We start from the raw sequence: 72089 nt of genomic DNA on the forward strand, positions 1-72089 counted from the left end.
TCGTTCAGTTTTGTAACATCGGAATCCTGTGTTAATTCTAATTGCTCGAGTCTGTCGGTCACTGTTTGAAATTCGGTTGTGTATGTGTCTGTTTTCAATTTCAGATCAGAAATTTCGTCACTTAATTCTGTGTTCGACTGTTCGAGAGTATTAATTTTGTCGGACACTGTGGCAATATTGTTGTCTACATATGTTTTCGCCTTCGCAAACATTTTACGTTTGTCTTCCTGTCTCTGAGCAGTGATTGTTTCCATGACTTGACGTTTGACTTTATTTTGATCATCAATAAATTTGCGGAAACGCGTATTACTGTTTTCTATGTGAAGACTAAGACGTTCGTTAATTTGAGTGTTCTGTTGTTCGAATTTCGCGTCAATCTTTTCATCCATTGTGCGCGAAAGTTCTACTGTCATTGCTTTAAACTCGTCGCGTAATTGTGTAGCTTTTTCAGAGCATTGTTTAGCGACTGTACTGATTTCCGCTCTAAGTGTTTCTGTTGCAGCTGTTTGCAATTCCCTTAATTCCTGAGCAACAGACTTAATTTCTTCGCTACTTTTTTTTGAACAAGCCTCGATTTCCTCGCGTAACTGTACCTTAGTGTCATGGCACTGCGCGGCAACGGCTCTAATTTGTTCACTTAACTGTCTGGAATTGTTATCTAATTTTTCATTTAACTGTCTGGAATTGTTATCTAATTTTTCATTTAACTGTCTGGAATTGTTATCTAATTTTTCATTTAGCTTGTCATGTTTTTCGTTCTGTTGTTTGACCTGTTCACTAAGTTGCTTGAGATTTTCACTACTGTTGTCTAATTTTTCATTTAAGTGTTGTTTGAGATTTTCACTCTGTTGTTTGGACTCTTCTTTATTTTGTTTGGAATCGTTATCTAGTTTTTCTATACGTTCATTAATTCGTAGCAACAATGCCATGATTGGATCCTCAGTAACATTACCTACTCTATTATCTGTACTGTTTAATGGTGGATCTGGAATTGTCGCGCTTTGTGTGACCATTTGGCCATTCTGCAATTTACAAAAAGAATTATCAGTCGGACGTACACTGTCACTCACTATTTCGGAATTAAATAAATCCGTCGTACTTTGTGTATCCTGTTCATTCTCATTAGAGAAATTTGTTTGTACGTTATTTGAATTTTCCAAACCGGGTGTGTTAAGCTGGGCAGCGCTCATTCCAACAGAACGCCCCGCGTCATCAATTGTCGTCAAATTAACAGAGGAGACAATTGAGTTCTCTTGTTCATCATTAAGGTAAAAGTCGTCATTCGCGATTGGAACGCACTGACTGTTAGTGAACGCAGGATTGTCATCATTGCACTGCGTGTCACTAGTACTATTGGTGAAGTTATTTAATTCGGTCATGTCGTTCATGATACCTCGCGATACACTATTCACAGTCTTTCGCGGCATTTTCACAATAGTCACAATTAATCACAAAACAAATAAGCACAATGCAAAATCAACACACAAATACAACAGAGCAACGAATTGCCGTTGACCTGTAGAAAGAAAGTCACAAGATTAGTAAAAGCGTTGCGCCAAATCCTAATTATATCTAAGAAATAAGAGCAGAAATCTGACTGTTTTTCAAAAGACTCTCAACGAAATACGATCCTGGACCGGGTGTCGCCAAGTGTAACCTCCCCACAACATATTCAAAAAAACTATATTTATTAGTAATGGACCACGGCTAAGTGTGACCTTCCCACAGAAATTTTAAAAACAATATTTATTAGAAATGGTGCCACAGCTAAGTATAAACTCCCCACAAGAATATTAATGGCAAAGACAATTAAATGAAAACTCGCTATCTGACTCAAGTACAAGTTCCCATTAAATAATGAACGCTAATCCCATGATAATGAAACTGTAAAGATAACCTAAACTCAATTCAACCGAAAAGTCGGTGTTTGCCCTGTGCGAAACGAGAATAAATTTCTTACCTTAGTGAAACTGCATGTCAAAATTCTGCTCTTATTGTTCTCTGGCGCTTGCATGAAAAGCATTGGAAGTACCTTTTAAAAATCTTTGTCAAAAGGAAATGGAAGGAAATTTGAATGATTGTCTCTAAAATTGCTTTTTAAATCAAAATTATTATTGGGGGCGATTTTTTTGAAAGTTAAATTACAATGAGTGTTCGTTACATTATCTGATGAGCGCAAAGCTGCATGATTATTTATTTAAATAAATTATACCTCGTCCTGAATCTCGACCATTGCGATGCCGGCGCCCGCCGACTGCTCTCCGCTAGCAACCGACTCCAAGCACTACTGAGCACTGACTACTGCACACTGACTGACTGCTCGCTACTGCGAGTCGAGCGCAACTGCTCTGGTCAGAGATTCTACAATGTCTCAGCATCGCTGCCGCACAACATACGTGTTTCAAACCCCACACCATCAAACCACTACCTCCATACAGGTCCCTTTCAAGATCATTAACGGAATGGTATCCGGTTCCTGGTTCACACCAGATGAACACACGGTGAGAATCACTGTTCAGACTATACCTGGACTTGTCCATGAACATAACCGGGGACCACTGTTCCAATGACCATGTACTGTGTTCTTGACACTAGGCTTTACGGGCACTTCTGTGGCCAGGGGTGAGTGAAATGCACCGTGCAGGTCTCCGGGAGAATAAACCATGTCTGTTCTGTAGACTGTGGGTCTGGGGACAACTATTCTAGTGGCTCCAGTAAGGTCCCAAGCAAAGCTACCTGCAGTACTCCGTGGCCGTCTGCGGGCACTGATGCTGAGATATCGGTCTTCTTGTGGTGTTGTACACTGTGGACGTCCCGCACTGTGGCGCCTGGGCACGTTTTCCTGTCTGCTGGAATCGTTGCCATAATCTTGAGATCATACTTTGTGGAAGACGGAGGGCCCGTGCTACTACCTTCTGTGTTTGACCAGCCTCCAGTCGCCCTAGTATTCTACCCCTCATAACGTCATCAATATGTGTTCTTTGAGCCATTTTCAACACACAGTCACCATTAGCACGTCTGAAAACTTCTGCACACTTACTCGCTGCACCGTACTCTGACATGCACCGACACACCTCTGCGTATGTGGACTGCTGCCAGTGCCACCGTGCGACGACCGCAGATCAAATGCACCGCATGATCATACCCCGAGGTGATTTAAACCCGCAAACCGCCCACCAGAGCGTTGTTTCACCATGTATCAGCATTATCCCTAATTTATGAGCATGAGTGTAGTTACATGTTCAATGGGTTTAAGAATACCCCTCTTCAGGACAAGTAAAACTTCACACGTTAAATAAACTCAGTTCGTTGGCGAATATCAAATTTTGTACGGTAGGAAACCTTCAGTTCCAAGGTTCAATGTGGTACACGACCGTCGGAGTATAGCTTAACCGTAAGCGCTTTATAACTAGTTTTTAAAATTTATATACTTCACCACAAAATAAAGTAATTGAAGAATTAACAATATCTTCCAAACATGTTTAAATACATACAGTACTTACATCTGTAGCACTCACGCCGCGCAGAGTGGCCGCGAGGTTAGAGGCGCCATGTCACTAATTGCGCGGCCCCTCCCGCCGAAGGTTCGAGTCCTCCCTCGGGCATGGGTGTGCGTGTTGTTCTTAGCATGAGTTAGTTTAAGTAGTGTGTAAGTCCAGGGACCGATAACATCAGCAGTTTTGTCCCTTAGGAATTCACACACATTTGAATATTTGTAGCACTCACAATATTTACAAATGCCGCGCAAAACAGAACCTCATGTATCACAACGACAAAAGTAGCATAAAATTCCGGAGACTGCTTATGCCGTCTCTAGCACCAACCATGCCATGTGCTCCTAAGTACTCTCTCCTCAATTTGCAACCCTCTTAACTCTTCATATGGTTGGGGATGGAGGACTCATTTCCGACTGGGTTGCTGTGGAGATTCCATTTGCATAACGCAGATGTACGGTTCAAATACTGCTGCAGTATGATCTGTATATGATTAGCAGATAGCAGCGATTGGAATGATGTTAAATATACGATCATCGTTGTACAGCGGCAACCTCAGATTCGTTAAATAAACCTTCCTTATTTAGAAAACATATATAGTGACGCTATGGTTGATCAGTTTTAAACACTCTTCTTCCGTCCAGAGAAATTAGACGTTAGAGATCGATGGTTATGCGTTCCAGGCTTTGGAGGGAATTGCAAATGTTCTCTATTCAGTCTGAGGATGTCTTAGTTTGGTTACCCAGCAACGTTTAGCAGCTGGCCGATGTGGCTGAGCGCTTCCAGGCACTTCAGTCGGTCGCAGGTTCAAATCCTGCCTCGGGCATGGATGTGTGTGATGTCCTTAGGTTAGTTAGGTTTACGTAATTCTAAGTTCTAGGGGACTGATGACCTCAGATAATAAGTCCTATAGTGCTCAGAGCTTTTTGAACCATTTGAACATTTAGGGATTTCGTAGCTTATGATTCATGAGCAATGAATTGTCCTCGGTGGTATTAAACCTTTGGAAGAGGTTTAGAATGGTGCGTTGTTTAAGCTACGTACCTGTGTGGTGGTTTATGGTGCTGTAATGTTAGAGAAGCGTTGTAGCTCACATGCTGTCATACAGATTTGTTTGACATCAGATAATCATTGTACAAGAATCCTCATTCGGAAGGTAGGAGATGAGGGGTCTAGTGCAGCAGGGGATACAACCCGTCGGCTTTGAACAATGACGTCACAAGTCGCCAGAGAGCATGTATTACAAAGATGAAAGAGCTGAGAAGAATGTTGAGAAACAAAGGAATGCGAGAGAGATAAACATTGATCTTGTCAAAAGCCGAGAAGCGATTCTTCTTAGTGTTGTAGCTCCCTTCAGTAGCTGATAAGTGTTTTTTGGCTTTAAAAAAAAATCTCACGAGATAGAATAAGCTTTTGCTGTTATGTTTTAGTTTAGTTTTTTTATTTATTGCTTAATGAAGTAGGATCAGTTTATTCTATCTCGTGAGATTTTTTTTTAAAGCCAAAAAACACTTATCAGCTACTGAAGCATCTGTATCTTAGGATCACTTTATTCTATCTCGTGAGATTTTTTTTAATAAGCCAAAAAACACTTATCAGGTACTGAAGCATATTGGTGGAATAAGAAAGTGAAATATGGTAAAATAGTGAAATATAGATAAACGATCGCTTTTAGATTCACATTCAATTATTTTAATGATAGCGCTTATTAGAACACAGAACAGCTTTATTATCTATGCCTCGAAGTGAAGACATTACTATCTATGACTAAGGAATGACGTCATTGTTCAAAGCCGACGGGTTGTATCCCCTGCTTCACTAGACCCGAGGTGAGGTACTGGTGGAAGTGAAGCTGTAATTGTTAATGGCCAAACTAGAATAAAAGTCACTTGTAAAATAAATTAAATATATTTTATCCAAAGAAATTTTGCTTCTACAAATAAACATTTGTGATTAATCTTAAATTATTCCCACTGGCATTCATAATCATTTCACTGAATAAACAAATGTCACACGCACGTGCAAATTAACATATGGTAATCAGTTTCATTTGTTATGCTAATGTACCTAAGTACAGTTTAATACACATTTTAATGGCCTTAAACTTTCTACTACTACACCATGAACTATCGCACACCCTTGATGGACTCCCTAGGTCAGCACTGAAAGAGTGGAACAGAGTGGCAAAGCCTCGATCACTATATGGACGGCAAGCCATTAATCAGCATATACAATACGTAGGCAACAGCTGGCAGCAGATTTTGATTTTACAGACGTGCAGAGGTGTGCACTTTGGAAGTGAATTCCACCATTTTCAATAAAATTACGTTTTGATTTCATTGTAGAGTTACTATCCACTTCACTTTCAACAGGATTATTGTCTCATTTTCTGCCTTGTTTCAGTCTAAGCCGTCACACCCTAGAAGGTAAGTTGGTGTTACTGAACGTTTTTTGACTTATTGACATATTTCTTACTGTTAGAAAGACTTATCAGAGGTAATGACTTGAGTATGAATGCAGAGATTAGTTCCACCAGATATTAGCTACAGTACTGGGAGTTATTCACAGGTAAAGGTGACAGTTTTGTTGTGATGTAGCCCAAAACATTAAAGTGAGGATTGCTATCATTAAATGAGACACATTTATATAAACATTCCGCACTAATAAAATCTTACTAAAATCGTTCATCTAGTAGCTCAAGTCATACACCTGTATAGGCAGTGTCTTCAAAATAGAATGTACCAATTTCGTATGCATCTGTAAGACATCCAACTGTGAAACTTGGGAGACATTTTTAAGACTCTCTCGAGGTTAGATTACAGATGTTCAATATGTCCAACAACGATGCGAAAAATATCACCTCGATACTCGAATTCCTCCCATACTCAAGTAAGCATGTTGACCATCACTAACGTTATCGCAGTACGGATCCAATCATACAACTCTTCTAGATTCTGTGGTAGAGGTGCATGAACATTGTCCATAATGAAACCCCACAGGAAGAAGCCTAGGCCGTCAGGTCTGGTGATCGTAGAGGCCAACTGAGAAGTGATACATCGCCGGCAGTTTGATGACCAATCCAACGGATCGGGACAGTTTCGTTCAGATAGTTACGCACTTGGTGAATCCGGTGAGGGGGTGCCCCATCTTGTTGAAAAATGAAGTTGTTCTCGTTCAGCCTTGGAAAACCAATTCTGTAAGCTAACAAGATACTGTTGACCACGGACCACGTTTCCATCAAAGAAGAATGGGCCATAAACAGATGAGTTGGGTATCACACAAAACGCCTTGATTCTGGGTGAATCCCGTACGCATTAAATGTGAGTATGTGGTTCTGTAGGCCCAGAAATTCAGGCACTGCCTTTTTTTATTTTTTATTTTTTTTTTGTACTAAGGTGGAAATTTCGTTACTGCAGTGCCTGTGTTATTGCGAAAGAGGATGTAAAGTTCCTTTGGACATGCATGCATGAAGACGTGGCCGTGAGAAGTGGAGAAGTGCACAGATAACCAAACGGTAAGCCAACCGCTCCGGATAAGCGGAAAATCCGGGTTCGAGTCCTGGTCAGGCACAAATTTTCACTCCACAGCTGAAGGTCGTCCATATTCGCAACTGCGAACACATTTAATGTATAAGGCGGAAAGTCGCTTCATCACTGAATGGTATGCGTTGGGTGACACTGCATTACTGTCAGTAGCATTCTGAAGCTCGTCAGAAAATGCCACACGTTTGCGTTTGTCATCATGACGTAGAGCCTGTAGCGGATGCAAATTTTATGACTTCATAAAGAACCGACGTCTCGAAACACGCCAAATGACAAGAGGAATTGATTTTTTAGGACTTCGCTGGAAAGCGGTTTGAATTCGGCCGACATTTCCGTTGGAAAAACGAGGGCGGCCAGGTCTCTTTCTTCTACGTTCACACCCGGTCCCTACAACATATCGATACCATCTGCGAACATTCCATCTATTCAGAGGATGAGTTTAATACCTCACCCCGAAATGTCTTTGCACTGTAATCACTTAACAAAATCGAGAACACAAAATGATTTCCGCTGCGGAGTAGCCATTTTGCAACGTGTGGCGGAAGCTAAGCAAACAGAAGACAACCGACATGTAGTGGCAATGAATATAAACTAGACAATGTATTCGTTCTTTCAACATCCGAGCCGTGGCGCAGCGATCGATAATTTTGACAACATAATACTGCCTAACATGCGTATTCTTTTTCAAACGCTTTGTATTTATGCCCAATATTTATCAACATGTTTGCTATCTCCTTTGGTAGGTCACACAGGTGTCTATCAGCAATAAAGTAACGGTATCACTAATAGCTGGTTGACACATGTGACTCAGTGCAGCTTAAACCGCCAGCCAATTACTTGGACGTTCAGAGTAGCCGTGGCCGCGATTATGCGAAATCCGCTCTGAGCAGTCAGCACAGCAGCTGCCTAATTGCCGGCATAGCGGCATTACTGTGGACCGCGATAGCCGAATAGCTGCAGTAATGAATGAATGCCAGGGCACGCATGGAATGCCCGTTAAAGGGGGCCAGTTTCGCTGCTCAGCGACAGTAGAGCTGTGGACAGTCCCTGATAAAGTTCATAAAATATTCAAATGTGTGTGAATTCCTAAGGGACCAAACTGCTAAGGTCATCGGTCCCTAGACCGCTTAAACTAACTTATACTAAGAACAACACACACACCCACGCCCGAGGGAGGACTCGAACTTTCGGCGGGACGGGCCATCCAATCCGTGACGTGACGCCTTAAACCTCGCGGCCACTCCACGCGACTGATAAGGTAAACCACTGATGTTGCAAGTATATTGTTAGTAGGGTGGCACCTGGTGAAGAAGGGAAGGATTCACTGACTTCGTCTAATGTGAGCTAACAAAACCGTTTACTACACACGTATATCGATAGCATGGGAGGGCGTGTTAGCCTATCAGTGCTATGTTGTACAAAGTGAAAAGTAATCAAAGCTAAGAACTATAAATATAGGCCCAGTCTTATAGGCACTGCATCTTGGAAACATATCATATCCTTTCATTTTAGTCCAGTCAGTAGCTTATGTTCGGAATAATTGTTTAGAATACTCATTTTCGTAACATAATTGCCGAAGATTTTATCCCAACGGCTCTGTATGTTTTTTGGGCTAGTGAATCCGAATTCTTAAGTTTGTCGCCTAATAGGAGATCGGCTTCAGAAAGAGAAACGCAAAAAACTCTAATTTTTGCACTTCATTCAGTTCACTTCTGTCTCTAAACTTGTGCGTCCTTCGAGAATAAAGTAGAAAAAATGTCATACAAAACGCACTTGTCACGTTTGGGTTTGTGACAAGCGATATCGGCGTTGGAGGGCGCTGAAAAGCAGCGATTTTTTTGCCCCTTCAGAAAATTTTAATGACGCCCACTCCCAGGCCGTACAACTCGAGAAATATGCGTGTTATCAACAAAAAATCCTACACCATGTGAACGTACATTAAATTCCCTACAACAGACGACTGCTACATTTATTTTTCAATTAATTCGTGAGGATACATGGAGAAAATTACGAAAAATACCTGTCCAGTACCACCGAAGCAGCTGAGGCGACAGAAGGTATTAATTGATCTAATATTTTGCAGCGATATGCACGTTTACTAATCAGTATTCTCTGTCTTAATATGAAACACTCAATTACAACTCATTGTTCAGCCTAGATATTCCACAGCCTCTGACGATTTGCTGGACTTTCTATTGCCCCACATCCTTCACTTGGAACTCATAGTGCCCAAGAAACATTTCTGGGGCCACCAGCAGCCAAACGGAGACAAGTAAAATAACCGCACACATAGCATCAGTGCAGGTGTTTCTTCATATATCAATAGTTCAGTACACAACCTATCGGTCTCTTGTATCCATATCGCTAAAGTTCTTCTGTCCTTTCGAGATGGAGAACCGCTCGAAGAGAGAACTTAATTCTGGACTTGACATTCACACATTTAATGACAGACGTACATTTCCACGTACGTATTTCACGTTCAACTTAACGTTCAATGTCATGTGCCCAATAGGTTGTAAATATAATTTCTTAATGATTTCCCAACATATTTCACCATAAATTCATTTTAAACAACCTCTGTTAAGTGTAATTCAGCAAAATTATAGCGGCGATAGACAGGTAGGAGTATAGATTTAAGTGTTAGGAAGTAATTTCTGAAAGTATTTGTATGGAGTGTGGCCATGTATGGAAGTGAAACGTGGAAGATAAATACTTTGGACAAGAAGAGAATAGAAGCTTTCGAAATGTGGTGCTACAAAAGAATGCTGAAGATTAGGTGGGTATATCACGTAACTAACGAGGAGGTAATGAATAGGATAGGGGAGAAGAGGAGTTTGTGGCACAACTTGACAAGAAGAAGGGACCGGTTGGTAGGACATGTTCTTTGGCATCAAGGGATCCCCAATTTAGTATTGGATGGCAGCGTGGAGGGTAAAAATCGTAGAGGAAGACCAAGAGATGAATACACTAAGCAGATTCAGAAGGATGTAGGCTGCAATAGGGAGATGAAGAAGCTTGCACAGGATAGAGTAGCATGGAGAGCTGCATCAAACAGGTCTCAGGACTGAAGACCACAACAACAACAACAACATATACTTTTTAAAGCTACTAAAAATTATTGATCTAAACGCAGAACACACTGTCACAAAGATCACCAAAAAGGAATTCAAAATGTTTTCTTTTGGCATTTCTTGCAACTACCCACTAAATAGCTCAGTAAAAATGTATAAAATAATTTAGATTTAATTTAGAGATAGTAAATACGTGTTACATGAGGTTTCCCAGGATACGTTAAAATTAAATATGCATTGTCGTTATGCACAGCTCTATACAAGAGAGTGCTCAATAAGGCCCGCCCAGGACTTGTTTAGATTGCCACAAATGGGCCTTGTTGGGAAAAATCTGTTTAAAATGCGCATGCGTTTATTGTTTAAAAAGAAACTTATTGTTAGGAAGGAAATGTCACTATCTTAATACAGTTCAAAAAAAAAAAAATGGTTCAAATGGCTCTGAGCACTATGGGACTCAACTGCTGTGGTCATAAGTCCCCTAGAACTTAGAACTACTTAAACCTAACTAACCTAAGGACAGCACACAACACCCAGCCATCACGAGGCAGAGAAAATCCCTGACCCCGCCGGGAATCGAACCCGGGAACCCGGGCGTGGGAAGCGAGAACGCTACCGCACGACCACGAGATGCGGGCACAGTTCAATTATATGTTCATAAATACATATCGACTAGTAAAATTGCTTCATAACCGAAACGATTGCATTAGAAGCAACGTACCGTGCAAATAAGAAGCAGGCCTCCTACGTTGGACGACGTAGCACAACTGAAAATAAAATGGCCGTACGAGAGCGGGTGCGGAAATAGTTGTTGCCTTGGCCACTAGATGTCACAAGCTGTAAATACCGAAAACATTTAGCGCCGTTTTTAAGCTTTCTGTGCTAGGAAATGAAAGTGGACCTTAGTTCATCATCTGTGGACGTTGTATTCAGCTAAGCACGTGCCGTGTGATATCTTCATGCAGTGCAAGTGGAGAGGGCGGTCGGTTTGATCCAAAAAAAACGATGGGCTTTTGGTGGTGTTCCTGCAGATGCCAATGCTTTCCATGGGTCATCCACAGTTTATGGACACGCTACAGGTACACAGGCCAGTACACAAAGTGAGCTGGACAAGGTCGCCGACGTAAAAGTTCTAAATGCGACCATTTCTGCACTGCGGCGTCGTACGGCTATCGCCAGAACACTGCAAGATGATCAGTGTCAATGGAGCATCTGTGTCCGATCAGACTGTAATGAACAGTTTACAAGAAGAGACTGTACGACCCATACATCCTGTTCGAGTACCCCGCTTGACACGTCAGCATCTCGCAGTTGGCTTTCAATTCTGCCATTCCCATGTCAACTGGCATTTTCGTCACTGGCGAAACGTTTGATTCACAGACAAGCCGTGATCATGTCCGGCGACCCGTGGTGAGCGCTATCTGCCTAATATTGTCCAGGAAGTCGACAGATTTCCACGGTTCCCTGATCTTTTGGGGAGGATTTTGTTCTGACAGCCATACGGATCTAGTCGTTGCCCATGATCGCCTTACCGCCAGGCAGTCCATCGAACAGGTGGTGGCTGCTACATAGGATGGTGGCCTTCTAACGCCAGGGCCCATGTGGCGGGTGTCAGCAGGGGTGTCTTACGAAGCCTGAACACTAAAGTATTGGAATGGTCGGCGGTGAGTACAGGCCCAAAGCGCTTTCTGCGTATGTGAGACATGCTTGACAGATGTGTTCATGGCTGCCCTGTTCCACCACGTTATCTCGAAAAACTATCATGCGCTCTCCAAGAACAGGAACGGATACATCAGGTTGACCTTCGTAGACTTACACGAGGCATGCTACGTAGGTGTCCAGCAGTGATAAACGCTCACGGAGGATGTACAAGTTGTTGAAGCTCTCAAGACGACGGGGTTAATGATTGTTTCCACTTTGTGTTCGACACCTGTTGGACATTTCATTTCTTTTCATGTAAACTATCAACAATGTAATGGTGTTCTGTTCACTGCTTAATTTATGAAAGACAGAGTTAAAATTTTGTAACGTACTCAGCCCTCAATTATTACTCAGTGGAGTATGGCAGAAATCCAAACTCATTTTATGCTAATTTTTTTTTTGAGCAGTGTATTTAGATTTTAGTAAACCGTGCAGATGTTCTGCTTTGATAGGAAACATACAAAAGGGCAGTCTCTTTCCTCTAACTGTGACAATCTTATACTAGTAGCTGCATTTCCCACGACGAAACTCCTCGTTGCGTCAGCACCTTTCAGAGCCGTTTTGCAGAAAAACACCATTTGAATCTCTCGCAAAGTAGCTTTCAGCAACATCAAACAAAAGTCTACACTAATCCTCGAAAAGATCAGTAAATTAAAAATCGTCAGAACTGAAAAACGCATGTAACGGAAATAGTTTTAAAACATATCGTGGCTCACAAATGTATTAAAATTCCTTTGTTCATAGGAAAAAAATCGTACTTACAAGGATTAGTTTCTAATTATTGAGAAAATGTTCTCTGTACGCTGACAAATATGCTACATGCCTTACCATTGTAGTGACATATTGTTTCTGATAACGCTTACATCTACATCTATATCTACATGTATGCTCTGCAAATCACAGTTGAATACATAGCACAGAGTTCATCGAACCACCTTCAAAACAATATTCTATTATTCCATTATTCCAGTCTCCAAAAGCACGCAGAAAAAAAGAACATCTCTATCTTTCCGTGCGAGATCTGAATCTTTTTGTTTTATTATGATGATCGTTTCCCCCTATGTAGATCGGCGTGAACAAAATATTTTTGCATTGGAAGAGAAAGTAGCTGATTGAAATTTCGTGAGAAGATTCCGCCATAACGAAACATACCTTTGTTTTAATGATGGCCATCCGAAATTCTGTATCATATCAGTGACATTCTCTCCCCTATTTCTCGATCATGCGAAACGTGCTACTCTTCTTTGAACTTTATCGATGTATTCCGTTAATACTGTCTGGTAAGGATCCCAGACCGCGCAGCAGTATTCTAAAAGAGGACGGACAAGCGTAGTGTAGGCAGTCTCCTTAGTAGATCTGTTATATTTTCTGTGTGTTCTGCCAATAAAACGTTGTCTTTGGTTTGTTTTCTTCACGACATTTCTATGTGTTCTTTCCAGTTTAAGTTGTTCATAATTGTAATTCCTACGTATTTAGTTGAATGTATAGCCTTTCTATTTGACTGATTCATCGTGTAGCCGAAGTGAACCTAGCCGAAGTGAAACAGATTCCTTTTAGCACTCATGAGGATGACCTTCCACTTTTCATTATTTAGGGTCAACTGACAATTTTCGCACCAGACAGATATCTTTTCTAACCAGTTTTGCAATTTGTTTTGATCTAAGACGGCTCTTAGATTGTCTCTTAAGATGTTTATGTAAATCAGGAACAGCAGAGGATTTATAATACTATCTTGGGGGCGACAGAAATCGCTTCTGTTTTGCTCGACGACTTTCCGTTAATTGATTGTGATCTTTCTCAGAAGAATTCACGAATCTAGTCACATAACTGAAACGATAACTACGCAATTCCACTAAAAGCCGCTTGTATGGTACAGTGCCAAAAGCCTTCTGCAAATTAGAAATAAGGAATCATTCTGAAGTCCTTTGTCCACAACAATTAACACTTCGTGTGTGTAAAGAGGTAGTTGTGTTTCACTAGAACAAAGTTTTCTAAATCGTATTGATCGTGTGCCAGTACTATACTCTCTTCGAGGTTATGCATAATATTCGAACACAATATACGTATGTTCCTAAATCCTGCTGCATATCAACGTTAATGATACAGGCCTGTAATTTAGCGGATTGCTTCTACTATCTTTCTTGAGTAATGGTGTTATCTGTGCAGCTTTCCGGTCTGTGGGTACAGATCTTCCGTCGAGCTAGCGGTTGCATATGTTTGCGAAGTATGAATGTTTTGCCTCAGCATACTCTGAAGCAGGCAAAAAGGAGTACAAACGTCTCAAAAATGAGATCGACAGGAAGTGCACAATGGCTAAGCAGGGATGGCTAGAGGACAAATGTAAGAATGCAGAGGCTCATCTCACTAGGGGTAAGATAGATACTGCCTACAGGAAAATTAAAAAGACCTTTGGAGAAAACAGAACCACGTGTATGAATATCAAGTGTTCAGATGGAAACCCAGTTCTAAGCAAAGAAAGGAAAGCAGAAAGGTGGAAGGAGTTCATAGAGGGTCTATACAAGGACGATGTACTTGAGGACAATATTATGGAAATGGAAGAGGAGGTACATGAAGAAGAAATGGGAGATATGATACTGCGTGAAGAGTTTGACAGAGCACTGAAACACCTGAGTCGAAACAAGGCCCTCGGAGTGGACAACATTCCATTAGAACTATTGACAGCCTGGGAGAGCCAGTCCTGACGAAACTCTACCATTTGGTGAGTAAGATGTATGAGACAGGTGAAATGCCCTCAGACTTCAAGAAAAATATAATAATTCCAATCCCAAAGAAAGCAGGTGTTGACAGATGTGAAAATTACCGAACTATCAGTTTAATAAGTCACAGCTGCAAAATACTAACGCAAATTTTGTACAGACGGATGGAAAAACTGGTAAAAGCTGACCTCGGGGAAGATCGGTTTGGATTCTGTAGAAAAGTTGGATCACGTGAGGCAATACTGACCCTACGACTTATCTTAGAAAATAGATTAAGCAAAGGCAAACCTACGTTTATAGCATTTGTAGACTTAGAGTAAGATTTTGACAATGTTGACTGGAATACTCTCTTTCAAATTCTGAAGGTGGCAGGGGTAAAATACAGGGAGCGAAAGGCTGTTTACAATTTGTACAGAAACCAGATTGCAGTGATTAGAGTCGAGGGACATGAAAGGGAAGCAGTGGTTGGGAAAGGAGTGAGGCAGGGTTGTAGCCTCTCCCCGATGTCATTCAATATGTATATTGAGCAAGCATTAAAGGAAACAAAAGAAAAATTCGGATTAGGTATTAAAATCCATGGAGAAGCAATAAAAACTTTGAGGTTCAAAAAATGGTTCAAATGGTACTGAGCACTATGGGACTTAACTTCTGAGGTCATCAGTCCCCTAGAACTCAGAACTACTTAAACCTAACTAACATAAGGACGTAACACACATCCATGCCCGAGGCAGGATTCGAACCAGCGACCGTAGCGGTCGCGCGGTTCCAGACTGTAGCGCCTAGAACAGCACGGCCACGCGGCCGGCCTTTGAGGTTTGCCTATGACTTTGTAATTATGTCAGAGACAGCAAAGGACTTGGAAGAGCAGTTGAATGGAATTGGCAGTGTCTTGAAAGGAGGATATAAGATGAACATCAACAAAAGCAAAATGGGGATAATGGAATGTAGTCGAATTAAGTTGCGTGATGCTGAGGGAGTTAGATTAGGAAATGAGACACTTAAAGTAGTAAAGGAGTTTTGCTATTTGGGGATCAAAATAACTGATGATGGTCGAAGTAGAGAGGATATAAAATGTAGACTGGCAATGGCAAGGAAAGCGTTTCTGAAGATGAGAAATTTGTTAACATCGGGTACAGATTTAAGTGTCAGGAAGTCATTTCTGAAAGTATTTGTATTGAGTGTAGCCTTGAATGGAAGTGAAACATGGACGATAAATAGTTTGGACAAGAAGAGAATAGAAGCTTTCGAAATGTGGTGCTACAGAAGAATGCTGAAGGTTAGATGGGTAGATCACATAACTAATGAGGAGGTATTGAATAGGACTTGGGAGAAGAGGAGTTCGTGGCCCATTTGACTAGATGAAGGGATCGGTTGGTAGGACATGTTCTGAGGCATCAAGGGATCACCAGTTTAGTATTGGAGGGCAGCGTGGAGGGTAAAAATCGTAGAGGGAGACCAAGAGATGAATACACTAAGCAGATTCAGAAGGATATAGGTTGGAGTAGGTACTGGGAGGTGAAGAAGCTTGCACAGGATAGAGCAGCATGAAGAGCTGCATCAAACCAGTCTCAGGACTGGAGACCACAACAACAACAACTCTGAAAGGGACTTAACTGGTATACAGTCTGAATAGGATTACTTGTTTTTATTAGATGATAAAAATTGCTTCATTACTTAGAGGATATCTATTTCTTATCTCATGTTAGTCATGATTATCGGCTCTTCTTGATTCGAAATCTTGAATATTTACTTAATCTTCTTCACTGAAGGAATTTCAGGCGGCTGTGTTTACTAACTCTTCTTTGTCACCACTGTCGTCGACGGTGTTTCCATTGCCACCGCTTAGAGAAGGCATTGATTATGTCTTACCACTAGTATACTTCCGTAATCCCAGGATCTTGATTTTATGCCAGGTTTCGAGACACATCTTCGTCGTTGAAAATTCTAGAGTCATCTCTCATTGAAGTCCGCGGTAATTTCGAGCTTCCGTGAAAGATTGTCAATCTTGGATATTTTGCGTTCGTTTAAATTTGGCATGCTTTTTCTCATTGCTCCCGAAAGTGTTCTCACCTGTTTTGCGTAGCGTAAGGAATCAGCTCTTTAATTTATTTGGTAAAATTTCTCAATTGGTGTCGATACTATTTCTATGAATTCAGTCAAGCAACGTTTGGTCTCCAGTTACAATGTTAGTTTGGAATAAGTGGTGATGGTCTCTCAGGAAGGTTTCGAGTGAATTTTTGTCTGCTGCTTTGAATAAGTATATTTTTTGTATATTTTTGAAAGATTAGGAGATCGCTATATTCAATCTCGCCACGACACTCCTATGTTCATTAATCCCTGTATCCGTTTAAATGCTAGTTATTTACTCAGTATTAACTGTTTCCAAGAGGTTAAGTCTGTTTTCACAGCAGTTTGCAGTTCGCGTGGACTCATGAATTAATTGTTCGAAATAGTTTTCAGAGAATGCGTTTAGCACAATTTCGGATGATGTTTTATGCGTACCTCCGGATTTAAACATGTATTTTCGCCAAAACATCGAGGGTAAGTTAAAGTCTTCAGCTGTAATTGTATGAGACGGGCATGTGTTACATTTTAGACTCAAGTTTCTTTTTAAGATTTGAGAAATTATATCACCTGAGTTGGGAGGTCGGTAAAAGGATAATGTTATTACTTTATTCCGGTTGCCAATAATGACCTCTCCCTATACTAACTCCCGGTAACTACCTGCTTCAATTACGCTACAAGATAAACTACTTCTAACAGAACAACAGCGTCGCCGCCACCTGTATTTACCATATCCTTTCAAAATACCGTAAGGTTATTCGCAAAAGTTTTCGCTGAACTTATCTCCAGGTAGATAACCCCTTTCCACAGGAGGGAAGGATAAAGAAGAGTGTAAGACGAACCCAGACTACATTTATCCAAATAACAACAAATATTATTAAACACGGTAATGATGAGACATCCTCTTTACAAACAACAAGCAAGGAACAAATATATCACAAAAGGATAACAGAGATAAACACACAACAAAGAACTGTAGCAGTTCACATTTAGAAAATGGTGCAAATGAGGCCTCTGGGCCCATTCTGACGTTCATTCTGCACTCGACCAAGCTATGTTGCTAACTGCAGAAACAGAGGCAATTTTTAGTACCATCATTAATTTCACAAAAAGCAACAAGTTATTTCATAATAACATTAATAATAACTTACACCAAGAAAAGAAGCGAATATACTGTTGAAGCAGAATAATTCACCGCCCCCCCACCCAATTTTCTATAAAAAAAATTGAATAAATAACACTAAACTGCCTCTAGAGGATAGAAGGTGAAAGCAATACCTTAGCTGCTCAGGCTAAACCCATTTACAAGAAATACCTTCAAATAAACCACGAATCCCTGGTAGTTGAGGGAAATCTGGTGCAGCACAGCTACTTAAATGTAAAACTCTAATGAACAAGAATTTATGAGGGAAAGGGCAGACTTCTGAGTAAGAATACATGGAGTTAAGTACACAAGGGAACTTAAGTTGCTCGTTCCAACAGACGGCCTGAATTACTGTGCTTAGGCCAATCCCGGCGCCATGACAGAAGTTAACAAACAATAAGGCGGTGCGTAACAATAATAGGTCACCAATCCCGTGAGGCGTAGAGAAAGGTGCCGAAAGCCGAGGTAAGTTAGTACTGTTAACAAAAGGCACTAAATAAGTGAGGGCCAAAGAACCGATTTAACAGTTTTAAATGAAGCCACTACGAGAACATAAGGAAGAGTATCAACTTATCTTTAAATCTCGTAACAAAGATCTCTATTCAAGGAAATAGAATAAAACAATCAAAGGCAGCCTCAAGCTTTAATCAACTGGGTAGTCATAATTACAATCAGAGGGTCGGCGAAAAATACAGCCGCAACTATCAGGCCAACGAGCTATTTGTTAGTTTGTGCTACAATAAGGATAGAATAAACGAGCCATCATCTACCGAACTGAAGCCAAATAGATTCTCATGCCTATTACCTGCTTACGCAGTACTTTAAGCGTGGAAATCTATAACACAATTTGCATACGCGTTAGACATACAATGCTCAAATCCACTCCCCCACAAGTAAAAAAAAAAAAAAAAAAAAAAAGAAAGCAACCAATAACAGAAAATACAAGTGGCAAATTTAATTGACTTTAGACTCAGGTGTACATATGGCTAAGTAAACATGTCAGTTAAATCAGAATTTCACGTACCCACCCTTAAGAAATCTTAGACGCAGATACACCAAAAAATTGTTTAAAGAATACTAAAGAATTAAACTTCAATTAACAGTACTCTTATTAAAAATGGAGTCCACTAACACTTAAATAAAACAGTGTAACACTCAAAGTAATCACAAATACAATAAAAAGATGAGAAACATTAGTTACGTAACTGCCTTTGGACATTGTAAATGGACTTAAGCGACCAAATTGCCCAAGCAATAAATGACGTGGAAAACCACCCTTAGAGAGGCACCGAATGGCACAAATACACAATTAATAAAAAATTCCAATAGATAAGAAACGGGACTCAGTCAGTAATCACATTAATTCAGCCCTTCAGGAAGCCACCAACACCAGGTAAGGCCAGAGGCTCCCGCAGTACGTCCACTGTGCATGAAATGTGCAAAAGGCGAAGGGAAGTCGAAATTCTCAGGGCAGCATTAAATATCCAGTCGCACTCAGCACTGGGTCACCCGAATCAGAAACCAACAGGCGTCAAGAGCAATGGAACTCATACAACCGGACTCTGTCTTCCCAAAATTTCAGCAGGCGAGAAACGCTAAGGTCGTGACCAATACAAGCACCCAGTAAATATAACTGCCGCTGATAGTCCGGGCAGCTGGTCGTCCTGATGCGTCGAACCCACTGTTCGCTTGTTCTCGTTGTACTGCCCCCTGCGCGTTCGGCCGCCGCCACCTCCTCGATGCACCGCCAGAAATTTTGCTTCACATGGAAAGTTGATATACAGAGCGAAATGTGGCGCCAAAGGCACATTCGACTACGAAAGGCAGGGAAGAATCAATAAGGAGCTGTCGCCATGGCTTTAGCTAGCTTTCAGTGCTTATAATGATTTGAGACCCTCTAGCCTAAAAAACCACCCCGTCCACGCCACACAGCCCTTGTTACCCTTGTAGCCGCCTCCTGTGTGTAGTGGACTCCTGACCTTTCAGCGGAATACACCATTTATATTGTATTTAAAAAACAAAATCTTCATCAGTTAAACAGTTTCTGTGCTCTTAAAGCTACAAAAGAACAATTACTTTTCTGATTAATATATTTAATTACACATAAAAAGTTTTTTCACAGCAAGAAAAGTTATTGGAACTGCAAACTACACCTATTAAACAACCGATGAAAGAGAAGGGTGAAATTAACGCTTATATCACTTTTATATGTTCGTCAAACATAAAAATGAGTATCACATCAACGATCGGGTAAAAAATTATTAATTATGATTTTTCATATACCAAAAAACTAAACTGCAACTGAATGCTACATCTCTCGTTATGTCTTTTACTGGCACATCAGCGGTGCCCAGTAGCGACTGAGCTGAAAGGAAAATCGAAACAAGCAGTGATTAACTTCAGCTTCCTTCAGCATCCTATCGATCGCGCAACGGTTCAGTATTTTGCATTAATATCATGATAATTCAACTTATTCAGTAATATACTTTTCAGTATACAGTGCGTTCGTTTTAACTGAAGACACTGAAATACCTCGAAAACTCCACATCTAATCAGAAAAAAGTTGTAATTGCAATTTGTTCGTCACGGTGGGGAACATCGAACGATATAACATTCGATCCGCCACCCCCCTCCCCCTTCCTCCCCGTGCGTGTGTGTGTGTGTGGGTGGGGGGGGGGGGAGGAGCAAATTTGAAATCTTCAGTGGGAATCCCCGTTTTTTATTGCAGACCACGATTCCACGACAAAATCTACTTAAGTTTTGTCTGAAGCTTTTTCTTTGTTTCGCCACAGATGGCACTGAAATCGGAGGAATAGAAATTGGTACATAATTGTATAGGACATGCCACTCAGTGGACCTCGAATATTCAGTAGCATGTGGAACCTTAGCTCCATGCTGCGAGGGTAGGACAAGGCAGTGTTTCATGACTTCAAATTAAAAACCTCGACGCGCAACCCGTGGCCGTGCGGCGAACTACGACGTATCATAATAGGCACTACGCAGCGATCGGAGCTCATGTATCGTACAGACGTAGGACAAATAGAGGCTTTAAACATTACAATACTTGTACAGTGTTTATTGCCTGCACACCTAACTACCACTTGGAGAACAGACGTGCAAGTGGACGATGAATGTTGCTGCTACAGCAGAAGAAGTTGAAAGGATCTTAATTTACGGCAAATATAGGAGAAAGGTTGAAGCCGCTGTTGGCTTGTATGGCGAGCGTTTTCCACAGAAAACTCTCTCTCGTTCGCTCTTTTACAAAGGTTGTAAACGCCTTTATGTATGATGGCGGCGTACATGTCGGCAAAAGGAAACGAAGCAAACCCGTTACAGGAGAAGCTATACTAGCGGCAGTGCACCACAACCCACGGATAAGAGCCCGGCAATTACACCAAGATCCCTGTACGTACCTATGTAGTACCGACACAATACTGCATCATCATGAGTGTTACCCATACCATGTTTCACTGCATCGAGAACTTCATGGCGCCGGGTAGTGTTTTGTGAATGGACGCGTCAACAAATGCAAACTAACTCCGCGTTCTTTATGAGATATTATTTTCCAATGGGTTTTCATACACAAATCACGGTAGCGTTAACCGGCATAAAATGTGTTGCTGGAGCGTAATCAGTCCTCACTGGTGACGGAAAGCTGACTATAAACGTCCTTGGTCGGTTAACGTACGTGGTGGTATCATGGGGAACAAATTCACTGATCTGTTTTCTATTGATAGCACGTTGAATGGTCGCAAATATCCTACGTTTTCGGAACAGGAACCGCCGGTAATACTGCAGGATGTTGCCCTGGACGTCTGACAACGTGTTTGGTTTTAGCAACACGGTTGCCAGCGCATTACGCAAGTGAAACGTGGGAGGCTTAGGTCGTGTTTGCACTGGCCAGTGGACAGGCAAAGGTTGCCCTCTAAATTGGCCCGCAGGTTCATCGGATTTATCGTCGCTCGATTTGTTTCTGTGGCGATATTTGAAAGATAAGGTGTACCAACTAGTGCCAACAGGCCGAAAAGATATGGTCGACCGCATCAGACACGCCTGTCTGACATTCCCGGAGATATACTTTTGTCCTGTGTACGGTCATGTGAAAAGCGGGTCACTACGTATATAGAAATTGGCGGTACTACGTTTGAAGACTTACTCTAATTGGAAAAGTAGAGTAGTGTTCGCCTCGAGCCAAGATCGTGCTTCGATATGTCAGAGGGATACAACGTTGCGAATGGGAATTCCAATTAGAGACTATTCCAGTCGACATGGTGAAAAGCTTTCTCTAAATCTACAGATGCTATAAACCTCTTTCATTATTCATTTTTCTAACAGAAGTCGTACGGTCAGTGTTGCCTCGAGTGTTCCTACATCTCTCCGGAATACGAACTCATCTTCCCCGAGGTCAGCTTACACGAATTTTTCCGTACTTCTGTAACGAATTCGTGGTAGTGTTTTGTAACCATGACTTATTAAACTGATAGATCGGTAATATTCACACCTGTTAGCTTATACTTCCCATTGAATTGAAATTAATCTACCGTTTTGGAGTCTAAGGATATTTCACCTGTCTCATACATCTTGCACACCAGATGGAAGAGTTGGTCATAGCTGCCTTTCCCATGGCTATCAGCAGTTCTCGCGGAATCTCTTCTACTCCCCGGGTCTTCTTTCGACTGAAGTCTCTTAGTGTCCCGTCAGATTCTTCTGACTGTGTCACATCTTCCACCTTATGTTCATATACTTCCTATTCCATTGCTATAAAATTGCTGTGAAGTACGTCTCCCTTGTATAGACGCTCTATATACTCTTTCCTAACTTTCTGCTTTCCCTTCTTTGCTTTGCCTGGTTTTTCCATCTGAACTCTTGATATTCATACAGCTGCTTCTCTTACCTCAAAAAGTCCCTTTAATTTGCCTTTAGGAGGTATTTACCTTTCCCTTCGTTATATATGCTTCTAAATCCTTATATTTGTCCTTAGCCATTCCTGCTTAGCCATTTTACTTTTCCTGTCAAACTAAATTTTTAGACGTTTGTATTCCCTTTCGCGTGCTTCATTTACTGCACTTTTAAATTGTCTCCTTTCATCAATTCAATTCACCATCTCCTGTGCATCCAAGGATTTCCATTGGGCATTGTCTTTTTACCCATCCTCTGTTGCCTTCACTGTTTCATCTCTCAAAGCTGCATTCCTGTCCCCGGTTACAATCAATCGCTGACTACCTCTGGTTCTTTCACCTTATCCAGTGCTTATCTCCTTAATTTCCTACATTTTTGCAATTTCTGCATTTGTAATCCCCATTCCATAACCAATAAGGTGTGGTCGGAGACCACAACAGCCCTTGGAGATGTCTTACAATTTAAAATCTGATTACGAAATCTCTTTCTTACTATTATATAATCAATCTCAAGCCTTCCTTTATCTCCAGGTCTCTTCCATGTGAACAATCTTCTTTAATGATTCCTAAACAAAGTGTAAGCGATTATTAAATTATGCTCTGTCCAAAAATCTACCACACTCATCCTTCACTAGTCAGGATCTCTAGCAGACTTCAAGTACGTTGTTGGTGGCACTCACTCCTACCAGTGAATAAGAGTTTTCTACTGCACGAAATATTCCCGATTTTCGACTTTTTTGTTCTCTATTGATTAGGCTATTATGCATCCAGCATTTTCGGCTAGCACGTCAACATTATTAATTTAAACGTGCCAGTGAAGATAATGAAAGAAAAATGACTTCTGTTAACTCACGCTGAAACAAATTACTTTGACAATTCGATCCAAACATGTTGTTGTTGTTGTGGTCTTCAGTCCTGAGACTGGTTTGATGTAGCTCTCCATGCTACTCTATCCTGTGCAATCTTCTTCATCTCCCAGTACCTACTGCAACCTACATCCTTCTGAATCTGCTTAGTGTATTCATCTCTTGGTCTCCCTCTACGATTTTTACCCTCCACGCTGCCCTTCAATGCTAAATTTGTGATTCCTTGATGCCTCAAAACATGTCCTATCAACCGATCCCTTCTTCTAGTCAAGTTGTGTCACAAACTTCTCTTCTCCCCAACCCTATTCAATACCTCCTCATTAGTTATGTGATCTACCCACCTTATCATCAGCATTCTTCTGTAGCACCACATTTCGAAAGCTTCTATTCACTTCTTGTCCAAACTGGTTATCGTCCATGTTTCGCTTCCATACATGACTACACTCCATACAAATACTTTCAGAAACGACTTCCTGACACTTAAAACTATACTCGATGTTAACAAATTTCTCTTCTTCAGAAACTATTTCCTTGCCATTGCCAGTCTACATTTTATATCCTCTCACTTCGACCATCATCAGTTATTTTACTCCCTAAATAGCAAAACTCCTTTACTACTTTAAGTGTCTCATTTCCTAATCTAATCCCCTCAGCATCACCCGATTTAATTTGACTACATTCCATTATCCTCGTTTTGCTTTTGTTGATGTTCATCTTATATCCTCCTTTCAAGACCCTGTCCATTCCGTTCAACTGCTCTTCCAAGTCCTTTGCTGTCTCTGACAGAATCACAATATCATCGGCGAACCTCAAAGTTTTTACTTCTTCTCCATGAATTTTAATACCGACTCCGAATTTTTCCTTTGTTTCCTTTACTGCTTGCTCAATATACAGATTGAATAACATCGGGGAGAGGCTACAACCCTGTCTCACTCCTTTCCCAACCACTGCTTCCCTTTCATGCCCCTCGACTCTTATAACTGCCATCTGGTTTCGGTACAAATTGTAAATAGCCTTTCGCTCCCTGTATTTTACCCCTGCCACCTTCAGAATTTGAAAGAGAGTATTCCAGTTAACGTTGTCAAAAGCTTTCTCTAAGTCTACAAATGCTAGAAACGTACGTTTGCCTTTTCTTAATCTTTCTTCTAAGATAAGTCGTAAGGTTAGTATTGCCTCACGTGTTCCAACATTTCTACGGAATCCTAACTGATCTACCCCGAGGTCCGCTTCTACCAGTTTTTCCATTCGTCTGTAAAGAATTCGCGTTAGTATTTTGCAGGTGTGACTTATTAAACTGATAGTTCGGTAATTTTCACATCTGTCAACACCTGCTTTCTTTGGGATTGGAATTATTATATTCTTCTTGAAGTCTGTGGGTATTTCGCCTGTCTCATACATCTTGCTCACCAGATGGTAGAGTTTTGTCATGACTAGCTCTCCCAAGGCCAGCAGTAGTTCTAATGGAATGTTGTCTACTCCCGGGGCCTTGTTTCGACTCAGGTGTTTCAGTGCTCTGTCAAACTCTTCACGCAGTATCTTATCTCCCATTTCATCTTCATCTACATCCTCTTCCATTTCCATAATATTGTCCTCAAGTACATCGCCCTTGTATAAACCCTCTATATACTCCGTCCACCTTTCTGCCTTCCCTTCTTTGCTTAGAACTCGGTTGCCATCTGAGCTCTTGATATTCATACAAGTGGTTCTCTTCTCTCCAAAGGTCTCTTTAATTTTCCTGTAGGCAGTATCTATCTTACCCCTAGTGAGACAAGCCTCTACATCCTTACATTTGTTCTCTAGCCATCCGTGCTTAGGTATTTTGCACTTCCTGTCGATCTCATTTTTGAGACGTTTGTATTCCTTTTTGCCTGCTTCATTTACTGCATTTTTATATTTTCTCCTTTCATCAATTAAATTCAATATTTATTCTGTTACCCAAGGATTTCTATTAGCCCTCGTCTTTTTACCTACTTGATCGTCTGCTGCCTTCACTACTTCATCCCTCAGAGCTACCCATTCTTCTTCTACTGTATTTCTTTCCCCCATTCCTGTCAATTGTTCCCTTATGCTCTCCCTGAAACTCTGTACAACCTCTGGTTCTTTCAGTTTATCCAGGTCCCATTTCCTTAAATTCCCACCTTTTTGCAGTTTCTTCAGTTTCAATCTGCAGTTCATAACCAATAGATTGTGGTCAGAATCCACATCTGCCCCCGGAAATGTCTTACAATTTAAAACCTGGTTCCTAAATCTCTGTCTTACCATTATATAATCTATCTGATACCTTTTAGTATCTCCAGGATTCTTCCAGGTATACAACCTTCTTTTATGATTCTTGAACCAAGTGTTAGCTATGATTAAGTTATGCTTTGTGCAAAATTCTACAAGGCGGCTTCCTCTTTCATTTCTTCCCCCCAATCCATATTCACCTACTATGTTTCCTTCTCTCCCTTTTCCTACTGACGAATTCCAGTCATCAATGACTATTAAATTTTCGTCTCCCTTCACTACCAGAATAATTTCTTTTATCTCGTCATACATTTCATCTATTTCTTCATCATCTGCAGAGCTAGTTGGCATATAAACTTGTACTACTGTAGTAGGCATGGGCTTTGTGTCTATCTTGGCCACAATAATGCGTTCACTATGCTGTTTGTAGTAGCTTACCCGCACTCCTATTTTTTTTATTCATTATTAAACCTACTCCTGCATTACCCCTTTTCAGGATCTCTAGCTACCCTACCATATACAAGCTTCTGAAATTCCACGCTCAGACTCGGGGAACATATCCGTTAAAAGCACAGTAGTTTCGTCGTCATAATGCCTAATGAATACGCCGATGTAATTGTTTATTTTATGCTGTTGAAATTCACAAAACTATTAAATAAAATTCGTACAAACGTCAGTTTTGCAATTTGTAAGTGCTCGACTAAGCCAGTGGCATGTAATAAGGCTAATCAATGAAGACCCAGAATGACCGAATCCGAATGTGGGAAATAATTCGTCGAGTCCTAAATTTTTGTGCAGTTGTCGAGGAGAGTACCATGAACAATATGATAGATATCCTGACAGGTGGGGGCGTTTTTCTTGAATAACGTAAAGACTTCAGCTTCCGTTGAAAATCCATGTACAGCATTTAACTGCATTAAATTTCGTACAAAGTAGGTTTTGCTTATTTTTTCTGTCCCACTAACATTTTCCGTTAGGTCCAAGGGTAGCATCTTTGATTATTCACCAAATCTGATTATTAAACAAAATGTCCTCGGTCCCGGGTGCGAAACCCACCACCGCTTAAGTTTTGTGTAGTAATCAGCATTGGCAGCCGAACACTTCCGACATAAGAAGTCACCCTCATTCGGCAACGGCCTTGTCAAAGAGGGTGGAGGAGCGAACAGAGTTTCTGTACACTCTCTTGTACTTGGGTTGGGAAACTACCCCTAAAGGTGGGAGAATCATCGATGATCAACGGCATGTGGATGCAGAAAGCAATGGAAATCACTGCATTAAGGACGCACAAGACATGTGGCCTGTAACTGAAAAAGCGTCATGATGATCTCTCCATTGGCAAAAGATTTCGGAATAGTCCCTCATTCGGATCTCCGAGAGTAGATTGCGAAGGGGGAGGAGAGCATGAGAAAACGATTGAATAATCAACGAAAGAATAACGTTCCCCGAGTCTGAGCGTGGAATTTCAGAAGCTTGTATATGGTAGGGAAGCTAGAGATCCTGAAAAGGGAAATGCAAAAGCTCGATTTAAATATAGTAGGGGTCAGTGATGTAAAATGGAAAGAAGACAGGAACTGCTGGTCAGATGAGTATAGGGTAGTATCAACGGCAGCAGAAAATGGTACAACGGGACTAGGATTCGTCATGAATAGAAAGGCAGGGCAGGGAGTGTGTTACAGTGAACAGTTCAGTGATAGGGGTGTTCGTGTCAGAATCGACAGCAAACTAACACCGACAACGATACTTCATGTATACATGCCGACAACGCAAGATGAAGACGAAGAGACAGAGAAATTATATAAGGATTTGAAACAGGAATACAATACACAAAGGGAGATGAAAACCTGATAGTCATGGGGTACAGGAATGCAGTTGTTGCGGACGAAGTAGAAGAAGAGGTGGGAGAAGGGTATGCGCTGGGGACAAGGAATGAGAGAGGAGATAGACTAATTGAATACTGTAATAAATTTGTGCTAGTAATAGCGAATACTCTCTTTAAGACTCGCAAGAGGGGGAGGTATACTTGGAAAACAGCGGGCGATACGGGAAGATTTCAGTTAGATTGCATCATAGACAGAGATTTCGAAATCGGGTACTGGATTGTAAGGCGTACCCAGGAGCAGATACAGACTCAGATAACAATGTACTAGCGATGAAGAGTAGGCTGAAGTTCAAGAGATCAACCAGGAAGAATCAATACTCAAAGCAGTGGAATACAGAATTACTAAGGGATAAAGAGACATGCTTGAAGTTCTCTAAGGCTATACACGCAGCAGTAAGCATTAGCTGAGTAGGTAGTACAGTTGAAGAGAAGCAGACATCTCTAAAAAGGGCAATCATGGAAGTTGGAAAGAAAAACATAGGTACAAGGAAGGCAGCTGCGAAGAAACCGCAGGTAACAGAAAAAATACTTCAGCTGATAGATGAAAGAAGTCAGTACAAAAATGTTCAGTGAAATTCAGGAATACAAGAATTCAAGTCGCTGACGAATGAGAAAAATAGGAAGTTCAGCGAAGCTAAGGCTGCGTGAAAAAAGTAAAGAAGTTGAAAAAGATATGATCGTTGGCAGGACTGACTCAGTGAATAGGAAAGTCAAAGTAAGTTTCAGTGATATTAAAAGCAATTGTGGTAACATTAAGAGTGCAATGGAATTCCATTGCTAAATGCAGGGGAGGGAGCGGGTAGGTGGAAAGAGTACATTGAAAGCCTTTATGAGGGGAAAGAGTTGTCTGATGTGATAGAAGAAATAACAGAAGTAGTAGAAGAGAGAGGGGATCCAGTAATTGATCAGAATTTAAGAGCGTTTTGGAGGACATAAGACCAAAGAAAGTAGGAGGCCAGATAATATCCCATCAGAATTTGTAAACTCAATGGGGGAAATTGCAACAAAGCGACTATTCTCGTTGGTGTGTAGAGTGTATAAGTCTGGCGACGTACCACCTAACTTCTGGAAAAATAACGTCAACAGAATTGCGATGACTATAAGAGAGAATCATTGCACTATCAGCTTAACGGCTCATGCATCCAGGTAACTGACAAGAATAATATACAGAAAAACGGTTCAAATGGCTCTGAGCACTATGGGACTTAGCAGCTGTGGTCATCAGTCCCCTAGAACTTAGAACTACTTAAACCTAACTAACCTAAGGACATCACACACATCCATGCCCGAGGCAGGATTCGAACCTGCGACCGTAGCAGTCGCGCGGTTCCGGACTGCGCGCCTAGATATATACAGAAGAATGGAAAAGAAAACAGAGGGCGTGCTAGGTAAAGGGACCAGAGAGGCAGTTCTGACGTTGCGGTTGATAGTGGAAACAAGACTAAAGAAAGATGAAGACACCTTCACAGGATTTGTGGACATGGAAAAAGCGTTCGACACTGTAAAATTGTGCACGATGTTCGAGATTCTGAGAAAAATAGTGGTAAGCTGTAGGGAGAGACGGGTAATACATAAGATGTACAAGATCCAAAGGGGAATAACAACAGTGGACGACCAAAAAGACAGTGTTTAGCCTTTTGCATCTACTGTTCAGTCTGTACATCAAAGAAGCAATGATCGAAACAAAAGAAAGGTTTAGGAGTGGAATTAAAATTCGAGATGAAGTGATTTCAATGCTACGATTCGCTGATGACGTTGCTATTCTGAGTGAAAGAGAAGAAGATTTACAGGGTCTGCCGAATGGAATAAACAATTTAACGAGTACAGAATACTGATTGAGAGTAAATCGAAGAAAGACGAAAGTTTTGCGAAGTAGCAGAAATGAGAACTGTGAGAAACTTATCATCAAGTGTGATGGTCACGAAATGCGAGGGCTATCCACAAGTACATTACGCTTTCGTTTGTGTCCGTTAGGGGCGGGGCTAGCGCGGCCATCTTGGTGTCATGGCATTCCGCCGCTCGGTCGGCATCCTGTCGTGCTAGTGAGAGGTTCGTGCTGTACTCCGTTTAGTTACTGTGACTGTTTGAAATGTCAGCGTTAATTGAATATGCCGCGAAGTGTGAAATGCGTGCTGTAATAAGGTTTCTGACTGCAAAAAACTGTACACCGATAGAAATCTATCGGCAGCTTTGTGAAGTGTATGGGGACAACATAATCACTGAAGGTGGAGTGCGTCAATGGGTCATAAAATTTAAAAACGGCCGAACTAACGTTTACGACGAAGAGCGAAGTGGAAGACCCAGCATAGTGACTGCCGAACTTGTCGAAAAAGTCGATGCCGCGGTCCGTGAAAACCGTAATTTCACAATAACGAAACTCTCTATGAGTTTTCCACAAATTTCACGAAGTTTGTTGCACGAAATCATTACCGAAAAGCTTGGTTACCACAAGTTTTGTGCAAGATGGATACTAAAAATCTTGACAGAGATTCACAAAAATCAGCGAATGGCTGCAGCGTTAACGTTTTGGACGCTTACGAGAAAGATGGCGACTCATTACTCGATCGCATCGTTACTGGTGACGAAACATGGGTTAAGCATGTGAACTGAGAGACAAAATTGCAGTCAATACAGTGGGGGCACACAAATTCCCCCCAAAAACCCAAGAAATGCATGCAGACAATGTCGGCAAGGAAGGTGATGGCGACTGTCTTTTGAGACAGAAAAGTTGTGATTTTTGTGGATTTCCTGGAAAGAGGCACTACAATAAATTCTCAAAGGTATTGCCAAACTCTGCACAACCTCAGAAGAGCAATACAAAACAAGCGCAGGGGAAAGTTGGGCTCAAAGATCTTGCTGATTCACGACAACGCCCAGGCCCACACGGCAAAAGCCACTCGTGAAGTTCTTGATTCTTTTAAGAGGGAGTTGTTTCCTCATCCGCCGTACAGTCCCGATCTGGCACCGAGCGACTTCCAGTTATTCCCAGCAATGAAGAAGTGGTTGGCTATGCAGCGTTTTGATGACGACGCACAGCTTAGAGAAGAGGAAACCATGTGGTTGAAGGCGCAGGCGGCCGAATTTTACGACGAAGGAATTTCCGAGCTCGTCCATCGCTACGATAAGTGCCTTAATTTAAATGGCAACTATGTATTTCCAATACTTTATTTATTTTTAATTCCAAAATGTAATTTACTTTGTGGATAGCCCTCGTGGATGAAGTTAATGAACTCTGCTGCCAAGGCAACAAAATAACCAATGACGGACGAAGGAAGGAGGACATGAAATGCACAATAGCACTGCCAATGAGGGAATTGATTTTGCATGAGAAGTCTACTAGTATACTAAATACGCCTTAATTTGAGAAAGAAATTTCGCAGAATGTATGACTAAAGCACAGCTTTGTATGGCAGTGAAACATGGATTTTGGGAAAACCGGAACAGAAGAGAATCGAAGCATCGCTGGTAAGGTAAGGAGTCAGGAGGTTTTGAGCAGAATCGGAGAGGTAAGGAATATCAGGAAAACAATGACAAGGGAAAGGGACAGGGTGATAGGACATCTGTGAAGACATCAGTGAATGACTGCCATGGTACAAGAGGGATCTATAGAGGGAAAAAATTGTAGAGGAAGACATACATTGCAATAAATCCAGAAAATAATTGAAGACGTTGGTTGAAATTGCTATCCTAAGATGAAGAGGTTGGCACAGGAGAGAAATTTGTGGCCGGCGGCATCAACACGGTTTGCGTGTAGCGTGCGAGAGAATATGAAAATCGCGGGCATAGCTTCTGAAGACCAGATTATAACATTTCAGGCTGCGAAAAACGACAGTGGTAGTGGCAGAGATTCATCCTTTTTAGCCAGACATCATGGACACAAACTATTACGACTTGGAATAGGACAGACAGGCCATGTATACACAATGATCGTAGGCTGCCTAATCTATACAGCCGGAAGAAATTTAGTACTCCTGGAAAAACGACGTTGACGTTAATCCGATGACGCCATATGCCACCGGCGTTAATAGTAGATGTACTGATAATGCTTCCAACATCGTCCGTCAACAGATAGCGTATTGGCATAGCTACCTGAGCGCTGTCTGTGTCTGCCTTAAAATAGGGAATTCTCACAGCCAGAAGCCTCAGCGTGGTGCGAACGTGTGAACCAAGCAGGCAACCATGACACAAAGACGCACTCGTGTGACCTACAGCCAACTGAGTGAGTTTGAACGTGGTCAAATTGTGGCCTTCCGAGAGGCGGGATGGTGTTTGCGGAGAATTGCCAAATCAGATGGACGAGTTGCGTCAGTTGTGCGACGATGCTGGGTATCGGTGGTCATCGAAACTTTCTGACACTCATAGACGAGGTTCTGGACGTCAGCGCAACACAGATGCCCAGCAGGATCGTCGTATCGTAAGGACAGCACTGGCAGATCTTACAGCTAACACAGCACACATAAGAGGGCTTATGAGGCCAGACGTGTCACCGGTAACTGTCGTGAAACGATTATCAGCTGTAGGGCTACGGGTATGCACCCCTCTACCCGTCTTACTTTCACGCCACAGAAACGACGTGCATGACTCGACTCGTACTGCCAGTGTCTCATTTGGAAGATGGAATGGCGCTGCAGCGTCTTTAGAGATGAAAGCAGATTCTGCAAACGCAGAAGACGTAAACCTTGTGAGCGCTGTCTCGTAGGGTGCATTCATCCCTGGTCACACGCCCGACCTTTTGATATGAGGCACAATAAGCTACTGTTCTCGTTACCCTTTCGTGTTTCTGGATGGGTCGCTGACCAGCGCTCAGTACTTGCAGAAAGCTGTTAGACGTGTTGTTTCGTCGTTCTTGCAACAGGAAGGTGAAGTGTTGTTCCAACAGGATAACGCTCACCCACAAACTGCCCATGAAACTCAAACGCTCTGCAAGATGTGCAACAACATCCCTGGCCAGCACAATCTCGAGACTTGTCTGCAGTCGAATACATGTTCAAATGTGTGTGAAATCTTATGGGACTTAACTGCTAAAGTCATCTTGCCCTAAGCTTACACACTACCTAACCTAAATTATCCGAACACACACACACACATGCCGGAGGGAGGACACCTCCGCCGGGATCAGCCGCACAGTCCATGACTGCCGCGCCTGAGACCGCTCGGCTAATCCCGCGCGGCCATCGAATACATTTCGGATATGATAGGACGAGAAGTGGTTGGTGCGACTTGTCAACCAACGACTCTTACAGAACTACGTGAACAGGTCAAGCAAGCGTGGCATAATGTATCCCAGGACATTATTCGCCATCTGTACGATAGATTGGACGCCAGAGTCAGCACATGCATTGCCACTCAGGGAGGTTACACCAAGTACAATTATGTGTTTCACCATGGGTCGATATCTGGTACCACAGAATCGCTTGTGCTACTGACGTCTAAATGTAATCCGGCCGAAGTGGCCGTGCGGTTCTAGGCGCTGCAGTCTGGAACCGCGAGACCGCTACGGTCGCAGGTTCGAATCCTGCCTCGGGCATGGATGTGTGTGATGTCCTTAGTTAGTTAGGTTTAATTAGTTCTACGTTCTAGGGGACTAATGATCTCAGAAGTTGAGTCCCATAGTGCTCAGAGCCATTTGAACTTTTTCTAAATGTAATCATTTCATGTAATCCACATGAACAGTTGCAATAATAAATGTTGACAGAATAGGAAACTTTTTAAAGCCTATACTTTTTTTTCGGAAGTGTATTGTGTCTGAAACGTTAATGTAATGGCCTTCAATAACAGCAGAGCGAGTAAGTCTAGATATACTGAGATAGTCGTTCCGTTTTTCAGCAGATGTAATTAGTGGAAACTGAGGAAAAAGTCACTACGTTGTTATCTCCGATATTTCACCGCTACTCATCTGTAGCTGAAACTCACCTTCCAGCTACACCTATCTCGCTCAATGACTAAATTACCTCGCTCTTTTTTAGAGGTGATGCAAATTCTAAGCCACTGAAAATCAAGAAAAGGACAGCGGATGAAATCTTCTTACGGGCGTCTGAGTTAAGGTTTTGTGGAGAGTTTCCGAAGGGGCTAGAAACAAATCATCCTCCTCCTTTCCCGATCATGGTTTGTTGATTAACCATGTTGTCTCCTCGACGTGAAACACGTATCTGCCACTGATGTATATAAAAGTGAGACAAGGTTGCACAGAAATTGGGAAACTCTTACTTAACATTTTAACAACCATAGTTCATGATCCAAAAGAGACATGTATGGCCACATTTATTTTTTGTAAGGCCATATTTACAAAAACATCATGAAAACGACCAATACAAGTCAGTGACAACAAGAAGGCCACGTGTTTTTAATGCCAAACTCCGGATCCGAACTTCAGTTTTTGGGCTCAAAGGTTAGTGGAACATAAGGACAACGGAAAAGTTAAAGTAGGTGACTCGCGCTTGAGTGCGTTTCCAGTAGAGATGCGGCAGAAAACTGTCTGTGGTACGGGTGGCAGGCGGACCACACAGAGCGTGAAATCAAGTTTGCGGCGAGCCGTCCGTTGCAGCGAACGGCTAGCAGCCACTCCAAACGGGAGGGCCGGGGGAAACTTTAAGGATTCACTGTGCGTACAGCCGGCTGATTTCCAAATGTCGTGTTTCAGCCACGGGATCTAAATGTACATAGACTGTGCTCGTCCAATGCAAAGCACTTTGAAACCCTTTAAAGTATAACCGCGTCTTCCCCACCCACTTCATCGAATTTGAATCTAACTTCCATCACCTACAATCGCAGCACATAGAGATGCTAACAGAGTGTTCCCATTTTCAGAATGTACAAGACCTTCTGAGCTACTACGAGATTGCAATAGTTACTGTCTCATGTTGGCTGCCTGCCTTGGCCGTCATTCATGCTTCCTTCCGCAGTCACACATCATTGCGCCCGATCTTGTTGCACGTCTCGCTGTGATGTAGATCGGCATGCCTGTGCGCAAGTAGTGGTCTACAGAAACCGCGACGCTTGTAATGATTGTCTGTGCAACAAAAGTTCGTAAGAGATCATTACTCTGACAACATTTCTTTGGACACACACATCACACATACAGACACACACAAATAAAGCTCATCTATCTGGTATTGTACCCCATATAAGGTGTTCAGATTACATTGAAACTTGAGACTTACGATACAGTGAAACACAAGAAATTGGTGATGAAACTTTGGGTTCTTTTTTAACGATCTCAGAATACGGCGGATGTGACATCATTGTATTTGTTACAAGTAGATCCAGTTACATTTCGTAAGGTATTATTTAAACTGTTAATTATTTCCAATAATGGCACCCTACCAAAGATTTGTGAATTACTTGACATAAAAGCTTTGGGGGGAAAGGTAGTACAACTTGACTTTCGAAGGAGCCCTATATGGCATCACTGATACTACATGTACTTACATTTTATTTATATTTTATGAAGTTCAGTCCTATAACTGTAACAACTTTACACGAATGAATATTACGAATTTTAATAATCTTATTAATTGTTGTTGTTGTTGTGGTCTTCAGTCCTGAGACTGGTTTGATGCAGCTCTCCATGCTACTCTATCTTGTGCAAGCTTCATCATCTCCCAGTACTTACTGCAACCTACATCCTTCTGAATCTGCTTAGTGTATTCATCTCTTGGTCTCCCTCTACGATTTTTACCCTCCACGCTGCCCTCCAAATGCTAAATTTGTGATTCCTTGATGTCTCAAAACATGTCCTACCAACCGATGCCTTCTTCTAGTCAAGTTGTGCCACAAACTCTTCTCCCCAATCCTATTCAATACCTCCTCATTAGTTACGTGATCTACCCACCTTATCTTCAGCATACTTCTGCAGCATCACATTTCGAAGGCTTCTATTCCCTTCTTGTCCAAACTAGTTATCGTCCATGTTTCACTTGCATACATGGCTACACTCCATACAAATACTTCCAGAAACGACTTCCTGACACTTAAATCTATACTCTGTGTTAACAAATTTCTCTTCTTTAGAAACGATTTCCTTGCCATTGCCAGTCTACATTTTATATCCTCTCTACTTCGACCATCATCAGTTATTTTACTCCCTAAATAGCAAAACTCCTTTACTACTTTAAGTGTCTCATTTCCTAATCTAATTCCCTCAGCATCACCCGATTTAATTTGACTACATTCCATTATCCTCGTTTTGCTTTTGTTGATGTTCATCTTATATCCTCCTTTCAAGACCTTGTCCATTCCGTTCAACAGCTCTTCCAAGTGCTTTGCTGTCTCTGACAGAATTACAATGTCATCGGCGAACCTCACAGTTTTTACTTCTTCTCCACGAATTTTAATACCTACTCCGAATTTTTCTTTTGTTTCCTTTGCTGCTTGCTCAATATACAGATTGAATAACATCGGGGAGAGTCTACAACCCTGTCTCACTCCTTTCCCAACCACTGCTTCCCTTTCATGCCCCTCGACTCTTATAATTGCCATCTTGATTCTGTACAAATTGTAAATAGCCTTTCGCTCCCTGTATTTTACCCCTGCCACCTTTAGAATTTGAAAGAGAGTATTCCAGTTAACATTGTCAAAAGCTTTCTCTAAGTCTACAAATGCTAGAAACGTAGGTTTGCCTTTTCTTAATCTTTCTTCTAAGATAAGTCGTAAGGTTAGTATTGCCTCACGTGTTCCAACATTTCTACGGAATCCAAACTGATCTTCCCCGAGGTCCGCTTCTACCAGTTTTTCCATTCGTCTGTAAAGAATTCGCGTTAGTATTTTGCAGCTGTGACTTATTAAACTGATAGTTCGGTAATTTTCACATCTGTCAACACCTGCTTTCTTTGGGATTGGAATTATTATATTCTTCTTGAAGTCTGAGGGTATTTCGCCTGTCTCATACATCTTGCTCACCAGATGGTAGAGTTTTGTCATGACTGGCTCTCCCAAGGCCATCAGTAGTTCTAATGGAATGTTGTCTACTCCCGGGGCCTTGTTTCGACTCAGGTCTTTCAGTGCTCTGTCAAACTCTTCACGCAGTATCTTATCTCCCATTTCGTCTTCATCAACATTCTCTTTCATTTCCATAATATTGTCCTCAAGTACATCGCCCTTGTATAAACCCTCTATATACTCCTTCCACCTTTCTGCCTTCCCTTCTTTGCTTAGAACTCGGTTGCCATCTGAGCTCTTGATATTCATACAAGTGGTTGTCTTCTCTCCAAAGGTCTCTTTAATTTTCCTGTAGGCAGTATCTATCTTACCCCTAGTGAGACAAGCCTCTACATCCTTACATTTGTCCTCTAGCCATCCCTGCTTAGCCATTTTGCACTTTCTGTCGATCTCATTTTTGAGACGTTTGTATTCTCTTTTGCCTGCTTCATTTACTGCATTTTTATATTTTCTCCTTTCATCAAGTAAATTCAATATTTCTTCTGTTACCCAAGGATTTCTATTAGCCCTCGTCTTTTACCTACTTGATCGTCTGCTGCCTTCACTACTTCATCGCTCAGAGCTACCCATTCTTCTTCTACTGTATTTCTTTCCCCGATTCCTGTCAATTATTCCCTTATGCTCTCCCTGAAACTCTCTACAACCTCTGGTTCTTTCAGTTTATCCACGTCCCATCTCCTTAAATTCCCACCTTTTTGCAGTTTCTTCAGTTTCAATCTGCAGTTCATAACCAATTGATTGTGGTCAGAATACACATCTGCCCCCGGAAATGTCTTACAATTTAATACCTGGTTCCTAAATCTCTGTCTTACCATTATATAATCTATCTGATACCTTATTAATTACTAATTACAAATGCTATTAGGCAGTGCAACTGCCTGTCGTTTTAAAATACGGCGTATGTGGCTTCGTTAGACCTGATGTTTGTTCGTTCCAAATATTTATCCATGTATTTCATGAATAGCGTGTCAAACATGCATTTCCTACACGATTTTGTAAACCTTTAGAAACTATTATACATCCCGGCCAATCGCAGCTGTTAAAAAGCGTGATCTTGGGAAGAATTCTGCTTACAACTGGTAAAACTGAACTTTATTAAAGCACAACCGGTTTCGCCGGTCAAGGCAACATGATCAGCTACAGCCCATTCGGTGTCACCACAATTTGTGGTTATTAAAATTTGTAGGAATGTCTAAAATACAGCGTGAGTCATTAAATATTGCCACCAAGAATAACTCCGAAAGTATGATAGTAGCTGAAACATTTGTACGACAGAAGTTGCATGGGACAACGGGGGATATAATATGACGTTGTTTCTTTGTTGCTAGGTGGTGTCGCACCAGAGATACGAACATCAGCTTTGTTTTTTTTACATGGGATGCAACAGTTTAGTACTTTTTTTCTGATAGCGGCTATCGAGATAATCCAATGATTTGTAACAGTATGGTCTTTGAAGGACAACGAAGGTCAAATAGGCGGCATGAACGTCTAATTACAGAAGGTGTTCAAAATGGGTCAGATGGCTCTGAGCACTATGGGACTTAACATCTGAGGTCATCAGTCCCCTAGAACTTAGACCTACTTAAACCTAACTAACCTAAGGACGTCACACACGTCCATGCTCGAGGCAGGATTCGAACCTGCGATCGTAGCGGTCGCGCGGTTCCAAACTGAAGCGCCTAGAACCGCTCGGCCACACAGGCCGGCTACACAATGTGTTCGAAGTGATGACCGTTGGTATCAATGAAGTGCTGCAATTTTCTTATCATTGATTGAGTGGTATTCCTTATTACATCGGCACTTACCGAAGTATATGCTCTGACAACTCTCTATCGCATATCTACAGGTGTAGTTTGAACGTCTTTATAAACAATGTCTTTTACGAATCCCCATTAGAAAAAATCCGGAAGCGTCAAGTCTGCCGAACGAGCCGGGCACGAAACATTTCCTCCGCGCCCAGTCCAACGATTTGGGGACTGTTTCTGCAACCCATTTCTAGCCATGAGAGAAAAATGTGCCGGACAGCCATGTAGTGTAGATACCACATTCTGTTCTTTTTCCTAAAGGTATTTCTTCCAATAACAGACGTAATGTTTCTTGCAGGAATGTGGTGCGCATCTCGTGGTCGTGCGGTAGCGTTATCGCTTCCCACGCCCGGGTTCCCGGGTTCGATTCCCGGCGGGGTCAGGGATTTTCTCTGCCTCGTGATGGCTGGGTGTTGTGTTCTGTCCTTCGTTTAGTTAGGTTTAAGTAGTTCTAAGTTCTAGGGGACTGATGACCATAGCTGTTAAGTCCCATAGTGCTCAGAGCCATTTGAACCATTTGAATGTGGTGTACTTCCTCTCATTAAGATATCCTTCGACGAAATAGGGGCTGATAATTCTGTCCTCCAGAATCTTACACCGTACATTCACCGTACACGGTTTTTGGTGTGCAACTTTCTGCAGTCAACATGGACTTTTAGTTTCCCAATAATGCATGTTATCTAAATTAACATTTCCATGGTTCGTGAATGTAGCCTCGTCAGAAAAAATCAAGTTAATAAATGTGTCGTCCCTCTGAATCTGAAGTTGTAGCCATTGGCAGAATTCAATGCGACGCATACAATTCATACCACTTAATTCTCGGTGGAGGCTGAGACGGTAAGGATGATATTTATGGCGATGCAGAACGCGAACATAACTAATCTGGCTCATGCCAGATTCCCTTGTGATTTGACGCGAACTAACACAAGGATCTCGAACCACAGTGGCAAGAATACCAGTTTCCGATTCCTCGTTAGCAACATTCCTTAGCCTGATATGTTTCCGATGCGTTAAAGATCCAGTTGTTCTCAATTTATCGTACACACACACATACATTATATATATATATATATATATATATATATATATATATATATATATATATATATATATATATACTCCTGGAAATGGAAAAAAGAACACATTGACACCGGTGTGTCAGACCCACCATACTTGCTCCGGACACTGCGAGAGGGCTGTACAAGCAATGATCACACGCACGGCACAGCGGACACACCAGGAACCGCGGTGTTGGCCGTCGAATGGCGCTAGCTGCGCAGCATTTGTGCACCGCCGCCGTCAGTGTCAGCCAGTTTGCCGTGGCATACGGAGCTCCATCGCAGTCTTTAACACTGGTAGCATGCCGCGACAGCGTGGACGTGAACCGTATGTGCAGTTGACGGACTTTGAGCGAGGGCGTATAGTGGGCATGCGGGAGGCCGGATGGACGTACCGCCGAATTGCTCAACACGTGGGGCGTGAGGTCTCCACAGTACATCGATGTTGTCGCCAGTGGTCGGCGGAAGGTGCACGTGCCCGTCGACCTGGGACCGGACCGCAGCGACGCACGGATGCACGCCAAGACCGTAGGATCCTACGCAGTGCCGTAGGGGACCGCACCGCCACTTCCCAGCAAATTAGGGACACTGTTGCTCCTGGGGTATCGGCGAGGACCATTCGCAACCGTCTCCATGAAGCTGGGCTACGGTCCCGCACACCGTTAGGCCGTCTTCCGCTCACGCCCCAACATCGTGCAGCCCGCCTCCAGTGGTGTCGCGACAGGCGTGAATGGAGGGACGAATGGAGACGTGTCGTCTTCAGCGATGAGAGTCGCTTCTGCCTTGGTGCCAATGATGGTCGTATGCGTGTTTGGCGCCGTGCAGGTGAGCGCCACAATCAGGACTGCATACGACCGAGGCACACAGGGCCAACACCCGGCATCATGGTGTGGGGAGCGATCTCCTACACTGGCCGTACACCACTGGTGATCGTCGAGGGGACACTGAATAGTGCACGGTACATCCAAACCGTCATCGAACCCATCGTTCTACCATTCCTAGACCGGCAAGGGAACTTGCTGTTCCAACAGGACAATGCACGTCCGCATGTATCCCGTGCCACCCAACGTGCTCTAGAAGGTGTAAGTCAACTACCCTGGCCAGCAAGATCTCCGGATCTGTCCCCCATTGAGCATGTTTGGGACTGGATGAAGCGTCGTCTCACGCGGTCTGCACGTCCAGCACGAACGCTGGTCCAACTGAGGCGCCAGGAGGAAATGGTATGGCAAGCCGTTCCACAGCCTGCATTGCTGCGAAAGGTGGATATACACTGTACTAGTGCCGACATTGTGCATGCTCTGTTGCCTGTGTCTATGTGCCTGTGGTTCTGTCAGTGTGATCATGTGATGTATCTGACCCCAGGAATGTGTCAATAAATTTTCCCCTTCCTGGGACAATGAATTCACGGTGTTCTTATTTCAATTTCCAGGAGTGTATATATACGACGTGTAGGGTCTGTAAGTTGAGGATATCATTCAGCGTATAAGTCTCTGGCTCTCACTGAATTTCGTTGGCATTCTCCATAAATGAGAAGCATATCGACTTTTCCTTCGATGGAATACATTATTCACTTTCACTTTATTCGACGACACTAGTCTTACCGTTCCTATTAGTGTTGTATTGCGAAACCGTCGAATGGTGTTTACAAGTCAATGGCACGCTAGATGGATACGCTGTATTCGGCAAATATTTACTATTTGCACGATAAGTGCCGAAGTGATCAGGAATACCACTCAGTCGGTGATAAGAAGATAGCAGCACTGCATTGATCCTAATGGTCATCACTTTGAACACATTCTGTAAATGGACGTTCATGACATCATTTTGATCTTCGTTGACCTTTAAAGACCTTACTGTTACACATCATCGGATTCCTCTCAATAACCGTTATCAGAAAATAAGTACTTAACTACGGCATACCATTTAAAGAAACAAAGTCGACCCTCATATCTCTGACGCGACCCCACCTAGCAACGATAAACCAACGTCGTATTATATCCCCCGTTCTCCCATGCAACATTTCTCCCACAAACTTTTCAGCTACCATCATACTTTCGGAGTTATTCTTGGTGGCAATAGTTAGTGACTAAACCTGTATACTCAGAATGTTAAAGGATCGTAGGCAAACCAATCACTCCTAGTCTAAATTTACTATTCAGAGAATATCGTCAATACTATTGCGTGCGTAAGGTAAAGAAGACGTGGCTCATTTTTTAAAAATTTGCCTGTATCTAAAAAAGAATATTTTAAAGTGAGCGGAAGCGAAATTTTTTTTTAAAAAAGAGGCCGGACTGGCGATAAAAAATTGTCACTGCCAACATGATTACCAGCGTTACAGCAAGGCAGCTCGGTGCAGGGCAAGGAAAAAGCGGCCCGCATGAACGAGAAAGAGAGACTAGCTCGCTGGCGGAACGGAAGCTATTCATGTGGAAAGTGTGACATCATATTATCATGACTAGGATCACCTTTACAAGCGAGAACAACACATAATTCTATTACGTACAAAGAATACAAAGAATCAAAATTATCCAGAGTGCTATGATGTTTTAATTTAAATTGGCTATTCAACGTGAACTGTGTTAGTTTTCCTTTTTCTGTTTTTCTGAAAATTTTAGTTTCTCTAATATATTAAAAATATGCCGTATTTCGTTTTTATGAAGTATTTTTAAATTTTCTAAAGGGCTTGGTATTCTCTGCCCCTCTTCGCTAATGTGCTTTTAATCCAGATTGCAATTTATTTACGTTAAGGTCTTCTCGAAATCTTATTCGACGAGGAGAAACCGATATGCACAGTTCACGGAATCCTACATCTACGTCTATATGCAGATAGTCATCTAACGGCGTGTGGCGGAGAGTACTTACGGTACCACTTAATGTTCCCCCCGTCACTGTTCCAACCGCCAATGGCGCAAAGAAGAATGACCGGCGGTAAACATAAGTTTTAGGTCTAGTTGCTCGCATTTTTCAGTTGCCGTCATCTTGCGAGACGTAAATTAAAGTGAGTAATATGTTCTGAACTATTGCCGGAACGTACACTGCATGAAATTTCAATACTAAAACTAAACTCTTGCTGACGCAAAACGACTCTTGTGTAGTGTCTACCGCTGGAAGCTCTTGAGCATATTCATAACACTCTTGGAGTGACGCAACGAACCCGTAACGAGACGCCCTGCTCTTCTGTAGATGTTGTCTATCTCTCATTTAGAATGAGATTTTCACTCTGCAGCGGAGTGTGCGCTGATATGAAACTTCCTGGCAGATTAAAACTGTGTGCCGGGCCGAGACTCGAACTCGGGACCTTTGCCTTTCGCGGGCAAGTGTTCTACCATCTAAACTACCCAAGCACGACTCACGCCTCGTCCTCACAGCTCTACTTCTACCAGTACTTCGTCTCCTACCTTCCAAACTTTACAGAAGCTCCGCTGCAGAGTGAAAATCTCATTCTGGAAACATCCTCCAGGCTATGGCTAAGCCATGTCTCCGCAATATCCTTTCTTTCAGGAGTGCTAGTTCTGCAAGTTTCGCAGGAGAGCTTCTGTAAAGTTAGGAAGGTAGGAGACGAGATACTGGCAGAAGTAGAGCTGTGAGGACGGGGCGTGAGTCGTGCTTGGGTAGATCAGTCGGTAGAGCACTTGCCCGCGAAAGGCAAATGTCCCGAGTTCGAGTCTCGGTCCGGCACACAGTTTTAATCTGGCAGGAAGTTTCATATCAGCGCACACTCCGCTGCAGAGTGAAAATCTCATTCTGGAAACGTCCCCCAGGCTATGGCTAAGCCATGTCTCCGCAATATCCTTTCTTTATGGAGTGCTAGTTCTGCAAGTTTCGCAGGAGAGCTTCTGTAAAGTTAGGAAGGTAGGAGACGAGGTACTGGTAGAAGTAGAGCTGTGAGGACGGGGTGTGAGTCGTGCTTGGGTAGTTCAGATGGTAGAACGCTTGCCCGTGAAAGGCAAAGATCCCGAGTTCGAGTCTCGGCCAGGCACACAGTTTTAATCTGCCAGGAAGTTTTTTATCTCTCCTTTAGTTCAACATGGTAAGTGGGTTGGCGTACGTCTTCGCCAGCAGTCCGGCCGGCACTGGGAAACATTGTATAGCAGGCGCTGAACCAAGCGCGCCTATTGCAAGAGAAGCTCAAGACCGCAGGCTACTCGCCGATAACGCCCCATGGGCAACATGCACATAGGCCGCCGCTGTCGACCGAGCTGCCTCAATCGGTTTGTCCTCAGTATGTCACATCGGGACTCAGTTAGCATTACACTTCAATATGTTGCACTGCTCCACAAGTTATAGTCGTCGCCTCGCACGTTACTTAGCTATGAGGGAACGTCATTCATTGCGTATGGACACGGACAAGATTCAATAATTAGTTGAAGTACTCCGTTGGTTCCTGTAATAAAGTGTATTTTAACCACGTGAGCATTTTGAGTTGTAGTGAGAGGAAACTGGCCACCCGCCTATCGTGCCACCCTCTCCTCATCCAGCCTGGATCCACAAAACATTACAGGAGGGCACAGTTACAGCAGTTAGGGTCCCAAACTGATCAGCGGTACCCAAGAATCGGTCCAACAAGTGTTCTGTAAGTCTCTTGTTTCGAGGATTAATCACATTTTCTTAAAATTCTTGCTATGAAACTCAGCCACCCTCACCCCTCTTTCTCCCTACAATATCCTCCATATGGTCGTTCGGCATTGGGTCGCTTCAGGTCTTTATTCTTAGGTATTTTACGGATTTATGACCTCCACGATTTGATGCCACTACTGCAATAGTACAACGGTAGAGAAGCCTACTTACGCGCAACATATTACATTTAGTTGCGTTCTCAATCAAGTACCAGTTCCTGCGCCAGTAATATATCCTGTGCAGTTATTTCCGCAATTCACGACAGCTTTCAACGTTGCTCTCTTGTTATAGAAAATTTCAACATCTGTGAAAATCCGTAAGTGTAACAATACTTGGGGTATGTTTGAAATTAACCATAAATTACTAGCCGGAGGATGATGGGTGCGGAGCTGGTGCTCGATGCTGTCTTAGATTTTTTCGTAGGTTTTAAGCACCAGGTGAATTTGATGGCTATGACAACATTGTGAGTTCACTGCCATGCTCTTATAATAACAGTACTGCAGATCTGTCCTCCTTCTGAGGAGAGTTATTCTGCTAACACGCCATAACCACCGTTAAGTAATGAAGCGTGAAAGGATGAAGATCAATGTATATCCAGTCTATGTAAATGTCGTGAACAGCATAGTATCCATCACCAGCCTGCGTCCATGGTACGATGGACAGGTATTTGTCTGGATGACGGTAACTTAATATCTAACAATATAAAACAGACAATAAAAAAAAACTGCCCTTTAAATGTCACCAGCCCTACAATAAGAGGGGCAAAAAATATTATGCAAAAAATAATTACACAACGGTAAAGGGATAACAGAAAACACACGATAATCAATCTTAGGCCAGAATACCAAAGCATAAAATACACCCACTCAAAACCATCACCGTAACTTAGAGTAAACAAACAATTAACAAGGGAACAAAACACAGCAGTATTGTATATCTAACCCAAGTTACCCTCTGCAAGCTAACAGAGAACAACAAAACAGCGAAAGCCGGGAGATAATAAGATTTCACTGAACGCAGCAAAAACAAAAGAGGTTTTCCATCTTTAATACACTATAGACCATAGCCTCCCCCCATAGGGGAAAATTGTGATCTGTAGGGAACTTAGTTTGAACATCCCAGACATATTCTTCTGCACAACAACACTGCACTAATCACAATCTGCACAGTTTCCTATAACTGTTGTAGTGGAAAACACACCACAGCTAACAAACTAAGACTCCAGGTCACTCAGCGTTTACCGACTTCACAGGGCCAGGCTCCTTCCGCTGCTCCAGACCAGAACGGTGCATCGTGTAGACAGCAAGTCACGGCCAGCCCCGACTCCAGTAGAATACCCCGATACTTAGCCCACGGGACACAGCTTCACTACGTGCAGGGAGCTGATGTCCTCAGAAGTCGATAATTGTGTTTCTTTCTAACTGACCATCTTATATCTATTTATATCAAATACGCGATGGGAAAGAAAAGGGAAAAGAAGAAGAATGGCTAAGACGTGACTTCCAGCAGCATAGGGCATAGTAGTAAAGCAATGGCGAAAGTTGAAATATTTGCCTGATATTCTACATCTCTAGAACTGTTGCCCTAATCTCCTTGGCAAATGCGGCCGTGCTCTCCGTTCGACTCAAGTTCTGAACTTACCGCACGCAGCAATACCCATAGTCGCATGTATCACTCCGACCTCCATCTACGCTGGGCCGGCCGCGGTGGTCTCGCGGTTCTAGGCGCGCAGTCCGGAACCGTGCGACTGCTACGGTCGCAGGTTCGAATCCTGCCTCGGGCATGGATGTGTGTGATGTCGTTAGGTTAGTTAGGTTTAAGTAGTTCTAAGTTCTAGGGGACTGATGACCACAGCAGTTGAGTCCCATAGTGCTCAGAGCCATTTGAACCATCCATCTACACTGGTGTGCCAAACACGAAGTCTTCAGGTCTCTGGCTTTGTTGGCAGACAGGGGGGCAGCAATCTGCGGTGGTTTGCTGATGATGCTGTGGTGTTCGGTCAGGTGTTGAAGGTGAGTGACTGTAGGAGGGTACAAGATGACATAGACAAAAATTCCAATTGTTTTTATCAATGGCAGTTAGCTACAAACTTAGAAAAACGTAAGTTAATGCGGATAGATAGGAGAAACAAGCCTGTAACGTTCGGATACAGTGTTACTACTGTCCTGCTTGATACAGTCACGTCGTTAAAGTATCTGTGTGCAACACTGCAGAGCAATATGAAATGGAATGAGCGTGTGAGAACTGTGCTAGTGAAGGCGAACGCTCTACTTCGATTTACTGGGAGAATTCTAGATGAGTATGGTTCATCTGTAAAAAGGCGGCATATAGAACGCTAGTGCAACCTATTCTTGAGTACTGCTTGAATGTTTGGCACCCATACCGGGTCCGATTAAAGGAAAACGTGTAACCAGTTCAGAGGCGGGCTGCTAGATTTGTTACCCGTTCGAAAAACACGCAAGTGTTGCGGACATGCTTCGGCAATTCAGATGGGAATCTCCACAGAGAGGAGACGTTCTTTTCGAGGAACGCTACTGAGAAAATTTAGAGAACCCGCAACTGAAGCACAGTGCCGAATGATTCTACTGCCGCCAACATATAATGCGCGTAAGGACGGCGAAGCTAATACACAAGAAATTAGGGCTTATACGGAGGCATATGGACAGTCGTTTTTCCTCGCTCTATTTGCGAGAGGAACACGACAGAAAATGAATAGTAGTGGTATAGGGTACCCTCGACCGCTCACCGTACGTTGGCATGCGGAGTATCGGTGTAGATTTACATGAGGATGTAGTAATTGACATGTTTTACTTGCGTCCAGGAATACGACAAGATGCAGCAGAGGAACACGAAAGAAAATGAATAGTAGTGGTATAGGGTACCCTCGACCGCTCACCGTACGTTGGCATGCGGAGTATCGGTGTAGATTTACATGAGGATGTAGTAATTGACATGTTTTACTTGCGTCCAGGAATACGACAAGATGCAGCAGAGGAACACGAAAGAAAATGAATAGTAGTGGTATAGGGTACCCTCGACCGCTCACCGTACGTTGGCATGCGGAGTATCGGTGTAGATTTACATGAGGATGTAGTAATTGACATGTTTTACTTGCGTCCAGGAATACGACAAGATGCAGCAGAGGAACACGAAAGAAAATGAATAGTAGTGGTATAGGGTACCCTCGACCGCTCACCGTACGTTGGCATGCGGAGTATCGGTGTAGATTTACATGAGGATGTAGTAATTGACATGTTTTACTTGCGTCCAGTAATACGACAAGATGCAGCAGAGGAACACGAAAGAAAATGAATAGTAGTGGTATAGGGTACCCTCGACCGCTCACCGTACGTTGGCATGCGGAGTATCGGTGTAGATTTACATGAGGATGTAGTAATTGACATGTTTTACTTGCGTCCAGTAATACGACAAGATGCAGCAGGGTCATAATTAACACTCATACACAGCTTCTGTTAAGCAATATTTATTAGCTTGCACAATGCAATAAAATCGATAAACTGAACTAGCACAATAAAAACTTTTCTTAAGCTCCTGTTGAAATCTGCATAGCAAACGCGTAAAACATTAAGAAAATTTCTGTTGGTGTAAATACTTAATACAATCAAAACTTGTCAAACTCTGGACCTGCAACACTATCTTGTGCAATGACTTCTCTTTTGGTATATAAATCCATACCAAGGTAGAACACCAATGTATAACATTATGTACACAAGTAACAATAAGGCAACTTCTGAAACTTGAACGCTCGGCAATGAAGACACCGGGCACACGAACTTCTGACTAAGGAATAATCCAGTTGATGCAAATACAGGTAGGCACTAATTAGAAAACAAACAATTAATAAAAAAACAGTGCCTCAGCATCTACCAAGGCGGCGGTGGAACGACGTACAAAGCTTAATAACCTGACAGAGCTAGGAACAAAGAGAACATCAATACTCAACTGAGGATGATATCGATGTAGAAGGGCAGTAACACAGGTCCCGGTCTAACGAAACACCGTTCCACTGGCAACGGCCAAGTCGTCACGCCCTGGTGACACGTCCCACCATACCGGAGGAAGTACACTGCGCTCTGCCCAAGTGAAACATAAGTATACTACAACAGCACACTTGCAATTACATATTCATATTACATAAAACAATAAAACATATTTTTAAAACAGGAATACTCTCATAATTTTTTTTTAACTCAGCCCTGAAGAATTAATTTAAACACTGCAACACACGCTTAAGTATGATTGTTCCTTGAAACGTAATAGCGACAGCTGAGTATTACCTCAAACGTGCAGGAGGCCACCAGAACTACACTTTCATTGAATCTGATGTAGTTTTACGAGACAACATACTATTTCGTTACTCGTTAATTAAGGTGCTAATTTTGGTACTTAATCACCAAAGTTACAACAATTTTAGACATACCATCACTTAATAATGAGGAGCTCACCGGGTTTCCTTATGCCAGCATCATTTCCTTGAGCCTTTGTTCCACTACACCGCAGGGTCGGCCCTGTTACTAAGGATTTGACAATGCTAGTGGCTGGGGATGGCCAGATGCCCTTCCTGTCGCCACCCTGTACCCCGCCCCCCAGGACAGATGTAGTGCAACGCAGCTTTCTGCGTCTAATGGAAGCCATGAAATAGTGGGAGTGTCATCAAATGTCTGCAAGTCGTGTAACTGAGGCAGGACATGGGATCATCCCGGTATTGACCTATTGAGATGTGGAAAACCGCCTAAAAACCACATCTGGGCTTGCTGGCACACCCACCCTCGTCGTTAATCCGCCGGGCGGACTCGATCCGCGGCCAGCGCGCCTACCCGAGTCCAGGAAGCAGTGCATTAGCACTCTCGGCTAACCTGGCAGGTACCGGGTTTCCTTACATATAGCTGCAAATCCGTCATCAAGTAGGAATCTAAGATGGCAAGCCCAAGCCCCGTTATCATGTCACGTGTGACAGAACTATGACATACCGGACTCGTCACTGAAGACACCATTAGTTAACCATGCTCAGGCGAACGGTTAATGCCAGGCGACGCTCCGGCAAGCTCTTCTCAACATGCACTGCGCGACGAGAAAAGCCAAACACCACGCCTAATGCCGGAACCCAAAACCTTTCCGCCATCTCCGGTCGCCGCACTCCAGTAATACCAAGTGCAATGAGTATGCGCACCAATCCCCCAACCGTGTTGTAACTGCAACCGAAAGACCAAATGGTTCAAATGGCTCTGAGCACAATGCGACTTAACTTCTGAGGTCATCAGTCGCCTAGAACTTAGAACTAACTAAACCTAATTAACCTAAGGACATCACACATATCCATGCCCGAGGCAGGATTCGAACCTGCGACCGTAGCGGTCGCTCGGCTCCAGAATGTAGCGCCTAGAACCGCACGGCCACTCCGGCCGGTCCGACAGAGCACACAGTGAGAGCTGCTGCGTTGACGCTGAGGACTTAAATAGCCGAACGTGCTATGAACAACCGACTCGAGGCCGGCCAAAGCGAAATCGATGGCAAAGATTAGACTTTTGGCGTCAGCCACGCGACGTATCAGTGCTTAAATGAGAGATGAACTCTAAATGCCATTGGCTTGCCCACATGCAACTCGCAAAATTACGAGACGTGCACCAGTCCTTGAGCCATAGCCATATGACATTGTTTGTATTGTACGGTTTGAAAAAATAGATATTATACCTTGACGAAAAAGAGAGATTTAGGACTTTCTACATACAAATGGAGATTTGTTGTTGGGATAGAGACTTTAAAAAAAAGACAGAAATGTCTGTACAAAGTAGTCTGCTGCCAATTAGCGTACTCCGACCGCAACTTGCTTTTGGCACCAATACAAGGTTGTCCCCTCCGGCATGGCTGGGCATGTTGGTAACAGTAATATGGTTGCTGAGAGAGCTACGGCAAGTTTCGGGATGGCATGTGAATTCAGCGACAGGCAATGTGATGTAAGGCTGTAGACCGGCAACATTAACATGAGAGTCATTGCTGGGGGTGGGGAGAGAGCAGAAAAGACTTCGTGTGTAGCGCTGGGCCATGGGAGGCGCGCCAGCCAGAATTGTCTACGTCAAGGTTTGGCTGGCGCATGGAGTTAGTCAGTGATAGTGGTCTGTAGTATTAGGAGGACGGAATGGCCGATGTTATCACAAGAGTGGACCCACAGTGGAGAGGCCCGAGTACGAAGACAGCAGTAAGAAGACACGACAGATAGCGACTTTCTAAAAGGGAAACTAGGTAGACGAGGAGCAGCAAAAGTTCGCGCAGCAAAGCTGCAGAAACAGCGTGGTAGAGTGTAGGGTCTGGGCTAGGGGCGGCTTGGTCTCAACATGAGACATCAGGTCCGGTCTGGACGAGTGGACAGTGCTTAGCGTTTTGGATTCAAGGAGAGTGATACTGCCAGGTTCTGTGTGTGTCCAGCTATGTTGGTTAGAGCAGGATGTGATGGCTGTATTCAGTGCAGGGGTGACATGCAATTGACTGTCCTAGGCTGGTCCAGTTCAAATTCTGCCCGCTGCCAGTATGACGAGCCCACTGTAGAGCATCATTTGCTAAACTCAGAGAATGTTAATTTTATTGTTTATTGTGTGCAATGAAATTTTGATCTGTTTTGCTGCTGGTGTTGACTGAATTGCTCTTTCTTATATTATGCCTTGTCGTCAGAAATGGGTACGTAGTTGCTGTGTTTCATTTATTACTAGCTAAGAATCCAATGCTGCACACGTATGTATCATTCTGATGTTTTGTTACTCCACCTCGTGATTCTTCCTCTCTCTGTCCATCTCCTATACCCCCTCTCTCTGTCCCCCGTCCCCGCTCCGTGTCAAAATCTTTTATTTTTATCTCCTCCTACCCTCCTCTCTGCTCTTCACGATCTTTCTGTCCATCTGCTTCCCCATCCCTTCTGTCCATCTCCTCTTACCCTATCAAATTCCATCTTCCCCTCTCAGCAGTCTTTGTCCATGTCCTCCACACCCCCTTCTCTGTTCATTTCCACCTCCTCTATCTCTGTCCAACCTCTTCTCTTCTCCGACTGTACATTTCCTCCTCCATCACCTTCTTGTCCTCTCCCATGTCTTGCAGTTAATCTTATCCTTTTCTCTCTGTCCAGCCGGCCGTAGTGGTCGAGCGGTTCTAGGCACTTCAGTCTGCGCAAACGCTACAGTCGCAGGTTCGAATCCTGTCTTGGGCATAGATGTGTGTGATGTCCTTAGGTTAGTTAGGTTTAAGTAGTTCTAAGTTCTAGGGGACTGATGACCTCAGATGTTAAGTCCCATAGTGCTCAGAGCCATTTGAACCATTTGAACTCTCTGTCCATCACCTTTTTTCTTTCTCTGTCCGTGTCCTCCCCTTTACCTCTCTCTGTCCATCTCTCTCTCTTCCCTTTCTCTGTTCATTTTCTCTTTTCCTTTTCCATGTCCATCTTCTCTTTCCCTCGGTCTTTTAATCTTTGGCATCTGATACTGTCTACCTCCTCCTCTTTCTTGTTTCTGTCCATTTTATCTACATTTTCTTCTTTGCACCTATCTATGCCTATCTTTTCCTTTGCCCTCACTCTTTGTCATCCTCCTCCCTTTCTTTCTCTTCTTCCTCCATGTTTTCACCCTGACCACAACATGAGACTGGTGGCTCTCACCCCCGAAGTATTTCAGTCCAGATAATAACTAATTTGTTTACGAAATTTAACTGATATCATACCATGGTATTGGATGAGGTTATTACACACTGTGTTGTCCACATAATGACACTTCAATATAATTGGTTCAAATGGTTCAAATGGCTCTGAGCACTATGGGACTTAACTGCTACGGTCATCAGTCCCCTAGAACTTAGAACTACTTAAACCTAACTAACCTAAGGACAGCACACAACACCCAGCCATCACGAGGCAGAGAAAATCCCTGACCCCGCCGGGAATCGAACCCGGGAACCCGGGCGTGGGAAGCGAGAACGCTACCGCACGACCACGAGATGCGGGCTTCAATATAATTCACACATATTTAACACATTGTAATGTGGTAGCTTGAATTAATGTTAATTTCGCACCTTAAATAAGATTTTTCCCATTGTAGCCAGTAGATGAAAGTCAGCCCACATACTTTGGCGGTAGTGAGCAGATTTGCCTAACAAAAGGTAGAGTATGTAATGCAAAGCGATGACACTCGATTTGACGGTATTAACATACTGAACTCAAATCCTGCATGTCAATGAGCAAAAGGTGAAAAAATTTTCAGGAAGAACTGTTTTAGTTTGGGGACAGACGCGAGTTGCGCCGTCACAGCCCGCATATAACAGAAGGATTCTAACAGGGGTTGGTGACCCGCTGCAAGAGAGACAAGGAATGCATCAGGTGATACAGTAAGGGGAGCGGGAGGTAGCCCAGCGCTGCTTGCGATGGAGAAATTCTTTAGAAAACTACATTGGGGAATTTTGCAGATGGATACAAACAGACCAGAGACGCAGTTGATCATGTGAAAGGTCCGTGGTATCCTCGTGATGTATGTGTGTAACTTTTAGGCGCCAGGAGCGGGCAAAAAAGGTCCGATTGGCTGAAATAAACTCAGAAGGAGAAAAAGGGGTGATATTTACGCAGTTTAAAGATAGGCCATTTGCGACTGGCAGGGGTAGTTTCTACAAGATGAAATTGAGATGCCCATTTGTCTGAAAAAGCTGTGACGTGAAGCACGATTACACGCAGGTGGGGGACAGGTTGCTACGAAAAACACAATACCGTAAACTTTGGGGACTCTTCTCTGAACCAGCGTCAAGCGAAGAACAGTGCACATCACGCTCTGTACAACGCGAAAAGCGGAATTTTTGTGTGACTACTGCATTCACTTTTTCTGAAATTCGGCTAGAAATTAGCTGAAGAGTCGTTGAGCTCCGATAGCGGTGAAACGAAACAGCCACGTAGTTAATTATTCTTGCGAGAACTAAGAGGGCGTTGAAGCATACACACTGCTCCATCTATGCACGTGTATATCGCCATATTTCCCAGACCAAGGATGAGTGCACGTTTTTTCGCCTAAAGAGAAACATAGGACAGTTTCAGATCATAAAATCAGTAATGACTTTGATTAGCTTTTTATAGGATTTTCAGAGGGTGATAAGGCCAAGGCCGGCCGCTGTGGCCGAGTGGTTCTAGGCGCTTCAGTCCGGAACCGCACTGCTAGCATGGTCGCAGGTTCGAATCCTGCCTCGGGCATGGCTGCGGAATGCTCTATACTTGCAATGTTAAAATAACGCTTATAAATTACATATTTCCTCACAAAGTATTTGAGGTAGGAAGTTGAACTTTTTACAGATTATTTATTGGAATATAGGCTATAACTTAACACAGGGATTTTACAAAATTTTAGTTCAGTTATTATAGATGATTTTTTTTCAATTGTAATGAAAATTCACAACATTTTTTGCAATTTTTTATTTATATATTCAAAAATATACAGTTTTTTGGAAAAAGGCTGTGTTAAATTATGCAGAAGGTACTTTGTAACATTTACTGAAAGTTTGAAACAAATATGTTTGGAAGATCCTTAGAAAACATGTAATTAGTATGAGAAAATAAAAGTTTTGGGAATCGAGCGACAAAGATTGGATTAACTTTTTAGTGCATTCCAGGTCCATAGGATGGATTATCTTCATCCTCTGCAAACTCCTCCTCCAGCTTCCTCTTGTTCCTCCTCCTGTTTACTCTTGCTTGTATTTCTAGACTCTTTACAGCCCTGTCTGCAGCCCGAAGGCATTCGTTGTCTAAAGCAAGCATCGCTCGTACCATGTTAGAACCTATCTTCATTCCCATATTTCTAAATACCTTGCGCCTTACAATGTTGCCATCATTGAAAGTCGCAACAGCATCATACACACCAAAGTGAAGTGTTTCTATTCCAACAAAAACAGTCTTGGGGATTCTCGGCCATATAACACTATTTACACTTTCATTGGGGTTTTGAGTTTTTCCGTGAATACACTTTTTCAACAGTTCAGGTGCTGCTAAGTCTCTGAAAATAGGTTTTATACTTTATCTCACATCACTAAAATGTACCTGATGAACACGGACGTTAATAATAACACCATTTGACAGCAGTTTAACAGCGCCACAGTGGGTCACGCCCATGTAGAACACATTTCAAAAAAAATTCAAAAATAGTTGTAGTCTTCGGAATTGAATAAATTATATATCTATTAAAAGGTCTGCAGATTCAGAAAACGCAAAAAAGTAAAAATTGAACTTTTCATGATTTTGAGCCTTTCCGGAGCCACTTAAGTAGTTCTAAGTCTAGGGGACTGATGACCTCAAATGCTAAGTTCCATAGCGCTTAGAGCCATTTGAACCATTTTTGATAGCAGCCATGCAGCCGACTGCACGTTGCAGCTAAAGGTAAATTCTGCTCACAGAGGCTTAAAATTGTTGGATCACCAGTTTGTGTCCACTGCTAACTCGAGCAACGTTGAGTAATCTTTTGCTCATCTTGTCACAAAACCCAACCATTCTCTGTAGACTTGAGTGTCATCCTAAATAGTACCGAACTTAGACCTGGAATCGGACGATTTGTCATAATATCAGCCAACTTCACTGTCCAGTAGTAAGAAAAATCTTGAAGAGAACCTTCTCTAAATTTGATGTTGTGTTCAGAGCTGTTTGTGATAAACAAGACGTAATGTGTTATCTTGAAAACCGTCCTGAGAGTGTCATGTCACAATCTATGTAAGCCCGTGTACTTCTTGGACAATAATTGAGAAATTAAACCAATTTTACAGCTAAACACTGACGTACTGTGTCATTGAATATGGGTCCACTCTTAACCGCAATATTTTATTCTAGTGGCGCTAACGCACTAACAGGGTGATTTTGCTGATGTCTGATGAACGTGAAAAGGAGTGGAGTGTCAGAAAATTTCACATGTATTCATACTCATATTTATCCTGTATCCCTAGCGAAATTCGCCCAGTTGTTTCATTTTCAAGCAGCTCGATGTTTATGACTTATCTCCTGAACTTTGTCGTGCAAGGATTTCATTTTGCAGGTACGTCCAGTGCCATATTTGTCTACTGTCTGCAAAATGAATAGTGAATAGAATTACTAGCTAATAAGCAACAAAGTTAAACGTAACGCATAATACAGTTGTTTTTCAAGCATCCCAGCGTTTATGACGTATGTCCTGAACTAAGTGTCATACAGTGATATATATTTGTAGATACAGTCAGCAGCATATGTGAATATTGTCTACGAAAGTGTTGCGAATACATTTTGACGCAAAGAAGTAATAAATTTAAATGTCATGCATGATGCAGCAATTATTACGCATCTCAGAGTTTAGGGAGCCCTACATTTGTTCTGAACTATGTGTCGTACTATGACATAATTTTGGAGGTATACTCAGTGTAATATGTGAATACTGCGAACAAAATTTGTCTTGCATACACTGGGCAGGAAAGAAGTAATAATTTATAAACTCATGGTTCGTGTGGCAGTTTGCTGCATCAGGAGCGAAAATGCAAGCGATAAACGCTTCATATTCTGTGGGGGTTGTCAGCGAGATAAAGTTTCATTCAGGTCTGAAATTATGTGTAAAGTTCGTGGCGATTCACTAAGTGCTCTCATTCTCAAATAATTCACGAATAAAATATGGATATTCGTAATTCTCACTCTACCCCACTCCTTTAACAGGTAGGTGTTTCTTATACATGCAGCGATTCTTTCCAGAGAGTAACTGACATGTGCACCAAAGTTTGGCTGAAACCCGTCCAGATTTTTGGGAAGAGATGTGGAACATGGTTCAAATGGCTCTGAGCACTATGGGACTTAACATCTATGGTCATCAGTCCCCTAGAACTTAGAACTACTTAAACCTAACTAACCTAAGGACAGCACACAACACCCAGCCATCACGAGGCAGAGAAAATCCCTGACCCCGCCGGGAATCGAACCCGGGAACCCGGGCGTGGGAAGCGAGAACGCTACCGCACGACCACGAGATGCGGGCGAGATGTGGAACATATATACATTTATATTCATTTTTATAATATGGAAAGATATTGTATTCTTTTATTAATTGTTTTGATTAGAGTGTCTGCTTTTGGTAGGGTACTTGGTGAGATTTGGCAGGTTAAATTTGATTATTGTGGTTCTTCTTTTCATCCTTTTACATTAGCTCTACTTTAAACGATAACATTTTAGATTAGGCTTTACCGTTACTGTTATTGACAAGTTTACTGTTACAAGTCAGTGTTTATTTCCAGGACGATTTTCAAAGGTTTAAACCTCCATCATCAGGTGGATTTACATTCGTTAGTATGATGTATGTGTGTGCTGTGTTACGATTTTCGGAGGAAATGTGTGTGCTGTGTTACGATTTTCGGAGGAATTTATGGCATTGTCTATTGGAGAAACAAAAAAAAAAATTTTGGAACACGCTTTGGGTTTTTTTTGCAAAAAGCTAAACGTGTATCTAAAATAAGTAAAAAAGGGTACAGATTCCTTTCAATGTCGTAACACATGTATACTCTCATATTTTGTAAACAGACATGGCATCGGGAAACTATTAGTTTCAAGGATAATATAGCGAAAGAGAAACATTATCACAACGTACAAAGATTGTATATCATAACAACATTATTACAAATGCTTTTTAAAGGATTTTGGAGATCTTTGTTGTGTTGAGTACATGTGGTGGAATAAATATTTCAGGTGGTGTATAAATCTGATTTAGTCAAGTTTACAAAATTTTGATATTCGTTTAAATAATCGGGTGACGTGTTGCAAAGTGCAGTTATTATGTTGGCCACAGTGGTAAAATTATACATAAATAACAATTTTGGTTGGGATTCACAGGAATGAATGACAGGAGGCAGAGGGAGAGGAAGAAAAAGAAAAAAAAAGGGAGAAGGAGGGAGACGGTGGAATGAGTAATTGGATGAAAGCAAGCTTTCCAAAGCAGGGCATTCTTAACATTATACATGTTACATATAATAACTGGCTTAAGGTTGGGGTAATACATTGGTTAGTGCTTAAAAATTAGGAGACAGATATACAATTTGTGCCATTAGTTGATGTACATATATTTTCAAGCTGATAGGGGGTACAAGATATCAGTGTGATGTAAATGGGGTCAATCCCTAGTACATTTGGAGTACGGCATTGTAACATAACTAAATATTTATGGTAAATATTTAGGTGTGTACACAAAAGATGACATCAATGAATTTAACCAATTATTCACCATTTCCCATGAAAACATAAAATTCACACTTGTACACCGAGCAGGTGGCAGTATAAATCTATTAGTCCTTACCATTAGAATAAAGAATAAGAGATATTACTTTGAAATTTACCAGAATCCTACCATGGCACAAACTACAATCCACAGTTCCTACTGCCACTCCGCAGCCCACATTCTGGTACATGATCAACAGAGCTATCCAACTACCACTCTCTGATGATAAATGTGAACAAGAAACCGAAATAATAAAACAAACAACTATTGTAAATGATTATAACAGCTCTGTAGTAGACAGTAGACACTCAGTAGTGGCAAAGCAATCAAAGCACAAAAAAACAAAAAGAAAACAACGTGTTCCATACAATCCCCCTTATATGCAATATTTCATATCACTTCGCCAATATCTTCAAACAAAGGGACATAAACATATCCTTTATTGCATACATTAATATTGGTCAGAAGTTACCTCACAACAGCAACACTCGACACCAACTTCATCATACAGATATGTACAAAATTGAGTGTTAGGACTGTGACTGTTTCTACATATGTCAGACATGTAGATCATGTGCTCCCTGCCGCCGTTGGATAAGCAGCTGCAGCAGCAAGTCGTATACTCTTAGCTCACTTATTTGTTACATAGTTTAATTCTTAATTTCTTTGCGTGTTTTTGGTATTTGCGTTGTTTAATTCATAGATTTCGGGCTTATTGTAGTATTTGAGAGTTGTAGCATCGCGTTTTAGTGCCTGAATAGTGTAAATTCGCGTAGTCGTCTGTCTTCTGTTTTTGTTTTGAACGGCCAGTGTCGGTTGGTCACAGCCAGTGTGCTCCCTGCCACCGTTGGATAAGCAGCTGCAGCAGCAAGTCGTATACTCTTAGCTCACATACTTGTTACATAGTTTAATTCTTAATTTCTTTGCGTGTTTTTGGTATTTGCGTTGTTTAATTCATAAATTTCTGGCGTATTGTAGTATTTGAGAGTTGTAGCATCGCGTTTTAGTACCTGAATAGTGTAAAATCTCGTAGTCTCCTTCCGCCGCCGAGCAGTGTGTCAGCAGTGCGCAAGTACCAGCATTACTGCATTTACTAGGCAATCTTGTATTTTAATAACCGTTTAAATTTTGTGTTGAGTTGTTTGTGCTCTCTGTAAATTAGTTCAGACGTTCTTTGCACAACAGTTTTTAGCATGGATAGGGACTGCAACTGCTGTGTTCGGATGCAGGCTGAGTTGGCATCCCTTCTCTCCCAGCTTCAGGCAGTGTTGGCTTCGGTCACACAGCTTGAGGCTGTTGCCAATGGGCATCAATGTGGGGGTCCGGATGGGGGTTTGTCGGGGACGGCCAGCTCGTCCCACACATCCCCCGACCGGACTACGACTGTGGCTGCCCGGGATACTGCCCACATTGAGGCTGATCCCTCACCTGTGGTAGAGTGGGAGGTCGTCTCGAGGTGTGGCAGGGGGCGAAAGACGTTCCGGATGGCTGAACGGAAGGCCTCTCCAGTTTGTCTGACGAACCGGTTTCAGTCTCTGTCTCAGGCTGATACTGATCTTCGGCCGGACATGGCTGCTTGTCCTGTTCCAGAGGTTGCCCCTCTGTCTGCAAGATCCGGGCGGTCGCAGAGGGTGGGCGTACTGGTAGTTGGGAGCTCCAACGTCAGGCGCGTAATGGGGCCCCTTAGGGATATGGCATCAAGAGAGGGGAAGAAAACCAATGTGCATTCCGTGTGCATACCGGGGGGAGTCATTCCAGATGTGGAAAGCGTCCTTCCGGATGCCATGAATGGTACAGGGTGCACCCATCTGCAGGTGGTCGCTCATGTCGGCACCAATGATGTGTGTCGCTATGGATCGGAGGAAATCCTCTCTGGCTTCCGGCGGCTATATGATTTGGTGAATACGGCCAGTCTCGCTAGCGGGATGAAAGCAGAGCTCACCATCTACAGCATCGTCAACAGGACTGACTGCGGACCTCTGGTACAGAGCCGAGTGGAGGGTCTGAATCAGAGGCTGAGACGGTTCTGCGACCGTGTGGGCTGCAGATTCCTCGACTTGCGCCATAGGGTGGTGGGGTTTCGGGTTCCGCTGAATAGGTCAGGAGTCCACTACACGCGGCAAGCGGCTATACGGGTAGCAGGGGTTGTGTGGCGTGGACTGGGCGGTTTTTTAGGTTAGATGGCCTCGGGCAAGTACAGAAAGGGCAACAGCCTCAAAGGGTGGGGGCAAAGTCAGGACATGCGGGGACCAAGCAGAAATCGTAATTGTAAACTGTCGAAACTGCATTGGTAAAGTACCGGAACTTCAACCGCTGATAGAAAGCACCGAAGCTGAAATCGTTATCGGTACAGAAAGCTGGCTGAATCCAGATATAAATTCTGCCGAAATTTTTACAAAGGTACAGACGGTGTTTAGAAATGATAGATTGCATGCAACCGGTAGTGGCGTGTTTGTCGCTGTTAGTAGTAGTTTATCATGTAGTGAAGTGGAAGTGGATAGTTCCTGTGAATTATTATGGGTGGAGGTTACACTCAACAACCGAGCTAGGTTAATAGTTGGCTCCTTTTACCGACCTCCCGACTCAGCAGCATTAGTGACAGAACAACTGAGAGAAAATTTGTAAAACATTTCACATAAATTTTCTCAGCATGTTATAGTCTTAGGTGGAGATTTCAATTTACCAGACATAGACTGGGACACTCAAATGTTTAGGACGGGTGGTAGGGACAGAGCATCGAGTGACATTGTACTGAGTGCACTATCCGAAAATTACCTCGAGCAATTAAACAGAGAACCGACTCGTGGAGATAACATCTTGGACCTACTGATAACAAACAGACCCGAACTTTTCGACTCTGTAAGTGCAGAACAGGGAATCACTGATCACAAGGCCGTTGCAGCACCCCTGAATATGGAAGTTAATAGGAATATAAAAAAGGGAGGAAGGTTTATCTGTTTAGCAAGAGTAATAGAAGGCAGATTTCAGACTACCTAACAGATCACAATGAAAATTTCTGTTCCGACACTGACAATGTTGAGTGTTTATGGAAAAAGTTCAAGGCAATCGTAAAATGCGTTTTAGACAGGTACGTGCCGAGTAAAACTGTGAGGGACGGGAAAAACCCACCGTGGTTCAACAACAAATTTAGGAAACTACTGCGAAAGCAAAAAGAGCTTCACTCCAAGTGTAAACGCAGCCAAAACCTCTCAGACAAACAGAAGCTAAACGATGTCAAAGTTAGCGTAAGGAGGGCTATGCGTGAAGCGTTCAGTGAATTCGAAAGTAAAATTCTATGTACCGACTTGACAGAAAATCCTAGGAAGTTCTGGTCTTACGTTAAATCAGCAAGTGGCTCGAAACAGCATATCCAGACACTCCGGGATGATCATGGCATTGAAACAGAGGATGACACGCGTAAAGCTGAAATACTAAACACCTTTTTCAAAAGCTGTTTCACAGAGGAAGACCGCACTGCAGTTCCTTCTCTAAATCCTCGCACAAACGAAAAAATGGCTGACATCGAAATAAGTGTCCAAGGAATCGAAAAGCAAATGGAATCACTCAACAGAGGAAAGTCCACTGGACCTGACGGGATACCAATTCGATTCTACACAGAGTACGCGAAAGAACTTGCCCCCCTTCTAACAGCCGTGTACCGCAAGTCTCTAGAGGAACGGAAGGTTCCAAATGATTGGAAAAGCGCACAGGTAGTCCCAGTCTCCTAGAAGGGTCGTCGAGCAGATGCGCAAAACTATAGACCTATATCTCTGACGTCGATCTGTTGTAGAATTTCAGAACATGTTTTTTGCTCGGGTATCATGTCGTTTTTGGAAACCCAGAATCTACTCTGTAGGAATCAACATGGATTCCGGAAACAGCGATCGTGTGAGACCCAACTCGCTTTACTTGTTCATGAGACACAGAAAATATTAGATACAGGCTCCCAGGTAGACGCTATTTTCCTTGACTTCCGGAAGGCGTTCGATACCGTTCCGCACTGTCGCCTGATAAACAAAGTAAGAGCCTACGGAATATCAGACCAGCTGTGTGGCTGGATTGAAGAGTTTTTAGCAAACAGAACACAGCATGTTGTTATCAATGGGGAGACGTCTAAAGACGTTAAAGTAACTTCTGGCGGGCCACAGGGGAGTGTTATGGGACCATTGCTTTTCACAATATATATAAATGACCTAGTAGATAGTGTCGGAAGTTCCATGCGGCTTTTCGCGGATGATGCTGTAGTTTACAGAGAAGTTGCAGCATTAGAAAATTGTAGCGAAATGCAGGAAGATCTGCAGCGGATAGGCACTTGGTGCAGGGAGTGGCAACTGACCCTTGACATAGACAAATGTAATGTATTGCGAATACATAGAAAGAAGGATCCTTTATTGTATGATTATATGATAGCGGAACAAACACTGGTAGCAGTTACTTCTGTAAAATATCTGGGAGTATGCGTGCGGAACTATTTGAAGTGGAATGATCATACAAAATTAATTGTTGGTAAGGCGGGTGCCAGGTTGAGATTCATTGGGAGAGTCCTTAGAAAATGTAGTCCATCAACAAAGGAGGTGGCTTACAAAACACTCGTTCGACATATACTTGAGTATTGCTCATCAGTGTGGGATCCGTACCAGATCGGGTTGATGGAGGAGATAGAGAAGGTCCAAAGAAGAGTGGCGCGTTTCGTCACAGGGTTATTTGGTAACCGTGATAGCGTTACGGAGATGTTTAGCAAACTCAAGTGGCAGACTCTGCAAGAGAGGCGCTCTGCATCGCGGTGTAGCTTGTTCGGCAGGGTTCGAGAGGGTGCGTTTCTGGATGAGGTATCGAATATATTGCTTCCCCCTACTTATACCTCCCGAGGAGATCACGAATGTAAAATTAGAGAGATTCGAGCGCGTACAGAGGCTTCCAGACAGTCGTTCTTCCCACGAACCATACGCGACTGGAACAGAAAAGGGAGGTAATGACCGTGGCACGTAAAGTGCCCTCCGCCACACACCGTTGAGTGGCTTGCGGAGTATAAATGTAGATGTAGATGTAGCTTCAAAGAACACATGGCACCACTAGAAAACCAAAAAATACCACACATCAACAATAGCCACCCACCTGCATAAAATAAAGCACCATGTTCTCAACACAAGCAGCAGCATCCTACTCATCCAACATAAAGGCAAAGACCTAGACATCTTTGATACACACCAAATTTACAAACACCAAAGAAAACAACCTGAATCCATCTTAAATGACAAAATTTACATACTGTATCTACAATAGTATCATCTCTGTTTTCAGCAACTACCCACATTATTAAATTTGCAGTGCACACGTACACACATACACACACACACACACACACACACACACACACACACACACACACACACAGACGTGAGCATGAACATGCATGCACACACACATATACTCGTACATGCATGCATGCTCATATCTTAATATTTAACATAAATATTTAGTTATGTTACTATGGCACACCCCAAATGCACAACATATTAACCTGACTTATAAATACATCATCACAACAACTGCTTGTATCCCCTGTCAGCTTGAAGATATAGTTACACCAACTATTGGCAGAAACTGTACACCTATACGCATATTTTAAAGCATTGACCAGGAAGTTCACAACCATTTATAGTAGATCAAATCAGAGCATTGACCAATGTATTACCCCAACCTTTAGCCAATTATTAGATGTAATAGATATAATGTTAAGAACCCTATGCTTTGTAAAGCTTGCTCTCATCTAATCTCTCCTTCCACTGCCTCTCTCCCTGTCTCTTCCTCTTTCTCTTACTCACCCTCTGCCTCCAGTTTTTCATTCCTATCTGTGAACAATATAATTGCTATCGTGTATATTCTTTGTACTTTGTGTTAATGTTTCTCATTTGCTATATGATCCTTTCACCTAATAGTTTCCAGACGCGATATTTATGTACAAAGTATGATAGTATACATGTGATTTGTGATGAATGTGATGTGTTATGACATTGAAAGGAACCTTGTTTTATTTTTACCGTTGGACATAAATTTAGTTTTCTGTCAAAAGAAACTTTGTAATTGTGTTTTGTGTCTCTACTAGACAGTGCCGTAAGTTCCTCCAAAAATAGTAACACAACACACACATGCGTCATACTAACAAATGTAAATCCATCTGACAATGGAAGTTTAAACTTTTGAAACGCGTTTTGGACATAAATAAGCAGTGACTGGTAACAGTAAACTTGTAGTTTCATTTGTTCTGCTATTTATGTTAAATTAGGTTTTCGCTGTAATAGTAAAGCTGAAGATATTCTGGGAGGCACAAAATCTTTTTTGTATGTTATAGTACCATAATAATGAGTTACTACTTGTGAACTAGTAGATAGCTGTGAACTAAGTGTAGTATTCTTTGCAATCATCATTTCTTCATCTTAGCACGCTCTCTGGTCTGTTGAGTTCTATTAATAAATCTACACAAAATATATTAAGGACTTATGCCAACACATCCAAGATTTTTTTGTATGTCATAGTGTGATATTAAGCTGCTTCTTGTGAATAGTTGGTACTTGTAAACTAAGTGTTGGATCCTTCGTATTCATCATTTCTTCATTTTAGCACGCTCTCTGGTCTGTTGAGTTTTATTAATAAATCTAAACACATCCTCCAGCCACATTCCACTTTCACCACTTACTGCACTGCAGTCAGTAGCGGAGCATGAACACATCTTGTGTTGGTGTGTAGAACATTACTTACTTGCATATATCTGTAGCCTTGTGTCCTCTTGCTGTCATGTTTCGCGAATGATGCCTAGGGACGTCCAAGGTTTCAACTGGCTGGAAAAGGAAGAACCGGCGTAGGAAGTTGCCATTTGCAGACAGGTCCCTGCAGCGATTGTGCCTGAGTTTATACAACAGCAAGTGTGTGTGTGTGTATGTGTGTGTGTGTGTCTGAGAGAGAGGAGAGAGAGAGAGAAGGAGGGGGGGGGGCCGAGTCTGGGGGCCAATACAGTAAGCGTCAGGTGAGTTGCAGAATATAATTAGTAGATGGACTGACTATACAGTCAGCTTTAAATGATATTTAGCTACTTATCAAATTCTCGAAAGGTGTAATGCCGTCCGGGTCACAATTAAAAAGTTTCCAGGCCTGGGAAGCTGGGTGTCTGGTATGGCTGAATGACTTGAACATGTTAACTAAGAACGGAATAATCAGTGAGACTAGATGGACTGCAGCAATGACTGCTTAGTTAATTCGGAGCAAGGTTGTAAGGTCAAATTAAATATAGTGTTACATTAAAAGAGTTTTGTCCGTAAAGAAACGAGACTGGGCGCCAAGCAGCGCCTCAGTCTCCAGATGCGCACTCCCCAGAGGAAGATTTGTGTGTGTGTGTGTGTGTGTGTGTGTGTGTGTGTGTGTGTGTTTGTGTGTGTGATGGTATGGGGGGATAAAATCAAGCAGAGCCCGGGTCGCAGTCTCGTTCATGCTCTGAGGGCTGTGGGTAACGTAAAATATGTTTTTCAGTGTTTGTGATGGCAGAAATTGTGAAAAATGGATCGTTTGCAGGAGCTCCGCTACGATATTGAATGTAGCTTTCGCCTGGGATAAAATGCTTCAGAGATTCTTGCGTTTATCAGGAGGCAATGGCCATATTTCGTGCTTCAAGAACAGACGGGGTACCGTTCAAGACGTAACAGATCTGGACGTCGATGAACAGGTGGTTTCAATGAAAATGTGGCCAAGATGAAAAAATACAAAGAATACGCCTCAAGTAATAAAGGGTTCAACGGTCAGTCGGAAATAAAGTTTATCGCATATCTAGGTTTCGATCACTGTGCCGTCATCTTCAGTACAGTAAATAAAAGTTAAAACATTGAAACCACTTATGTGCATGGTAAACATTAATAAAACCGACAATCTGCAAGGACGGATTCCTGACTGAAAATGGAGAAAACAAGGTCGTATTAACTTGTGTCTCGCCGGCCGCGGTGGTCTCGCGGTTCTAGGCGCGCAGTCCGGAACCGTGCGACTGCTACGGTCGCAGGTTCGAATCCTGCCTCGGGCATGCATTTGTGTGATGTCCTTAGGTTAGTTAGGTTTAAGTAGTTCTAAGTTCTAGGGGACTGATCACCACAGCAGTTGAGTCCCATAGTGCTCAGAGCCATTTGAACCATTTAACTTGTGTCTCGAAATGCTTCGTTGCAACGATGGAAGCTGCTGAAGAATGAAACTTCCTCTGACCACGTGCCATGTGTTCCTTAAGAGTTTCAACCTGTATTATTGACAAAGCGAACTGTAAGCAGCAGAATGGTCCGGTATTCAGGTCGAGAAGAAGCCGAGATGGTATTTGTGTACAGCCAAGCAGATGGAAACGGTAGAGAGGCAGCATGACTATACCAAAACAGGTACTCTCACAGACACCAACCACATCACATAACATTTCAATCCTTTTTTGGGCGTTTGTGTTATCACGATCCTTCCAGACAGACGAATGTACTGGGAGGCGGGGGACTAAGCGTACACCAGACGAGGAGGACCAAGTTGTGTCTCTCAACCGTTCCCGTCTGCTTGGGAGTACACAACCACCATCCGAGTTTGTTCCTGACGTGAATACCGGGCTTTTCTGCTGCTTACAGTACACTGCGTCATGAACACATGGCACGCGCTTAGGGGGTCTTTAATTCGTCAACGTCACCTACCGCAACAACTATGCAATTATGGACACATGTTCATAGGACCATTTATCCTCCGTTTCCCGTCCCAGCAGTTTGTTGGTTTTATTAATGTTCACCCTGTATACACATAGTCCCTTCTGGACTATTCATGTGAGTGTAACTCAACCCATAACATGAACGGCCCAGTTGGGATTCTGTGTGTATATAAATGGTTTTAATGTTTTAACTTACATTTACTGCACTGACGATGACCAAATAGTGACTGAAACCCGCATTTGCAATGAACATTGCCGCGCGGGATTAGCCGAGTGGTCAAGGGCGCTGCAGTCATGGACCGTGCGGTTGGTCCCGGCGGAGGTTCGAGTCCTCCCTCGGTCATGGGTGTGTGCCTTTGTCCTTCGCATAATTTAGGTTAAGTAGTGTGTAAGCTTAGGGACTGATGACCTTAGCAGTTAAGTCCCATAAGATTTCACACACACATGCAATAAACATTACTTGTGACTCAGTATTGTACCGTTGACCACTTGAAATACGTAAATTCGCTGGCACATCTATTTCCACATAGAATCAAACATGACAAAGATTTCGTATCTCAGAGAGGAACTGTCGGCGCTTTTGTTTACAAATAAGTCCTTGCCCGTCTGCACAGAGCCATCAAATGGAAGCGACAGAGACTGCCGATCGCTGGATGCTCCAGCATGACAATGCCACAACCCACACTGTGTTTGTTGTGAGTGCCCACCTATCCCAGACAGGGAGTGAAACCTTGCTGCAACCAATGTCCAACCCCAATATGAGAGCTCCAGATATTTTTGTTCCCGCAGCTCAATAGAGTCATGAAAGGCGACTGTGTCAAAGATGTTCCAGCCATCCAACGTGCTGTCAGGTTAAGGCACCATAACTGCAGGGAGCCTTTGGAGCATGGGAATCGCGTTGAGAGACGTGTATTGACACCCTAGAGCAGTCGTCGTGAACTGCGGCCCGAGTCAAGTACTGGTGAGAACCGCGGTTCTCTGCCTTATTTTAAGAAAATATGAAACAAGGTAACTAACGTTAATAGCTTCTCAAACAGTGTACTTTTCCTTCTCAGTAACAAACTGAAATACTTAGATAGGCAGTAATAGTTCATGACTGCTCAATTTCAATTGAGTTTGATGAATCCGACAGTGAGCTGTAAGTAACGCAACAATTGCAGTATTAGAGGATAATGGTAATTGTCTGTCTTCCAGTATTGTCAACTCACGGACCTGCGGGAATCGTACCGATCAGCTGTTGTGCCACAGGGAGGAGGAGGGTACCGGAACTCTCATTGCAGCGGCAAGGAGTCGATGTGGCGGGAGAGAGCAAACTCACTGCGCCCTGCCAGAATTAAGCCACAACTGACACTACAATCCTTGTTCAATGGTAGCTGCCGTCAGTCGCAGATGGCCTTTGCCTCAGTTTTAGGATATATTTCTATTTATTGAGAGGGGTAGACGTCCGCAGCGCCTTGTATGTCATAAATTAGTTAATTCTACTAAGAAATCCAGCATACAGCGTCATTACACACGTCTCCGCGTAACACATTGAGATCAGATTCCGGACAGAATGAAAAACACGCAGATAGCTAGTAGCCGAGCATAAGAACAACATTCCAGGAGACTTAAATTTAAAAATAATTCTTAAAACAGAAGTTATAGAAACAGGCGGCATTGTTCATGTTCTGTAACGCGTTTATGCTTCTCAAGTGAGAAAGAGTGAAGAAAAGAAACTGAAACAGCAGTCTGACGAAGTCGTTCACAGTATAACGATGAGTGGCAAGCCGCTTTCTGTGGGATCGAAGAAAACAGTGTCTCGTTGGATCCTGGACGTCGCAGAACACAGTTCAGGAAGAAAAACCGAGAGCTATGTAGCATTTTCTCTAGCCCTTGACGAAAGCACAGATATATATGACTGTACTCAGTTTACGGTATTTGTGCGTGCTTTACATATGGAGCTGCGAGGAGCTGCGGAACTCTTCGATGTGGTTGCACTGGATTGTTCGGAAACGTACTTTTGAAGCCTTGGCATATGCTCGTGTAGCCACAAACGGGGCGCCACAAATAATTGGGCATCATCAGCATATCACTTCACGCTTAAAACATAAACTCAAGAACGAATTCGGGAAATATATTTTTACTGTTCATTGTTTGACTGATAAAGAGGCTCTGTGTGCTTTTGACAGAAGTGCCTGAAATTGAACAATACGAAATTGCAGTGCCCGTGCTGTGAGGAATTACAATGCGATGTTCATTTGGACTTGCATACGTGTCCGAAGGAGCACTGAATAGTACTTCTTCACAAGACTGTATAAATCATGTGTGTCCTTTGGAAGTCAGGTCTTGGAGCTGCATAAATATGGAGAGATTTAGTAAGAGTCCCTAATCGCTCCTTCTACCAACTTGTCGTCTTCTAAAGTTGTGTCCCCAGCGCAGAAAACGGCTCGTCGGTCATGGGATTTTCTTTGGCGGAGGTTGATATGCTGTTATCTTAAACCTGTCATTGTGCTTTTTATGGGACGCCACTTTCCCAGGTAGTCTCCGTATCTACAGAGGGCAAGATCTGTAGTACTGACAATGACGGTAGACAACACTTGTGAATACTATATCCTGTTTTGTTATATTTTAAATAATTCCAAATTTAATACTGTCCTTTACATCACTCGACATAGCTTTCTTAATTTACGGTAACTTTCCTGACAACTTCCGTCATAGAGTACAACATGTCCGGCTCTGAAGAATACCCGAAACGGAGTTGCGTGACCGGACCCTCAGAATGCCCGAGTCAGGTTTACGCGCCCGGCCCTCCGGAACGACCGAAACGGAGTGACTAGCACAGCCGAAGTACTTTGTCTCCCAGGCGCGCCAAAGTCGCTCGAAGGCGTCCGAAACACTACGGTTGCAATATCGTTACTCTTATGATTCTTATAACCAGTGAAATTTAATAAACAAAACCGATACACTCGTAGGGTAACCATGAGAGTTTGTCATACCGAAAACTGGGTTAAATACAAGGACAAGTATATAAATAATTAATATGAGAAGTTAGACGTTTTGGATTCTAACACCTGATCCATCAGAAGCAAGTTCAGCACAATTGGCGGACTATCCCACGGGACTGGTACATACTGTAGCATCTATACCTTGTATCTCACTCCACTTTTGTACCATATGCTACGTCACCTGTATGAGGCTGTCTCAAGGCGAGCTCCTAGCAAAATAAATTACTGATGACCACAGCCAGGAATATCACACAGGCACTGCAGTTTCGCAGTTATCGGCCGATACTGGGCCAGCGACTTACGAATATGTTTCACCTGTATGGTGAAACATATATGGGGTGCAGAGGTACAGGTATGACACATGGATGGCGACATGTGAGTGTTTGGGTGTTGCTATAGGTCGTGGACGAATAGCCAAAACAGCTGAGCCGACCGTTCCCGTAAAGCAGGATATCCGGGTTCGAGTCTTGGTCAGGAAGAAATTTTCATTTTTGTCATTGCATTAGACCGCTTCAGGTGGTTCATGTTCCCATCTGGGAAAACATTTCCAGAAATTGAACAATGCTTGGTCAATACAAATATATACACTTATGCTCATAAATTAAGGATAATGCTGATACATGGTGAAACTACGCTCTGGTGGGCGAAAACATTTCCAGAAATTGAACAACGCTTGGTCAATACAAATATATACACTTATGTTCATAAATTAAGCATAATGCTGATACATGGTGAAACAACGCTCTGGTGGGCTGTTTGCGGCCTTAAACCACCTCGGGGTATGACCAGGTGGTGCATTTGACCTGCGTTTGTCGCACGGTGGCACCGGCAGCAGTCCACATACGCAGAGGTGTGTTGGTGCATGTCAGAGTACAGTGCGCCGAGTAAACGTGCAGACGTTTTCAGACGTGCTAATGGCGACTGTGTGTTGAATATGCTTCAAAGAACACATATTGATGACGTCATGAGGGGTAGAATACTAGGGCGACTGAAGGCTGGTCAAACACAGCAGGTCGCAGCACAGACCTTCCGTGTGCCACAAAGTGTGATCTCAAGATTATGGCAACGATTCCAGCAGACAGGAAACGTGTCCAGGCGCTACAGTACGGGACATCCTCAGTGTACAACACTGCAAGAAGACCGATATCTCACTGTCAGTGCCCACAGACGGCAGCGGAGTACTGTAGGTAACCTTGCTCGGGACCTTACTGCGGCCACTGGAACAGTTGTCTCCAGACACACAGTCTACAGACGACTGAACAGACATGGTTTATTCGCCCGGTGACCTGCAAGGTGCATTCCGCTGACCCCTCGTCACAGTAGAGCCCAAAAAGCCTGGTGTCAAGAACACAATCCATGGCCATCGGAACAGTGGTCCCAGGTTATGTTTACGGACGAGTCCATGTATAGTCTGAACAATGATTCTGGCCGGGTTTTCATCTGGCGTGAATGAGGAACCAGATACGAACCCCTAAATGTCCTTGCAAGGGACCTGTATGGAGGTCGTGGTTTTGTGGTGTGGGGTGGGACTATGATTGGTGCACGTGCACCCCTGCATGTCTTTGACAGGGGAACTGTAACAGGTCAGGTGTATCAGGACGTCATTTTGCACCAGAATGTCCGACTTTTCGAGGGTGCAGTGGGTCCGACCTTCCTCCTGATGGGTGAAAACCCACGGCCTCACCGAGCTCCCATTGTGGAGGAGTACCTTGAAACAAAAGATATCAGGCGAATGAAGTGGCCTGTCTGTTTTTGAGACCTAAACCCCAACGAGCACGTCTGGGATGCTCTCGGTCGAAGTATCGCTGCACCTCTTCAAGCCCCTACAGGCACTGGTGCAAGAATGGGAGGCTGTACTCAGCAGCTGCTCGACCACCTGATCCAGAGTATGCCAACCCGTTGTGCAGCCTGTGTACGTGTGCATGGTGATCATATCCCATATTGATGTTGGGGTACACGCGCAGGAAAAAGTGGCGTTTTGTAGCACATGTGTTTCCGGACGGATTCTCAACTTATCACCAATACCGTGGACTTATAGATCTGTGTCGTATGTGTTCCCTATATGCCTATGCTATTAATGGCAGTTTTTTGTAGTGCCACGTTGTGTGGCACCATATTCTGCAGCTATCCTTAATTTATGAGCATGAGAGTAGTTATTGCAAAGTAAACCAACTATACTGAATTAAGCGTTAGAATTTACTGCTTATTAATGCCTGTTTTCCTTTTGACAGGTCTAAATTTGGCCAGGGCATTAGATATAGGAAAAGTACTATATATTTTTTAAAGATATGTCTATAGTAAATCTGGTTTGTGGTGTAACTTTGTGTCAGCATTAAAACTGATATTTTATTCTAATACAGCATAATTAGTGTACATCTTCACTTTCACTATCACTCAGTAACTGCAGGTGTAAGACGTTACAATGTCAGTTACGATGTGTAATCCCTGCTTTGTGTCCTGTATTTTGACAAATAATAGAATAAGATGATTCAAAGTTACGTCAATTGACTGTAATGCATTTAATTATAAGTACAATTACTAATATCAATAAATTATACATCCGCTCGCGCAGACAACAAAACAACACTTCGTCGGGCAATTACAGTGTCTAATCTTTTGAGTCGCTGAGGATGGCACCAACCTGCAACAGAGAACAGTCGACACGAAGTGTTCTGAACGGTTTAGACTTCTAATAGACAGTAATGTGAGGAGGAGGAGGAAAGAGTGGTTGCCAACTTATTGCGCTCATACTGTAGCTACTCTATTGGGGGATCATAACACACTAACTTGCGTAGGTAGGTAGTTAATCATAAGGTCGCTAAATATGAGGCCTGAGGTTCCGACACACAGTGTCAGTATTATCGCTTGAGCAAAAACGTTTAACGACCACTATCCCAGGAGGTTCTCTTGAAGAATTTTAGCAATTTAGACCACTCGGATATATAGATCCTTTACTATACAAAGTATTTGGACAAGCCCTGATGTGTGTTGTCTGGAGAAGAAGTTAGTGACAGTTGTAGAGGCGGTTCAGTGGAGTAAACAGTTCACTACATTACCGGGTATGCTATTAGGAATTGTGAATGAGCAGAAGTTTGTGGTACAATCTGTAATCGACAAGATGCGGTTTTGTAGATGTGG

This window comes from Schistocerca nitens, chromosome 4, assembly GCF_023898315.1.
Source record: "Schistocerca nitens isolate TAMUIC-IGC-003100 chromosome 4, iqSchNite1.1, whole genome shotgun sequence".
Taxonomy (NCBI): Eukaryota; Metazoa; Arthropoda; class Insecta; order Orthoptera; family Acrididae; genus Schistocerca; species Schistocerca nitens.